The sequence below is a fragment of the Triticum aestivum genome, chromosome 3A, assembly GCF_018294505.1.
Source record: "Triticum aestivum cultivar Chinese Spring chromosome 3A, IWGSC CS RefSeq v2.1, whole genome shotgun sequence".
Taxonomy (NCBI): Eukaryota; Viridiplantae; Streptophyta; class Magnoliopsida; order Poales; family Poaceae; genus Triticum; species Triticum aestivum.
The window spans coordinates 7,820,186-7,892,274 of record NC_057800.1 but is presented as its reverse complement, the minus strand read 5'-3'; the positions used below and the strand labels follow the sequence as shown (position 1 = coordinate 7,892,274).

At 45.2% G+C, this 72,089-nt stretch overlaps 3 protein-coding genes across 4 annotated transcripts; 1 reads left to right on the top strand and 2 right to left on the bottom strand.

The window, feature by feature from the left end:
- Positions 1 to 17,385: 17,385 nt before the first annotated feature.
- Positions 17,386 to 32,953, bottom strand: LOC123056573 (alpha-terpineol synthase, chloroplastic). Its single transcript, XM_044479927.1, has 8 exons — positions 32,647 to 32,953; positions 30,920 to 31,169; positions 30,512 to 30,726; positions 19,148 to 19,305; positions 18,751 to 18,969; positions 18,195 to 18,349; positions 17,773 to 18,020; positions 17,386 to 17,673 (listed from the first exon to the last, which is right to left on the bottom strand). Exons 1-8 carry the CDS (start codon positions 32,914 to 32,916, stop codon positions 17,386 to 17,388), a joined length of 1,803 nt encoding a protein of 600 aa, XP_044335862.1. The 5' UTR covers positions 32,917 to 32,953.
- A 13,423-nt stretch (positions 32,954 to 46,376) lies between these two features.
- LOC123057472 (GDSL esterase/lipase At2g04570) lies at positions 46,377 to 48,983 on the top strand. 2 transcript variants are annotated; one of them, XM_044480431.1, is made up of 3 exons: positions 46,377 to 46,858; positions 47,728 to 48,432; positions 48,643 to 48,983. In XM_044480431.1, exons 1-2 carry the CDS (start codon positions 46,478 to 46,480, stop codon positions 48,403 to 48,405), a joined length of 1,059 nt encoding a protein of 352 aa, XP_044336366.1. In that variant the 5' UTR covers positions 46,377 to 46,477; the 3' UTR covers positions 48,406 to 48,432; positions 48,643 to 48,983. The 2 variants fall into 2 exon arrangements, with proteins under 2 accessions (XP_044336366.1, XP_044336365.1); XM_044480430.1 differs by lacking the exon at positions 48,643 to 48,983 and having other exon boundaries at positions 47,728 to 48,624.
- A 6,540-nt stretch (positions 48,984 to 55,523) lies between these two features.
- On the bottom strand, positions 55,524 to 56,532 carry LOC123057471 (anther-specific protein SF18). The gene has a single exon (XM_044480429.1). It carries the CDS (start codon positions 56,349 to 56,351, stop codon positions 55,857 to 55,859), a length of 495 nt encoding a protein of 164 aa, XP_044336364.1. The 5' UTR covers positions 56,352 to 56,532; the 3' UTR covers positions 55,524 to 55,856.
- Between the last annotated feature and the right edge of the window lie 15,557 nt (positions 56,533 to 72,089).

The window sequence follows — 72,089 nt, the reverse complement described above, 5'->3', positions numbered from 1 at the left end:
TCGCGAAACACGCTGAGATTGGTTATGAAAAACGATTCGAATAAAGACCTGGCTGTGGTGTGATGTCACACTGCGAAATGCGTCGGCAGGTTAGATTTGTGAAAATATTATTCTCTCTATGGTTGTATGTGGAACTTGTTTTGCTGAGCCGGACACGATCCTCGTGTTCAAAATCTTCTATGAAGTATTCGGAGGAGGAACCCGCCTTGCAATTCCGAAGACAATCTGCGCGCCGGACTCATCGTCATTGAAGCCTGGTTCAGGGGCTACTGAGGGAGTCATGGATTAGGGGGTATCTGGACAGCCAGACTGTTGGACTATGAAGATACAAGATTGAAGACTACATGCCGTGTCCGGATGGGACTCTCCTTGGCGTGGAAGGCAAGCTTGGCAATACGGATATGTAGATCTCCTTCCTTGTAACCGACTCTGTGTAACCCTAGCCCCCTCCGGTGTCTATATAAACTGGAGGGTTTTAGTCCGTAGGACAATAACAATCATACCATAGGCTAGCTTCTAGGGTTTAGCCTCTTCGATCTCGTGGTAGATCAACTCTTGTACTACTCATATTATCAAGAACAATCAAGCAGGACGTAGGGTATTACCTCCATCAAGAGGGCCCGAACCTAGGTAAACATCGTGTCCCCCGCCTCCTGTTACCATTTGCCTTAGACGCACAGTTCGGGACCCCCTACCCGAGATCCGCCGGTTTTGACACCGACAGTGATGCTAATATATGGTTTAATTCTCTTGATCCTGGTTGTGTGCATAGTCCCCAGGATATGATTTATTACTTCTCTGCTAAATATTTCCCTGCTCATAAGAAACAAGCTGCTTTAAGGGACATATATAATTTTGTGCAAATTGAAGAAGAGAGTCTCCCACAAGCTTGGGGGAGGCTTCTCCAATTACATAATGCTTTGCCTGATCATCCTCTTAAGAAAAATGAAATACTTGATATCTTTTATAATGGACTAACCGATGCTTCCAGAGATTACCTGGATAGTTGTGTTGGTTCTGTTTTCAGGGAAAGAACACCGGATGAAGCTGAAATTCTATTGAATAATATGTTGACAAATGAAAATAATTGGACACTTCCTGAGCCAACTCCTGAGCCTATTCCTAAACCAACTCCGAAGAAAAGAGGTGTTCTATTTCTCAGTCCTGAAGATATGCAAGAGGCAAAGAAGTCTATGAAAGAAAAGGGTATTAAAGCTGAAGATGTTAAGAATTTACCTCCTATTGAAGAAATACATGGTCTTAATTTACCGCCTGACGAAGAAATGCATAATTTTAATCCATCTCCTATTGAAGAAATACATGGTCTTGATAACCTGGCATAGGTAGTAAAGGTAAATTCTCTCTATAGATATGATAAAGCTGAAATCCCTTTACCAAGTTTGCTAGCCCATGTTTAGATGAGTTTGATAAATGGATGGTTAAGCAAGAAGACTTCAAATGCTTATTTTGGTAGAGAATTAAAACGCAGTGCTGATATGCTTGAACACTTGGGTGATTATATGGCTAATGTCAAAGGTGAACTTATACTTATTAGTAAACATGCTTCTATGGTTACCACTCAAGTAGAACAAGTACTTAAAGCTCAAAATGATTTGCTCAATGAATTGAATAGTAAGAATAATGATTTTTTTGTTAGAATGGCTACTAGAACTGGTAAAACGACTCAGGAACCTTTGTATCCTGAAGGCCATCCTAAGAGAATTGAACAAGATTCTCAGAGAAATAATTTAAATGCACCTAGTCCTTCTAAAAGGAAGAAAAAGAAAAATGGTAGGATTTTGCATGCTTCTAGTGAACCTATTACTGGAACACCTGAGAATCCAAATGATATTTCTATTTCTGATGCTGAAACACAATCTGGTAATGAACTTGAAACTAGTGATAATGTTAATGATAATGTTCATGATGATGCTCAACCTAGCAATGATAATGATATAGAAATTGAACCTGTTGTTGATCTTGATAACCCACAACCAAAGAATCAACGTTATGATAAGAGAGACTTTGTTGCTAGGAAACATGGTAAAGAAAGAGAACCATGCGCTCAAAAACCCATGCCTTTTCCTCACAAACCATCCAAGAAAAAGGATGATGAGGATTTTGAGCGCTTTGCTGAAATGATTAAACCTATCTTTTTACGTATGCGATTAACTGATACACTTAAAATGAATCCTTATGCTAAGTACATGAAAGAAATTGTCACTAATAAAAGAAAGATACCGGAAGTTGAAATTTCCACCATGCTTGCTAATTATACTTTTAAGGATGGAATCCCAAAGAAACTTGGAGATCCAGGAGTACCCACTATACCATGCTCCATTAAAAGAAAATATGTTAAAACTGCTTTATGTGATCTTGGAGCCAGTGTTAGTGTTATGCCTCTCTCTTTATATCGTAGACTTGATTTGAATAAGTTAACACCTACTGAAATATCTTTGTAAATGGCTGATAAATCAACTACTATACATGTCGGTATTTGTGAGGATGTGCCTGTTGTGGTTGCAAACGTTACTATTTTAACGGACTTTGTTATGCTTGATATTCCCAAGGATGATAGTATGTCTATTATTCTTGGAAGACCCTTTTTGAATACTGCAGGGGCTGTTATTGATTGCAACAAAGGCAATGTCACTTTTCATGTAAATGGTAATGAGCATACGGTACAGTTTCCGAGGAAACAACCTCAAGTCCACAGTATCAATTCTATTGGAAAAATTCCATCAATTATTTTTGGAGGTTTTGAATTTCCTCTTCCTACTGTCAAGAAGAAATATGATATTCTTATTGTTGGGGATGTGCATATCCCCGTTGAGGTAACCTAGTATTATTCGAAAATTCTTCGGTTCCATGTTATTCGGAATGAGTTTGTTAACAAGACTTGATCAACCTTGTTAATGTATTCCTTTTAATGATCATGAGATAGATGAATTTAGAAAACACAACTCTCTGTACCCTCCTTTTACTTTCTGTTATTTATATTAAATAAAATAAAAATAGTATTTTCTGTCAGTTATCTGAATTATCCGTGCAATATAAAAATACCCCAAAAATAAAAGTTCTCCAAATGCCCTGAAATTTAAATATGATTTTTTCTGAAATATTTGAGAATATTTGGCACTGAGAACACAGCAGGGGGGCATCCACCTGGCCACGAGGGTGGAGGGCGCGCCCTACCCCCTGGGCGTGCCCCCTGCCTCATGGGCCCACGGTGGCCCTCCTCCACTTATTCCTGCACCCATACACCCCTTCTTCCTCCCACAAACACCAATAGCCAGCTCAAGCACGAGTTCTTGCTCATTTTGCTGCCATTTTCGATCTCCTTGCTCAAAGCACCTCTCACAAAACTGCTTGGGGGGATTGTTCCTTGGTATGTGAATCCTCCATTGGTCCAATTAGTTTTTGTTCTAGTGTTTTATTCATTGCATATTTTTGTTGCTTAGGTGACCCTGTTCTTGAGCTGGCATGTCAAATTTATATGGTCAAAAGTAGTTTTGATGCATGATATAGGCTCTAGGCACTTGTAGAAGTAGTCGCTATCAATTTTGTTGAGTTTGGTTTACTTTTATTTGAAGTTACTAAAAATTTCAAAAAAAAATCAAAAAATAATGAAGAGATTTTTAGGGGCTCATCGAGCCGAAGCTCGAAGGAAAAGCAAAATGAAGAAGCAACGAAGCCCAAATATAATCTGCCTCGCACCACGGAAGTTCGGCCGTGTGGATGGCCCTCCGATGATTTCCTGAGAGCAATCGGGATTTATGAGGATTTTTTATGAATTTGTTAAGAATGCAGGCCTCTCCGACTTCCTCCGCGACCAACGCGAACAGTATCTCTTACTCACCAATACTTTTGTGCAAAACTTCTACTATTATCCTAGGGAATCACCTCCTTCAGTAGAGTTTCATTTATATGAAGTGGTTAAGAAGATGTCACTATATGAATTTTGCAGGGTTTGCAAAATACCTTTCGAGGGTAGCTTAGAGGAACCACGTCGTAAAGATGTGGATGTGTTTCCGATGCAAGAATCACTAGCATACATTTTCCTGTTTTATGCTGCTTTGCAATATTTGCTAGTCGTTGCTTAATTGGTCGTGGAAACTGTGGAAACCTTAGTGTTCCTGATATTTTTATTTTGTTCCATGGTTTATTCTGTGATGACTCTGTTAGTATGGGCGGTATTATTGCTAAATGGTTAAGTCTGAACCGTACAAAAGGACCCATCTTTGGTGGTATCTATGCTTCACGCCAACATACCTATAAGGCACTATAAAAAAGAAGAAAAATTGCTGCCTACTGTTTATTTAGATTATAAGAGTATGGCAGCGCATGATTTTATTATAAAGAATAGGGAAGGGGAGCTGAAATACAAATTGTTCTTTGATAAACGTTATCCTGAGACTATCACCTTGCCTGCTCCTTCCTTATTTGATTTATCTACAGGCCAGTACCTTGTCTCACCGGAGGACATTCACGCTTACCGGAACCCTACATCAGCCACAGAGCCAGAGTCAGAACCACAAGTTGATCCTCCACGACAGTCTAATTACCAGCGGGATCTGGAGATGATTGCCAACCAGTGGCAATCAGAGTCTTCTTCTTCGCAGTACAACCCCAACTATTACTATGGATATCCGCCAGGCCAACCGTGGCCATAGACCAACTTAGGCCAAAAGCCTAAGCTTGGGGAAGTACGTATTTCTCACTGACATTACATTCATGTTCACACACTCATTGCCAGATGTCGGTGCTCATACTTTTTCATTGTATCATCCATGCTAGTTTATTTTCTCTTTTTATGCTTTCTTCTTGTGTGTTTGATAAACCTAAAGAAAAACCAAAAAAATTAGTTGTAGCTTTGAATTAGTTCACTTTCCATGCTTGTAGTAGTAATTAAAAAGAAAACCCCAAAAGATTTCATGTTCTTCTTTTGCTTGTTGGGAGCTTTCCCGTGTAAATAGTTTTATTTCTTTTCTTTTCTTTGGGGGTCGATAGGGGGAGACCATAATCAAACTGTTGAAGTGGCTCTTATATGCATTATTGTTGATCTGATAAAAGAGCCCATATTGACTTGTCTTCTCCTGTTTATTGAATGCTTGCAGATTCCAGCTTAGTCCAATGCACGTGCACTATTAGTATTATCCACATCGTTCGGTCGTGCAAGTGAAAGGCAATTATGACGATATATGATGAACTGATTGAGATGGGAGAAGCTGGTATGAACTCGACCTCTCTTGTTTTCGTAAATATGATTAGTTCATCATTCCTGATTCAGCCTATTATGAATAAACATGTTTGCAATGACAATTAGAGATTATAGTTGCTTATGCCATGCTTAATTAGCTAGGAGCTTATAATGGTTTACCTTGCGTGCCAACATGCTATTAAAATGGTTGTGATGTGGTATGATAGGGTGGTATCCTCTTTTGAACGATTCGAGTGGCTTGACTTGGCACATGTTCACGCATGTAGTTGAAACGAAATCAACATGGCCTCTACGATATTTATATTCATGGTGCATTATATCCTACTCATGCTTGCATTCAGTGTTGATTAATTTTAATGCATGTTCATGACTGTTGTCGCTCTCTAGCTGGTCGCTTCCCAGTCTTTTCCTAGCCTTCACTTGTACTAAGCGGGAATACTGCTTGTGCATCCAATCCCATAAACCCCAAAGTTATTCCATATGAGTCCACCATACCTACCTATATACGGTATCTACCTGCCGTTCCAAGTAAATTTGTATGTGCCAAACTCTAAACCTTCAAATAAGTATCATGTTTTGTATGCTTGAATAGCTCATGTATCAATTAGGGTTGTCCGTATCTTCCATGTTAGGCGGGTTATTCTCAAGAGTGGACTCTGCTCCTCACTCACGACAAAATGGCTGGTCACCGGGATGCCCAGTCCCATGCTTTATGCAAACTAAATCTAAATAATTGCAAACAAAACTCCCCCTGGGACTATTGTTAGTAGGAGGCACTCGTTGTTTCGAGCAAGCCATGGATTGATGCTTGTTGGTGGAGGGGGAGTATAAACTTTACCATTCTGTTTAGGAACCTCCTATAATGTGTGTAGCATGGAAGATGTCGCCATCTCTTGGTTGTTATGTTGACAATGAAAGTATACCGCTCAAAATATTATTCATCTCTATTTCAAAACCGAGCTCTGGCACCTCTACAAATCCATGCTTCCCTCTGCGAATGGCCTATCTATTTACTTTTATGTTGAGTCATCCTCCTCTTATTAGAAAGCACCCGCTGGAGAGCACCTCTATCATTTGCAATCATTACTGATTAATTTACATTGAGTATGACTTGACTGGATCTCTTTTACCATGAATTACAATGTCTAGTCAGTCCTTGATCTTTAAACGTTCTCTGCATTTATGTTTTGCGGTCTCAGAAAGGGCTAGTGAGATACCATCTTATTATATCATATTATGATTGTTTTGAGAAAGTGTTGTCATCCGAGATTTATTATTATTGCTCGCTATTTGATTATGCCATGAGACCTAAGCGTTATTGTGAATATGGTTAGTTTATAATCTTTGCTGAAAACTTGAATGCTGGCTTTAAATATTTACAACAACAAGAGCAAACAGAGTTTGTAAAAGTTTTTCTTTATCACTTTCAGTTTGTCAACTAAATTGCTTGAGGACAAGCAAAGGTTTAAGCTTGGGGGAGTTGATACGTCTCCGTCGTATCTACTTTTCCAAACACTTTTGCCCTTGTTTTGGACTCTAACTTGCATGATTTGAATGGAACTAACCCGGACTGACGCTGTTTTCAGCAGAATTGCCATGGTGTTATTTATGTGCAAAAACAAAAGTTCTTGGAATGACCTGAAACTTTACGGAGACTATTTTTGAAAATAATAAAAAAATCCTAGCAAAATATCAAGACCAGGGGCCCACAACCAAGCCACGAGGGTGGGGGCACGCCTGCCCCCCTGGGCGCGCCCCCTACCTCGTGGGCCCCTGGAGCTCCTCCGACCTCCACTCGAACTCTATATATTCACTTTCAGGGAGAAAAAAAATAGGAGAAGAAGGATTCATCACGTTTTACGATATGGAGCCGTCGCCAATCCCTAAAACCTCTCGGGAGGGCTGATCTGGAGTCCGTTCGGGGCTCCGAGGAGGGGAATCTGTCATCATCGTCATATCATCAACCATCCTTCATCATAAATTTCATGATGCTCACCGCCGTGCGTGAGTAATTCCATCGTGGGCTTGCTGGACGGTGATGGGTTGGATGAGACCTATCATGTAATCGAGTTAGTTTTGTTAGGGTTTGATCCCTAGTATCCACTATGTTCTGAGATTGATGTTGATATGACTTTGCTATGCTTAATGCTTGTCACTAGGGCCCGAGTGTCATGATTTCAGATCTGAACTTATTATGTTTTCATCAATATATGAGTGTTCTTGTTCCTATCTTGCAAGTCTATAGTCACCTACTATGTGTTATGATCCGGCAACCCTGAAGTGACAATAATCGGGACCACTCCCGGTGATGACCGTAGTTTGAGGAGTTCATGTATTCACTATATGTTAATGCTTTGGTCCGGTACTCTATTAAAATGAGGCCTTAATATCCCTTAGTTTCCGCTAGGACCCCGCTGCCACGGGAGGGTAGGACAAAAGATGTCATGCAAGTTCTTTTCCATAAGCACGTATGACTATATTCAGAATACATGCCTACATTACATTGATGAATTCGAGCTAGTTTTGTGTCACCCTAGTTTATGACTATTACATGATGAACCGCATCCGGCATAATTCTCTATCACCGATCCATTGCCTACGAGCTTTCCATATATTGTTCTTCGCTTATTTACTTTTCTGTTGCTATTGTTATCATCACTACAAAATACCAAAAACATTACTTTTTCTACCGTTACTTTTGCTATCGTTACCACTACTATCATATTACTTTGCTACTAAATACTTTGCTGCAGATATTAAGTTTCCAGGTGTGGTTGAATTGACAAATCAGCTGCTAATACTTGAGAATATTCTTTGGCTCCCTTTGTGTCGAATCAATAAATTTGGGTTGAATACTCTACCCTCGAAAACTGTTGTGATCCCCTATACTTGTGGGTTATCAGAGCGACACGGGAGTCGGAAGCTTATGCTCGAGGGAAGAGCGTTTTTCGAACCGGGCATGACCCATTTCCGTTGCAAATGAACGGAAATACAAAATTCCAAGAACATGACAGTGGGATTGGGAAAGAGGTACAGCGAGTTTGGGCACTGCTAGGAAACCCACTGCATTCGCCCGACATCGAAATGAACACCATGGGGCGAAAACCTGACATCATCAAAGTTCATCAGACACAAAACACACTACAGCCTATTACATCCAAAAGCCAGCACATGGCCAAGTCATAGCATCACAAAGCCTGAGTCACAAGCAGCAACGTGCAAACGAAGTTGCATTTCATTCCCCTTCTATTGGCCTCCTCGCAGCATCGCACATCTTAATCAGATGCACTATGCTCGGCTTGACCATTTCCGCACCGCTGCACAACTCCTTGACTCCTTCTCCCTGTAGCAGACCTGCCTAGTACAACAAAAAGGAACACATGAAGAAAACAATCTCAAAGGGTGTTTTGATCTGTTTCTTTTCAAAAGTAGCTCGGTCTCGAGCTAGCCAGATGGCCCAGCAAACGGCAGCGAGGCCTATAGTATAATATCTCCCTCCAGCAGGGAGGAACGCGTGACACCAGGAAAAATATTGCCATTAACTGATCGGGCACATATCAGTACCTAGCGCCATCCCAACACATCGCCAAGCAACTCTAGCCACATGACAAGTGAAAAACAAGTGTTGAGATGATTCTAGGTTATTGCAAAAAGAGCACCTGGGGTTCCCAGGCCATTTCCTCTCCTTCATGACCTACCTGGTCAGAACACTAAGATAGCTGCACAAGAAAATTTTGATTTTGAGGGGGGTTTTGGCCTTCCAGATCATCTGTAGTGACAACCACTAAGAGGATTTTCCAGCCATTTGTACACAGATTTAGTGGAAAAATTACCATTACTATTGAGCCCCCGGTACAGCCGATCCCCCCTAACCCCAATTGCACATCATTGATACTTTTTTTCATGTCCTCCCATTGTCTCTGTAAGTCAGGGGCAAGCCTTCTCCTAAAGAAGGTGTTAGTATCAACATATTTAAATGTAGCAACAGTGGAGTCTTGGTTGGTGCAAATATCCAGTAACAAAGGATATCGGTCGAGAAGGGGGCTTGACCCATTAATGGAGTCTTTCCATACTCTAGTGAGGCGAGGGAAGATCGTTTAGATCACTAGAGTAGTGATCTAAACGCTCTTATATTTCTTGGATCTCAACCGATCGACGAGGACTCGGATCAAAGTTAACCAGTCTAAACCCATTAGTCAGACGAACACTCGCCAAACCACCTGCATTCACAATAACAATGACATCATGTTGCATCTGTTTATGCTTCGCCACTGCTAATAAACCAGCAGTGCTGCTTAGTCGCATGCGATTTTTGGCAGAAATATAGCTGGAGAGTATAAACGAAGCAAATTTAACTGTGCATACCTTGATGGCCGATAACAGCAGCTCGCGAGAACACAAGTGTTTACATTGAAATCTTCTACTAAGAGGCTTTTCAGTCAGAAGCTTCAGGCAGCAGCAGTAGCAAGTTGGGTCCTCCGCTAAGTAACTAACCGAAGAGAGCAAGATCCGTTGCGTGTTGTCTCCATACTATGCTCTGGTTGCTGCTGGGCCGTTTGCCTCCAGCTAGCTGCATTCCCTCTTTTCTATTTGCCAAAGCATGAAGCAACGTATATATGCCCTGATCTGCTTTTGCTTTCTCTAAAGATGATGATTCAGATGCTCTTGCGTGCTGCTGTATTTGATTTTTCACGCTAGCTAGTTTAGTTTGCCCATCAAAGCTCGGCAATTCCTTCTCCTTTGTTTATCTATATCTATACTTCTATACTTTTAATATTATTTATTATTTATTATTATTAAAGGACGAAGACTTTCATAGTTCTTCATACGTCTGATTTTATTAATCATCTCCTTCAGCCCACCCAAGGTAGACAATAAGTGGGCCTGAAACACTTGATTCAATGGGCCTGAAAAATAAACGGGCATGCATCCTCTCTCGCTCGTCTCTCTCCTCTCGATCCCCTCCCTCTCTACTACAAGCACTGCCAGGGCAGACTAGATCTCCTTCCTCCCTACCGCTGCTGACACCCCAACTCGAGCCCAGACGAACTTTGCTGGAGCACGCACCCATGGGCTGTTGACAGGATCTTCTTTACCAGTTCCGCAGCCCGGTCTAGGAACATATAAAAACAAATTGACTCCCTTGAACGAAGCCCCAGCTCGATTGCCTGGTTGTTGAGTGCAGCGGCATGTCGAGCCGAACGCTGGCGAGATCATATGCACGATGAGGCAGTAGACGCCAACGGCAGTGCGTGTCACCCAGCTCGACACAAGCAACGAAGACGAGCAGCACGGCGTTGGAGCTGAGCAGGGAACCCACGAGAATGTACAACAAGAGGAGGTAGACACCAATGACGGTGTAGGTCACCCAGCTCAACGGAGGCGAGGAAGACGAGCAGGATGGGGGATAGCCGGGGATATGAAGAGGACACAGAAGGGCCGCGCGAGCATGACCTGGTCGTCACCGAGTTGGATCCGTCCCTTCATGTGGCTGAGCTGTCAGAGCCTCAGAGGACGATGCAGAGGCTCGAATGAAAGGCAACCATGATGGACGTGTCACCGCCGGCCATGCGAGAGAGAGGAAGAAGCCGAGGCTCAGGAGCCGGCCAGCCAAGTGGACGTGTCGGTGCAGCTGCTGCTTCCGCTTAGGAGGTTGAAGGCAAGCGGGTTGGGTAGGTCGTTGGCAGCCACGCGAGGGAGCTCATGCAGCGACACTCGGTGGCCAGATAGCGCAGAGCTTTGGTGCAGCGGAGCGGCAACCACGTTTCTAGGGCGTTGCGGAGAGAGGGGATGGATAGAGATAGGGCAAGGGAGGCCTACTGCTGGTGGAAGCACGCAGGTGGAGCTCGAGCACAATTTGGCGGGCGATGCAAGGAGTCGCAGGGCTTTGCAGTGACTATGGTGCGGGTTGATCTGGGGAGGCTGAGAGAGCTGCCTCCTAGGAGCGCTGGTTCGGGTTGACGTGTGCGTCATGTGCATTGCTACAAAATTCCTGGATATGTGTGTATCTATATGTGTGCGGCTGCTAAATTGTTGGATGTGTGTATTTGTGCGTATGCTGCTGCTAACTTGCTGTCTACAGTTGGCTTCTGAGAGAACTACGTTGAGATATTACACACGAACTTATTATCACAAGAGGAGAAATACATGGCACTGTGATTGTTCTTGCTCAATGATTACAAGAACACACCGCCTCCGAGAACAAAGAAACTACTGTCCCAGGAATTCAGCCATTTCAAAAAAGAAAAAGAACTCTGGCAAGAAAGAAAGAGGAGAAAAGGAACGAAAAGGTAAGTAAAAAATACTGAGAAGAAGAGAGAAAATATGTAATGGTGTTATATCGATTTGAAACTCGTAGCAATGCAAAGGCTTCTAATCATATATCTTTACTTATTCAGTAGCAACACATGACCAGTGGCAGCAATGAAGACAGTAATACTATGTTGGTGATCATTTGGCGAGCGAGCAGTTGAATTGCTGTTGGCGTGTGTTGTGTAGGGGGGGGGGGGTGCTTGGTTGGGCCTTGGGATGAAGTCGACCGCGTCAACAAATCTTTTTTTAAAGGAGATTAGACCTTTGGCCATGAATGATGCACACAAATATTTTTATTAATTATTAAGTAGAGTACATAGCAAAGTCAACCATGGGTCAAACCATTAGAAATGAAATACACATCTACGACTAAGTTGACTGCTGCCACAACAGCTCTTCAAGAAGGGATAAACTTTCTCGTGCCATCATCATCACATCCCGTTGAAGATGGCGTAGAAACCGATTTTCATCCTGCTTGTCATGACCAACTAATGAAGATCAACATACAAACAAGCAGACACTACAACAAGGTAACGACGCAAGTTCGCCACCTTTGAGCCCTACCAATAAAGGACAAGACAAGAGTTTTCACACTGGACATGAAATGGTGTCCTAATCGGCATCTTGAAGATGAATTGTTCGATACTCTGTGGGAGGCACAAACATGCTTGTGGATAAAGTTCACATTCAGACATGTATTTTCTTTGGTCACAGGTCCTTCCCCGTTGTGTAGGTACCTACTAAACTTCAAAAAACTTTGATAAAATTTACTAATTACTATGTCAAGAGATATGCACAAAGTAAAATTTTATTATAAAAACTAGAAAATTTGGAATTTATTGTAAGTTTTTTATGTTTATGATATACCATGGATTGTGAATGTTTGGTATTGCTCAGTGTTAGATATGTATTTTCTTTGCACCGACGAACAAAAAGATATGTATCTTTTTCTTATTACTCAAACCGTGCATTGAATTTTCATTTGGGAAGTTAATTATCTGCATCTATTTTTCTCCCGTTGCAATGCACGGGCAATTTTCCATACCTAATAATAAAAGGAGAAAGTTTTCTTCGTTCTTCATACGTCATCTCTTTATATCCATTGATTTTGTGTTAACCATAAAGATTGACGGTTAAGATTTAAAAGTAAATCTACATAAAATTTGGATATCTTCTTCGCTCCACAACCCATGTATTGAAATCATTTTTTAATCACCCAAGTAATCAAAACTTCTTAAATAGATTGATGTATATTTTTATCCTTTTTTGCATGGTAGACCGATGTATGTACAAGTCCAATAAAACTTGACTTCCGAAGTGTTCTACAATCAAGCTTGCTTAAATAGTTTTTATATGCATAGTATAGAAATTATCTTGTTACGATCCTATGAATCAGTTTAATTAAAACTTTAGACTTATACTAGAGCCATGATGATTTAGTCTCAAGCTAAACAAAAGGCAAGGGTTCTTCAAATAAGAACTCCTGGATAATCATTTATTGAATCAGTGTAATATTTTTTTGAGTGAATGGTGTGTACAGGTTTTCTAACATAGTACAGATGTAGATGCTAATACGTATGCACATACACTCAACCCTATGAATGCGCACACACCCTATCTTTATGAGCACCTCCGAGAGACTGAGCTTGTACGTTATCTTGAGGTTGACGAAGTCGCAACAGACGCCTTTATAGTCGATGGAAATGTCTCCTCAAACTCAATGTACATCGCTGAAATGCCTGAAATAAATAAGGAGAATATGAGCACCAATGTCAAGCCTAGGATTTAAACTCTGGTGGGCTGGTGATACCACTGTCCTCCTAACCATCCAATCACAGGTTGATCGCCTACATGTATACCAAGAAAAAGATAGATCTTCCCGTGAAAAGGGAAAAATGGAAGTTGACCTCCAAACACACGCACCACTAATAGATGTATAATATACTCCACTCAGAAGAAATAGATGTATATACAACTCTGTCACTTTCATGTGTACTAAATACAATCTGATTTCTCGCATAATCAACAACACACACACTATTAGTTTCCTAATTGATTTACATTGCCTCTATTGATTTTTTTTAGGATCGCCTCAATTGACTCTTGGCAAGCACACAAATGCATCTTCATTTTCACACGGACTGAGCAAGACTCGACTAATGCCCAAGGTGGCAAACTGACCGAAACAATTCGTAAAAACAAAAATAAATGATCACACATGTGAAATATAATTGTCAATACAAATACATGACACAAGGTGGTATGAACACACACCGCGATGGAAGACTACTAGCAAATCAAAAGCAAGCCTACATCAAATCTATATTTCATTAGTATTTAATGCATATTTTTATTTCTATAAATGTAAACTCAAATTAGGTTAGAATTTAGGTTTGAACTACAAATATGGGATTTTGAATTTAAAGGTTGAACATATATTTAAAGTGCTCATAGTATTTGTCTATTTTTTGGGTCTGTTTTTACTCAATAAAAATCCAATTCAATGCTCAAAATCAAATAACAAGATGATTGCTACATATTTTCATAAAGCTAAATTTTATATGAATTTTGGATGTATTTTTGATAAATAATTCTAAATAAATGTTACTATGGTCCAATTTTTCTCTACCGTTGCAATGCACGGTATCGGAAGTTTTCATAAAAAAAATGTTGTCAACCAGATTAATTTACTCGAGATCATAACCCATGTTCTAAGCTTCAGGTCATGATCCTCAAATCATGCATCTTTTTATTTTGTCATCGGCAACCGTTGTCACATAACATAGTTCCTCGACCTGGCCAACCACGTTTCATAGGAACTGGTATTTTTTTCCGTTGCAACGCATGAGCATTTGTGCTAGTAAAGGTATAAAAGAAAGAAAGGAGTAGCAAACCCCAACAACTGTGTCAGTGTAGCCCCATCTAGATCTGCCGGAGTTGCCTGGTCCGAGGCCTGGCTCCGGCTCCGGCCAGATGTGAGTGAGCGCGCCCGTCCATTCGATTCCAACCCTCCGTCTCCACCTCCATCCACCGTCGGACCCCCCCCTACTCCCCGCCGCCGGCACCAACTCCGGGCCTAGTCGCGTGCGGATGCCAAGGTTGAGGAGGAAATGGGCGTTGGATTTTGGGTCGTCTCGCATCAACAGGGATGATGGTTCTTGAGATGAACAGCGCTGGATTTGGGGATTGAATCCACTGTTATTTTATTCAGCAAACGTAATGAGCGAACATGTGATCGATAAATATGAGAGCAGCTTTGGTACTCTCCTAATCCAAAAAATAAAAACAGACTTTTCTCTCTTTTAACCCAGTGCGATCAGCAAACGCCTAATCCTACCTAAATAGGAAAAATGTAGGAACCATCCTACATGATATTTTTTGCACCATTTGTAATTGATTGCAACATAGGAAAACAAAGAATTCCTTGGATGAAGGAGTGGATGCAAAGTTTTCTTTGGAATGTAGTGCAATCGATTTCCGAGATTAAATTCCTAGAGGATTAAATCCTACTAATCAAACATCCCACATGAAAGAAAATTCTGAGGATTTTTTTAAACACGGCACAAATGCAAATGTTACATACAATCATCCCGATGAACGCGCGCGCGCACACACACACCTTATCTCTATTAGCATCTGAACGAACATCGCTGCAAAGTTTAAGACTTGCACTCTGATAGCTGGTTCCACAACAAGGAACTTAATCATCTGAGGTACGCTTGATTTTTCATTGTTCCTATCAAAACCTTTGAACCAAGAATTTTAACATGCTCCCTCTTACCCCCTCTTTTCACATGGGAGGTTACAAGGTAAGAGTTAATCAACCAACTACTTAAGAGTAAATCAACCCCACTACTTAATGCAATCAACGGCTCGGATCTATTTTAAAAAAATGTTCCTCTCATGTGAAAAGGGGAGGTAAGAGAAAGCATGTTAAAAAACCTCACAAAATAAATGCCCTCGATCTCAAAAGATCGGGGAACAAAAATTGTGACAGTAAGAAAGGAAACTCATGATGTTGGGGAAGGAATAAGCATCGAGGAAATTTGAAGCACATGGCGATATGGGGAAGGACCACGGTCAAGGTAAGGTTTGACTTTGATGTCAGATCAGGAAATGTTCAAGAATATGTATTGTACAACTCGTAATGTGGTTTATATCTATTTCAGTTATGGTCTATATAAATTCGATTCCTTATTGGAAGAGATTACCCCAATAGTGCATTTTTTTTATTCATTAGCCATGTTTAGATGAATGATCTACAAGAGGAAGTGGTGTGCACTAGTTGAGTTCTACCCTACAATTCATCTACTTCAATGACATTAAGAGGAAAGGGACTGTATTGTATTAATGCCACTAACAATAAAAAGATAGTTGCCTAGTTGTCTCGGTGATGAGCTCGAGAAAAGGGAATATAATATTCATCGCTTTCCGTAATGCAATACTCCGTTTATTACTTAATACGCAAGATGCATCATGGATTTTGGTCTTTCGGTGGAGTATTAGCTATAAATGCATGTTGGATGGCGCTCTATGAGTACAATGACGTAATTCCTATATGTATGATTAACCATAAAATTGCAATTTTATCAATACACAACAATAATTTGTTTACCATGCATATGCTATTGGGCGAGATTTCACTAGTGAAATTATGGATCCCTGATCCATTCTTCCTCATAAATACAACTTTTCTTTTTTTACACTTTCTTGTACTTAAAATATTCTTCAATTAATTGTTCCACACACCTTCAATCAATTCCAAATACTCGACACGGCAATTCTTGTGTAAGTAGAAAAGCTAGTGAAATTGACAACCTCATTAGGCAATTTGGGGACAAAGAGTTTCTTAGTTGAGTGCAAGGTTGATCATTTGCTCTTGGAGTTGAGATTTATGATTGATAGCCATAGTTTTCTAACTACGACGAAATCTCTTGAGTACTACAAACCCTCTCACTTGAGGTCCCAATATATATTTTTCGGCACTATTGCCAAGGAGCGTTAGCTCGGAAAAAATGGTACTTTTGGGCAATTTGCCTTTTGAGAGAAACGGTCTGATTTCTTCTTTCTCTATAAATAGGCGTCCACACCCTTCCATGTGAGGGGGACTCCCAACCATTTTCACATCTGAGAGAGTAGTTTCCTAAGCTATTTGAAAAGACTACCTCCTCTCTTTCTCGAACCCCTTCCTTTTATTTATATCTTCATGTTTTAAGCCTATCCTTTGTGTGTGTGTGCTAGAGAGAGAGATTCCATGGGTTCTTGGAGTGGAGATCTTTTGAGGAGTTATACCAAGTGATTCTTCTTTAATTGTTGCTCTTTGAGAGTGTGCACATCCTAGATGGTTAGGAGTCACTTCGGAGCCTTGAACCATGATATTCTTAAGTAATCAAGAGCTGGAATGGCTTGGAGATCGACTACTTTGTGAAGATCTACCTCGAGTGTGGATTGACATTTTTGGTCGATAGCCATGGTGGGATAGGTTGTCTTGCACTTGGTTGGCCCTTTGTGGTATTATAGTCTTTGTGACTTGAAGACTTCATCAACAAGGACTAGGATATCGCTAACTATCTGAACCAGGGTAAAACATCACTGATCCCATCTATGTTTGCATCCCTCCGCTATACTTTGTACTTCATTGCAATATATTGATTCACTCGTTTGTTGTCTTGTATAATCATGGAATTGTATGTATAGTAGACAACCTCTTTAAAGAATAGTCACGCCATTTACATATGCATAGAGACTACACACCGATATGTATAAAATATTATCCAGTTGGATCTGGTTCCTTATTGGAAGAGATTATCACACTAGCACACTTGTTGGTTGCTTTATACTACTAAGCAATCTCAAAAAGTCTCCACAAATAATGATTGGATGATATCCTTGAGGTTGCTACAGTTAGTAAAGTTATCGTCTTTGTTATACATGAACTCCATTGTTCTTGTGAGGTTAAATATCGCCTCAATTAACTTCCTCGGTTGGTCAATATCAGGCTCTAGCCACTCACCATTGAAATCTTTCCATGACTCCTCCTTTAGCTCTTGTATCTTGTGACGTGCTATTTCAATCGAGACATTGTGTTGTTTCATGTAGCTATCCATTGTCGAAGCAACATGAGGCGTCATCTGCTCTCGCTGCGGACACACGTTAAATCATGAATAATAGATCAAGCATTATATATACATGCATCTGTGTTCTATTTTTGGATGAAATTAATGAATACTTATTATTACCTCATAGGTCATGATATCATCTAATAGTCTAACAATTATGCAAAGCTTCTGCACAATTTTAGGCACAGTCGAAATCCATTCAAAAGAATCCTTTGTTGCTATATCATCCATTCCGACCAGTGAAGTGCAAGCCAACAAATGGCATGCACAAGTCCTTGCCGAGACCTGAAGATGCTCTTCGACAGATCTTGGGATGAAGTTCTCTTCGCGCATTTTAACCTCTTTGTTGTAATTTCTAACTAGATCCACTGTCTGAAAATTGGAACATAACACCCATTTATTTAGAACAATTTGAAAGAGTAAGTTTTAAACATGTTACAACATTGACAACATAAATGGTAGTGTAATTTATCACTTAGATAGATATAATTAAATGTAATTATGTTATTTTCAAAAAGTGTTTTTGAGGAAGATAAGCTCACTTACAAAGTTTCTGAGGTAGGTCATACGGTATTTATCCTCCGGTGCTAGCTTGTTATCAATGATCTGATGGCAGTCCATAATTTTTTCCAATGCATATTGCATGCACTTTGGGAGAACATGAGCTACCTTTGGATCCCAACTGGACATGAATGATCTGTCCTAAATTCAAAGCAGAATAATATGAGTGATGCAGATTGAACAATGTTAGTTAAGCAGTATTTAAGGTGGAGATTCATACATGCAGCTGAAGTTGATATTTTAAAGAGCTAAAAACAAAATTCAAAGATGGTTTCTTATGGAGCGAACTCTCGAAAATAATCATATGCGCCACTATATACATGAACAATGGAAATTACAAGAGAATAAATAGTTAGAGATAATTGCATGGAAGTTTCTATGTATCGTTATATGCCAAGCCAACGGCTTCGAGGAACTACCACTAAATTAGCAAATACATATGTTGTTTCATGTTGCATAATGTAATCTTTGCCCGTTTTTAACCAGCTTGTCCCACAAAAAATGAGTATAAGAATGTTTGCCATGAAAGTTACAAACCTTTCTACCCACTCGGTAAACAATTCACACTCTTCTGATGTTCCAAATGAATCATAAATATCATCGATGATGGTTGTAGTGTAAATCACGAACGTAAGTATTATTCGGCCCCGTGAACAGTTGGGTTGGTAGTATACTCCCAACATCCACAAATAACATTCCACGAGTCTATCCCGAGCGAACGGGAGCCTTGAATGAACTTGCAGATTATTCCACCACCTGTACATTTTTTTGAAACTTTCTAAGATGCTCATTAGAGTATAAAACTTAAAAAATCAGATGAATGTAGATCAAATTTTGACCCGAAACTGCTTCAAAGTTAATTATGATAAAACACTTTCATGATCTATAAGGTTAAGATAGGACAAGCTCACTGAAATAATGTTAATAATTTCACCTTGTAGTAACTTTCAACTCTTGTTGATACTGGAGTTGCATCAAATTGAAATTCACCTTTGCAAGTTCCAATACCGATTTATTCAATGTAGCTTCTTTCTCATATGTAGAGATATAGATCTTAACATCATAAATTGCAACCCTTCGCGGGAGGGGTATCTTGTGACGCCCCCGATTTAATCGTACACTAATAATACACGCAAACGTGTACGATCAAGATCAGGGGCTCACGAAAAGATATCACAACACAACTCTACAAATAAAATAAGTCATACAAGCATCATATTACAAGCCAGGGGCCTCGAAGGCTCGAATACAAGAGCTCGATCATAGACAAGTCAGCGGAAGCAACAATATCTGAGTACAGACATAAGTTAAACAAGTCTGCCTTAAGAAGGCTAGCTCAAATTGGGATACAGATCGAAAGAGACGCAGGCCTCCTGCCTGGGATCCTCCTAACTACTCCTGGTCGTCGTCAGCGGGCATCACGTAGTAGTAGGCACCTCCGGTGTAGTAGGAGTCGTCGTCGAAGGTGGCGTATGGCTCCTGGGATCCAACATCTGGTTGCGACAACCAGGTAGAAGGGATAGGGGGAAAAGAGGGAGAAAGCAACCGTGAGTACTCATCCAAAGTACTCGCAAGCAAGGAGCTATACTATATATGTATGCATTGGTATCAAATGGAATAAGGGTATCATATGTGGACTGAACTGCAGAAAGCCGGAATAAGGGGGGGATAGCTAGTCCTTTCGAAGACTACGCTTCTGGCAGCCTCCGTCCTGCAGCATGTAGAAGAGAGTAGACTGAAGTCCTCCAAGTAGCATCGCATAGCATAATCCTAACCGATGATCCTCCCCTCATCGCCCTGTGAGAGAGCGATCACCGGTTGTATCTGGCACTTGGAAGGGTGTGTTTTATTAAGTATCCGGTTCTAGTTGTCATAAGGTCAAGGTACAACTCCAAGTCGTCCTGTTACCGAAGATCACGGCTATTCGAATAGATTAACTTCCCTGCAGGGGTGCACCACATAACCCAACACGCTCGATCCCATTTGGCCGGACACACTTTCCTGGTTCATGCCCGACCTCGGAAGATCAACACGTCGCAGCCCCACCTAGACCAATAGAGAGGTCAGCACGCCGGTCTAAACCTAAGCGCCCAGGGGTCTGGGCCCATCGCCCTTAGCACACCTGCACGTTGCGTGGGCGGCCGGAAGCAGACCTAGCCTAGTAGGCGTTCCAGTCCAATCCAGCGCGCGCCGCTCCGTTGCTGACGTCACGAAGGCTTCGGCTGATACCACGACGTCGAGTGCCCATAACTGTCCCCGCGTAGATGGTTAGTGCGTATAGGCCAGTAGCCAGACTCAGATCAAATACCAAGATCTCGTTAAACGTGTTAAGTATCTGCGAACGCCGACCAGGGCCAGGCCCACCTCTCTCCTAGGTGGTCTCAACCTGCACTGTCGCTCCGCCTCAAAGTAACAGTCGGGGGCCGTCGGGAACCCAGGCCCACCTCTACCGGGATGGAGCCACCTGCCCCTTCAGCCCCCATCTCCAAACAGTATCACAGGTAAGGTAACTGTGTAAAGTATATTGTATGTGCCCGTGATCACCTCCCGAAGTGATCACGGCCTAGTAGTATAGCATGGCAGACGGACAAGAGTATAGGGCCACTGATGGAACACTAGCATCCTATACTAAGCAGTAGGATAGCAGGTAATGCTAACAACAGTAGTAGCAAGGACAGGTTATGCATCAGGATAGGAATAACGGAAAGCAGTAACATGCTACACTACTCTAATGCAAGCAGTATAGAGGAGAGTAGGCGACATCTGGTGATCAAGGGGGGGGGGGCTTGCCTGGTTGCTCTGGCAAGAGAGAGGGGTCGTCAACTCCGTAGTCGTACTGGGTAGCAGCGGCGTCGGTCTCGGTGTCTATCGAGAGAAGAGGGGGGAGAAACAATAAATATATAAGCAAGCATATGCATAGTGATGCATGACATGACAAGTAACGACGTTAGAGGTGCCCTAACGCGGTAGTAGGTGATACCGGTGAAGGGGGGAAACATCCGGAAAGTATTCCCATTGTTTCGCGTTTTCGGACAAAGGAGCCGGAGGGGGAAAGTTGCGAGTTCGATAGGTTAGGGGGGTGTAGCGGACGAATGGGTTGCGTATCCGGATTCGTCTCGTCGTTCTGAGCAACTTTCATGTAGAAAGTATTTTCATCTGAGCTATGGTTTATTTTATATTAATTTTAAAAGACTTAATTCATTTTTAGGAATTATTTAATTATTTAAATTCAACATTATCCGAAACAGTGCATGCTGACGTCAGCATGACGTCAGCATGACGTCAGCATGACGTCAGCATGACGTCAGCATGACGTCAGCAGTCAACAAAGGCGTTGACTGGTCAACTGACGTGTGGGTCCCATTCGTCATTGACTGATTAGTCCAGTCAGGGTTTAATTAAACCATCTACTTAATTAGTTTAATTAAACATGATTAATTAACTTAATTAATTCATTAACTATTTTAATTATTAATTAATTAATTTTAATTAATTATATGTTTATTTTTATTTCGTTTTTTTAAAACGTTTTGGAGTGGGGCCCCATCGTCATAGGGCCACTGGGGTCTATGCGGGCGTGCGGGTTACGGGCTCCACCCGAACGGACGATGGCCCGAGTGGGGGGGGGGCGAGCCCGACACAGGGAAAACAGGGCGAGGCCACCGGGTGCCACCGGCGGACGACCGCGGCGCGGCAGCCATTGAGGGGCCCCGGCGGAGGCGGCCAGCATGGCAGTGGTAGGCACGGCAGCCTGGGGCGGGGCGAAACAGCGACGTGGGCGAGCGCGCGCGGGCGTAGTGCAGCAGCAACAGTCCACGGGAGCGGGCGCGCGATGGCGCTGCAGGGGCAGGGGCGGTGCTGGGGGCGCGCGCGCGGGGTCGAGCGGGCTCGGCCGGGGCCGCGATGGCCGCGAGCAGGAGCCCGGGCGGCGACGACTGCGCTAGCGGCAGAGACGGCGAGCACGGCGGGGAGGGAAAAAGAGGCCGGGGTTGGCCTCACCGTGATTCGTTGGGAACGGGGCAGCGGGGGTCGGGGTGGTGGTCGGAGATGTCGGCGTCGACGTAGACGAAGCAGACAGGCGAGGGAGCGCTCCGGGGAGGCCGGAGTCGGTGGCGGCGTGCGGCGGCCCGAGGTGGAAGCCGAGCACGAGCCGGCGTCGTTGGGGCGGCCCCCCCTCCCGATCCAGCGGAATCGGGCAGAGGAGGGCGGAGGAGCGCGGCGTCTTGGACGGCGGCTGATGACAGGGCTCGAGGCAGCAGTGGCGTCCGGCGAGGGCCACGGGCGACGAAGGTGGGGCGGGTGTGAGCACCCCGATTCCGATCTTGATCGGGGGAGGGAGGGGAGAGACGTGGGAGAGAGTGGGAGGATCGTGCGGGGTGAGTAGGGGGTGTGCGCTAGGGTTCCGGTAGGTGCATGGATAAGGGAGCGGGGGTGGACTGGCCGGTTGGCCCTTGCCAGGTTGGGCCGGCCTGGTGGTGTGGCCGACTGGGCCGGCTGGATCGAGGGCTAGTGGGGGGAAGCGGGGGTTCTTTCCCTTTTATTTTAACTTTGTTTTATTTTATATTTCTGTTTTACTGTTCTTACTTTAGTTTCCTTTTGAATTTGGTTTTATAAACTACACCACTGGTTCCTAATTTAGTTTTAATAAGTATGCACTGCCCCATAAGTTTTTGGCAACAAAACAAATAGTTTAATATTTTATCAAATTGAAAACGGTAGTTAGTTAAATGTTTTGCTGGTGTTTTAAATATTTTTGTGCACTTAAACCTTTTATAAAATTGTGGTTTCTCCACTATTATTATCCATGATTTATTCGACACATTTTGGACATTTTAGTTTTAATGTTTGAAAACTTTTATTGTTTGCCTGATTTGAATTTTGTATTTGGAATCGGTTTCGAACTAACTCGAGCTTATCAACAGTAACCGAGTTGACGTGGCACCATTAGCAGAGGTTTACTGTAGCTTGATTATCCGGGCGTCACAATTCTCCTCCACTACACGAAATCTCGTCCCGAGATTTAAGAGGGGAGTAAGGGGGAAAGATCTGGTTACGAAATTCTAACGAGTCTTCTCGGTCTTGCTTGCTCTTCTCGAAAAGGTCGATCCATTACGTTGATGTTTTCATTTCTCCGCTTCAGGTCATCATGGTGAAGTTGTCCTTTTCTTTGGGAACTCCAACGTACTTACGAATAGGTAAGGGGCAGCTTGGCTACGACAGAATGCTTATGAGGGAAACAATCTGGGGTTAGCCCATGAATGAGCATAAGACTACCTCTCGAGTTGAACGTATAAAATACATCGAGAGTAAGGTATGAAGGTACAATAAGAGGTTCCAAGCGGATAGATAGCTGCTCAAAGTCCGAACCAGAGTGAGAAAGGGGTTCAGAGCAGCGAGAGTAAGTATTGCGTCTGATACCAGAATAGAGCACTAGGAAGGTGGCCCGTGAATTAAATATGAAGCTAAGCGTGGGGAACAACCATTAGTAACAGGGTTGTACAGGAGAGTCAGGTTTCGATCCTTTGGAACTGTGGGTTATGGGCCCACCTTGTGGTTAAACGTAGGAAGGGCGTTGACATCTTGCACGGTCATGATAGCAAGACAAGTCAGAGGGTAGCCTATCAGTTATGTCGGTACCAAGGGCGAGGGACGAAGAGAACCATTTTCCTGCTCGTTGAACAAGGCGGACCAATAGGCAAAGTTCTCATCCATCGGTGGTTACCAGAATGCTAACGACAAATGTAACAGGGTCTTACCGACACGGTTGTACACCAAGGTGTTTACATAAGCAGAAGAATATTACTGCTTAGATCATATGGATCACAAGGAAGGCTAAACAAATCAGTGGAAAGGAAAATGTGATCATCAGATCAAACAGAATAAGGGAAAGGAAAATGTGTTTGACACATAAACCAAGGGTATTTCCTTCCCAACGACAAGCAGAGCAAGATATCCATGACAGGATATAAAGTAGAAAATCATTTAGGTAAGGGGGGAGAAATTTCATGACATTACCCATACAGCGGTGTTTGGATAATTGAGCAGGAACATTTAGCATTGGGTTTCAAATGTTCCTGTTGAAAATCGGAGTACCATAGACATGCTTCGAGATAGATTGACATGGTATTCAAGCAAAGGTCAGACTTTGGACACCCAAAGGATCCATTAGGAATAACTTGTAGAATAAGTCTTACAATTTCCTCAGGGAAGAATGGATAACCTGGCTAAAAGGAAACAGTAACAATAGGTCCTCCAGCCAGGTGTGCTAGGCACGACGTCCTGGATATAAAAGATGGTAATACTCCAAGGTAAAGAAGAACAAATGTTGGACATCAAGGAACTCAAGGTATAACACAGAACACAAACAAGTTTGTGTTGGAGGGAAGGCAATAAAGTTGTCGATGATAACACAATTAATCGAGGGGCAACGATGGTATTTCTCATCATGACTTCGATTGATATCCTAGAATAGTTCATAAGATTGATGATGATCACGACACAATTGTTGAGAGATTTCATGAAGATGTAATCCATCGGCGATGACATCAAGTCAAGAGAATGATGAAGCGAAAGGTTATTGGAATCACGGGTACGGCACAAACTCGAAACAAAGTTTGTGGTTTAAGGAGAAATGATATGATGAGGAAACTCGACGTAAGCTTAGCTCATCATCGAAAATTTTGCTCCGGGAAGAAGGACCAGGTAGCACAGTTAAAATCATCAAAACAATGACATAGCCATACAGGCTAGAATGGCGTGATCGGGTACAAACTCGTACTTAAATAAGATTACTAAGAGTTGTTGAACCATAGTGCGGACTCGGTTCAATTATCGGTGTCTTTGAGTGTTTAACAACTCAGAGCCCATGAAAAATTGTAATCAGTGAGAATGTAGTACTCGATGCAGAACTCATAGGAAGTTATGTAGTTCCAAGATAATCTCAAGATACCAGGGGGTAATACTCGAAGACAGATCAAAGTAGAGGTTGGAGCAGTGTAATGCTTTGCAGAAGACAAGTACTTAAACTTGCACGAGAAATGGTATTTAAAGGAGAACATGGTCGGAACCACGATTGCAAAAGGCCAGATCCTAGATATAAGATGAACTTATATCAAAGGAATAATTAATTTAAGAGAAGCTTTAATGATAAGATCTACATCGTGTCCATGGGCATGAACGCAAGGTTCAAGGTCGACTCCCACTTCTTCAATGCAATAACTTTCATTCACTGCTCTAGTTAAAAATGATTTCCGTGTCAAAACCTACCTGGTGAATTACCAGAGGAGTATGACCCGTGAAAACTTTCGGGTTCACACAGATTAAGAAAGGCATAGGTTCAACCCGCCAGGGTATCGTGGAATCATATACCCCAAGCTTCAATCGTAAATACCACCAGCTCGAAAACAGAGCATGGTTGAGAAAATAGAGGATACAATTCACCAAAAGCATTATGTATCCGAGGAAACGCTCACAAGTTTATAGAATATGAAGGACGTTGTCGGATAAAATCCAACAAAGGATATGGTGGTCCACAAGGGGTCTGATGTGAGCATCGGTACCCAACCAGAGGGAGAAAGAATGCAAGGAGATCAGATTATAGAAACAACTGACTAATTCAAAGCTCAAATGTAAAGGAATTATGATTTCTCACCCAGGGATCAGAAGCAAATGCTCTGATTAAGAATGGATAAGTTGAATAGACTTAGGGTGTACAATCGACGACAACTTGATTGGTCGAGATCCAACTCATGTTTAAAATGACGTCCGAGCCGAAAGGATAATTTTCAGGGAATAACTGATGATTGTGTGCATTCGTAACATACCAAATCAAGTGACTCAAAAGGATAGTGACAAAGGATGCCGATAGAGATTACTAGAAGTATGGAATTAACCATAATGCAAGTAAGCAAGAATTTCAAGAGCAAAAGGCTCCTGAGGATTTTTGAAAGACCAAATAGTATTTCGAAGTCCTTTGCGGATCACAAGAACAACCAGGGAGAAACAAATCCTCGGTATGTGTGAGGATTTATCCGTAGGGGGTATTCATGGGGCAAGAACTACAAGGCGGTAAGCTCAAAGGATTCTCGAAATAACGAAGAGCAGTTCGAGGCATCTTGTATTAACAAGATCAATGGGGTTCAATGTAAGAATGGCAAGTGTATGTAGTTATCCCTAAGGATATAACAACGGTAGGGAATGCAAAAAGCGATGACACAAACTCTTGAGAGAACACTATAAAGGACCTTCGGAATCTCCTGGTGCAGCAGACAATCATCTGTACTAAGGGGCTCTCCGGGAGAAAGTAATTACGAGAACCTAGAGTTAGTTTTGTTTTTAGCAAAATCATTTAACCTGAATAGAAGAGAGTTGAGAGTCCCAGAGTAAAGGTCGAGGAATAAAAGATCCTACTACCACCCAGATGGCGACGTGGGCCCGTAAGGCACACAGCCATGTTAGTAAAAGTTTTTGTAATGTCTAGACTCAACTTCGGCCAAGGAGTGTGGAAGGGGGATTCCTACAGGCAGTCGGCTCTGATACCAACTTGTGACGCTCCCGATTTAATCGTACACTAATCATACACGCAAACGTGTACGATCAAGATCAGGGACTCACGGAAAGATATCACAACACAACTCTACAAATAAAATAAGTCATACAAGCATCATATTACAAGCCAGGGGCCTCGAAGGCTCGAATACAAGAGCTCGATCATAGACAAGTCAGCGGAAGCAACAATATCTGAGTACAGACATAAGTTAAACAAGTTTGCCTTAAGAAGGCTAGCTCAAACTGGGATACAGATCGAAAGAGACGCAGGCCTCCTGCCTGGGATCCTCCTAACTACTCCTGGTCGTCGTCAGCGGGCATCACGTAGTAGTAGGCACCTCCGGTGTAGTAGGAGTCGTCGTCGAGGGTGGCGTCTGGCTCCTGGGCTCCAACATCTGGTTGCGACAACCAGGTAGAAGGGATAGGGGGAAAAGAGGGAGAAAGCAACCGTGAGTACTCATCCAAAGTACTCGCAAGCAAGGAGCTATACTATATATGTATGCATTGGTATCAAATGGAATAAGGGTATCATATGTGGACTGAACTGCAGAAAGCCGGAATAAGGGGGGGATAGCTAGTCCTTTCGAAGACTACGCTTCTGGCAGCCTCCGTCCTGCAGCATGTAGAAGAGAGTAGACTGAAGTCCTCCAAGTAGCATCGCATAGCATAATCCTAACCGATGATCCTCCCCTCATCGCCTTGTGAGAGAGCGATCACCGGTTGTATCTGGCACTTGGAAGGGTGTGTTTTATTAAGTATCCGGTTCTAGTTGTCATAAGGTCAAGGTACAACTCCAAGTCGTCCTGTTACCGAAGATCACGGCTATTCGAATAGATTAACTTCCCTGCAGGGGTGCACCACATAACCCAACACGCTCGATCCCATTTGGCCGGACACACTTTCCTGGGTCATGCCCGACCTAGAAAGATCAACACGTCGCAGCCCCACCTAGACCAACAGAGAGGTCAGCACGCCGGTCTAAACCTAAGCGCCCAGGGGTCTGGGCCCATCGCCCTTAGCACACCTGCACGTTGCGTGGGCGGCCGGAAGCAGACCTAGCCTAGTAGGCGTTCCAGTCCAATCCAGCGCGCGCCGCTCCGTTGCTGACGTCACGAAGGCTTCGGCTGATACCACGACGTCGAGTGCCCATAACTGTCCCCGCGTAGATGGTTAGTGCGTATAGGCCAGTAGCCAGACTCAGATCAAATACCAAGATCTCGTTAAACGTGTTAAGTATCTGCGAACGCCGACCAGGGCCAGGCCCACCTCTCTCCTAGGTGGTCTCAACCTGCCCTGTCGCTCCGCCTCAAAGTAACAGTCGGGGGCCGTCGGGAACCCAGGCCCACCTCTACCGGGATGGAGCCACCTGCCCCTTCAGCCCCCATCTCCGAACAGTATCACAGGTAAGGTAACTGTGTAAAGTATATTGTATGTGCCCGTGATCACCTCCCGAAGTGATCACGGCCTAGTAGTATAGCATGGCAGACGGACAAGAGTATAGGGCCACTGATGGAACACTAGCATCCTATACTAAGCAGTAGGATAGCAGGTAATGGTAACAACAGTAGTAGCAAGGACAGGCTATGCATCAGGATAGGAATAACGGAAAGCAGTAACATGCTACACTACTCTAATGCAAGCAGTATAGAGGAGAGTAGGCGACATCTGGTGATCAAGGGGGAGGCTTGCCTGGTTGCTCTGGCAAGAGAGAGGGGTCGTCAACTCCGTAGTCGTACTGGGTAGCAGCGGCGTCGGTCTCAGTGTCTATCGAGAGAAGAGGGGGGAGAAACAATAAATATATAAGCAAGCATATGCATAGTGATGCATGACATGACAAGTAACGACGTTAGAGGTGCCCTAACACGGTAGTAGGTGATACCGGTGAAGGGGGGAAACATCCGAAAAGTATTCCCATTGTTTCGTGTTTTCGAACAAAGGAGCCGGAGGGGGAAAGTTGCGAGTTCGATAGGTTAGGGGGCTGTGGCAGACGAACGGGTTGCGTATCCGGATTCGTCTCATCGTTCTGAGCAACTTTCATGTAGAAAGTATTTTCATCTGAGCTACGGTTTATTTTATATTAATTTTAAAAGACTTAATTCATTTTTAGGAATTATTTAATTATTTAAATTCAACATTATCCAAAACAGTGCATGCTGACGTCAGCAGTCAACAGAGGCGTTGACTGGTCAACTGGCGTGTGGGTCCCATTTGTCATTGACTGATTAGTCCAGTTAGGGTTTAATTAAACCATCTACTTAATTAGTTTAATTAAACATGATTAATTAACTTAATTAATTCATTAACTATTTTAATTATTAATTAATTATATATTTATTTTTATTTCGTTTTTTTTAAACATTTTGGAGTGGGGCCCATCGTCATAGGGCCACTGGGGTCTATGCGGGCGTGGGCTCCACCCGAACGGGCGATGGCCCGAGTGGGGGGGGCGAGGCCACCGGGTGCGGCGCGGCAGCCATTGAGGGGCCCCGGCGGAGGCGGCCAGCATGGCAGTGGTAGGCACGGCAGCCTGGGGCGGGGCGAAACGGCGACATGGGCGAGCGCGCGCGGGCGTAGTGCAGCAGCAGCAGTACACGGGAGCGGGCGCGCGATGGCGCTGCAGGGGCAGGGGCGGTGCCGGGGGCGCGCGCGCGGGGTCGAGCGGGCTCGGCCGGGGCCGCGATGGCCGCGAGCAGGAGCCCGGGCGGCGACGACTGCGCTAGCGGCAGAGACGGCGAGCACGGCGGGGAGGGAAAAAGAGGCCGGGGTTGGCCTCACCGTGATTCGTTGGGAACGGGGCAGCGGGGGTCGGGGTGGTGGTCGGAGACGTCGGCGTCGACGTAGACGAAGCAGACAGGCGAGGGAGCGCTCCTGGGAGGCCGGAGTCGGTGGCGGCATGCGGCGGCCCGAGGTGGAAGCCGAGCACGAGGCGGCGTCGTTGGGGCGGTCCCCCCTCCCGATCCAGCGAAATCGGGCAGAGGAGGGCGGAGGAGCGCGGCGTCTGGGACGGCGACCGATGACGGGGCTCGAGGCGGCGGTGGCGTCCGGCGAGGGCCACGGGCGACGAAGGTGGGGCGGGCGTGAGCACCCCGATCCCGATCTGGATCGGGGGAGGGAGGAGAGAGACGTGGGAGAGAGTGGGGGGATCGTGCGGGGTGAGTGGGGGGTGTGCGCTAGAGTTCCGGTAGGTGGATGGATAAGGGAGCGGGGGTGGACTGGCCGGTTGGCCCTTGCCAGGTTGGGCCGGCCTGGTGGTGTGGCCGACTGGGCCGGCTGGATCGAGGCCTAGTGGGGGGGAAGCGGGGTTCTTTCCCTTTTATTTTAACTTTGTTTTTTTTTTCTGTTTTACTGTTCTTACTTTAGTTTCCTTTTGAATTTGGTTTTATAAACTACACCACTGGTTCCTAATTTAGTTTTAATAAGTATGCCACTGCCCCATAAGTTTTTGGCAATAAAACAAATAGTTTAATATTTTATCAAATTGAAAAGGGTAGTTAGTTAAATGTTTTGCTGGTGTTTTAAATATTTTTGTGCACTTAAACCTTTTATAAAATTGTGGTTTCTCCACTATTATTATCCATGATTTATTCGACACATTTTGGACATTTTAGTTTTAATGTTTGAAAACTTTTATTGTTTGCCTGATTTGAATTTTGAATTTGGAATCGGTTTCGAACTAACTCGAGCTTATCAACAGTAACCGAGTTGACATGGCACCATTAGCAGAGGTTTACTGTAGCTTCATTATCCGGGCGTCACATATCTCAAGTGCACATTGAATTTCATGTGCCATTAATCCTTCTAGATATGGCAGTTTTGATTCTAAACTCCTTTTGGTGAAGGATATAGCTTTGTCAAGTATTATCTCTCCATGGATACTAAAATGTGCGGCATTGTAAAGGCTCAATAGTTCTCTCGGAGTTGCTGTCAGAAAAGTTCCATCCTCATCTAAGAATTTCACAAACACGTCTGAAATAATAAATTAAAAATTGTCAAATAACTTGTTTTTCAAATTATAAAGAAGAGTAGTAGAACAAATAAACAGTAGCCTCATGTTGGAAAAAACTATAATTAGGTATCATTGGTACGATATATCCCTATCAGCCACTTTAAACTATAATGTTTTACTTCATAATAATGATTGAGTTTGAATGTGTCTTACCTGGTGAAACCATGTATCCATGTTTACGTAGTAGATAGAACCAAATGGCTACTGTATGAAGATCAAAGTCACTAACATTGGCACTGTAAATTTGTTTTAACTCCACATTAATATCTTTTTCAAAAAGATAATCCAAGCAAAGACGCTCTAAAGCAACAATGAGATTCATCCTCTCAAGATAGGTGGTGGAACTTGATATCAATTTGGACACATCTTTCATGAGTTCTTCTACTCGTTCTACCATCCATGTCTGCTAAAAGCAACAAGACAAGTGAGTGTATTAGACACTAATTACTAAGTAATTATTCATCTGTCAATTATTGGACCTTTACACTAAATAGTTATCCATGGGTGAATTAGTGGGCCCTTTTCAATGAAATTGATACTAAGGCATAAAGACGTAAAGCACGATGTACTTGAGTTTTGTGTACCGCCAACTGTTAACACCAAACATGAAGTGAGTTTATTTCACCAACACACTGTTTATGAATATATATGTAGCACCTTCGTGTTTTTGTGCATTTATTTAGAAAAGAGGAGATTTTCAGTGGGGAACGATGTACCGGTTTGATCATGAGGAATATATATGCACCATGTTTCTAAAAGAATGTATTTTTTTCAAATAAACAAATATGTTTTTCGGAGTGTGCCTATGTTAGTATTTTTGTTTTTTTAATGCACACGTGAACATGGTTCCACGCGCACCCACGTGTATAGTAGATTAAAAAAATACTAAAAAAACTGAAATTTTGAGATATCAAACTTGGTCGACCATTCTACTCGTGTATGAAGTTCATGAAGGAATGACACGGGTATTCCATAATGAAGAAAATACAGTCCGACCTTACAAGTCCTTCAAACAATGTTTTTGAATATATCTTCGATTTTCTAATTTTTCTTCAGAATGTCATCGGTATCATTTATTTGCGAAACTTCATATGTGAGCTAGTAGAATGGTCGACCATGCATGCTACAGTGTCTAATGTAAGTTGGGCTTTACATTGGCCCATTATATAAGCCATGTTTCAAATTTTGATTTAAATTTTTGTGACATCATAGATCCATGCCTTGTTTATGTGCTAATTTCCTTTTCAGTTTTTTTAAACATACTAATTACAATGTATGTTTTGGCGCCTGGTGCACAGGTCGTACCAGATACTTTCCCCATATGTACTACAAAAATACATGGCCTGATCAAAACAAGCCACCCCGCCCACTTTGGACATTGGGAACTTGGGATTTCTTTCTACTTTAGAAAATTTCCAGAAACAGAAGCACACTATTTTAGAAACTCCGCAGTGACATGTCATGTACTCCCTCCATTCCCTTATACGAGGCCACAAACTCAAACAGGTATCAAGGTAAAATTTAATGACTGCTTTGCAAACCTACTTTTTTTCGTTAACCGGAATCATTAATACACCCGTATGCATACAAGGAAGGAATGAGAAGAAAGTAGCATAGTGTGAGTATGATTACATGCATGCAAGTATTAAACAAGTTGATAGTACGAGGAAACATCATTAATTTTTACCTCGGTTATAGTTAGTGGCCTTGTATAGATGAAAAATGTATTTTTCATAGTGGCCATGTATAAGGAAATGAAGGGAGTAATAAGAGAGTATATTGCTGGAATGGTTCCAATATGCAGTCCATTTGTTGTACAGCAGTAAAAAAACAAAGCATATATGCAGGTAATAGAGAGTAGAGGGTATATATGGTTCCACCTGCTTTTGAGAGGAAGCTGCTGGATCAGAGTGGTGAAGGAAGAAATCCCCCCACACAGAAGGGTAGAAGCCACAAGGATTCCTGCTCGACCGATCGTCAACCTCATGCTGTACTTCTGCTGCCGGAGCTTGCCGCTGCCGGCATCGAAGCGCGGCGTGCCGCGGCCGCTGCCACCTCCGAGAAGGACTTCCTCCAGCCGGCCGCGCGGCGGAAAGGCAGCCCAGCCTGCATCCTCGTGCTCCTCCCGAGCAGAAGACGGTGGCTTGCATTTTCACCTGCTAGCAGCAAAACTGCCTGTCTTCCTGCAACGGCGTGGAACCCGTGTTGGCGTATATAATTGCAAAGCAACGGGCAGTAGTTAGCAATGGGGTGACCTTTTTGGCCGTGCTCTTGTGGGAAGTTTCAATTATTGCGTGAAAATGTATAAAATATGCACGCTGTCATATACATACAGTAGCTCCATAGCACTAACAACCGATACAGTCATACAGTAACAGTACCCTACAGGTGAAACTTCAACATCCGCACATGGTGCGTTTGGCGATAGATGTGCACTATCATCCCTCTAGAGAGACCAAGATCGTGCCAATCTGGAAAGTTTGGTGGTGCTCACTCCTCAGTTCAGTCTACACAGACACTGGAATCCGTCTCCAATGCTTTTACCCTAAAAAAAGTAGCCTCCAATGCTTTAATTCCTAAGTCTTAAGTGAGACTCAAGTTGATACTGCTTTATATGCTTCTCCATCAGTTCACAAAAGTAAGATGTTTTGGATTTCAATCTAGACTAAATGCAGACTGAAAGAAGTGAACAAACAAACTAAAATGCATATGTATACATCCGGATTAGAAAAAAGTTACTAGAATATCTAATAATAGTGAACCGGGGGAGTACAACACAGTAAAATGTCCACAATGCTTAAGTACAACCATATGTCTTAAGCTGTACCAAATGTGTAGGCCTTTTCCTTATGTTTACACTCTATTATTATCTAAGCACATGATGGTCGAGAGAGAGAACACAAAAAGGGTATCTTCCTTATAGCTTGGTCTTTCTTTCGCGAATACGCAAAGCTTGCGTATCTTTTCATTGATAAAAGAAATAGAATGTGTACATGGGGTATAACACATGACACGAACGCGGGCAGGTATGAACATGGTGCCCGGAGCAAAGAAATAAGGGATGCTCAGCCCAAACAGAAGATACATCACAACTAGACCTACCAAGCCCGACCAAGAGCTGTTAGCTCCAAGATCGAAAAACGCAGGAGGTAGACGAAGAACAAACGAAACAGATTCAAACAGAGAAGGTTTGGTACTGCCAACATGCAGTTTTTTCTGGGTCTTTATTTCACATTATATAGGGCTCAAGGAGCCGACCTAATGACCAACTCAGCCTACTATTCGTGCCCAACACGTCGTGACCCTGATCACAAACCGACCAGGTTTAAAACACACTTTATCTCTAAGAGTTTGACCCTAAAACGACTTCAAACCAGACCTGAACTCTTCCTATCTTTTAGAGACTCGGACACCTATCAGAACATGTGTTTACAGAGAATAGAAAACTCACATTCACCCCCCTAAACACGATATGTTATGACTACTTGACAGCCTTTACTCCGATCTTCTCACACATCTCTTGAAACTTCACCTTCCCAAGTGACTTCGTTAAAATGTCCGCGAGTTGATCGTTTGCATTGACATGCTCGACCTCCATCCTCTCTTCTTCTACACACTCACGAATGTAATGGAACTTTACTTCAATGTGCTTGCCACGATCATGATGCACAGGATTCTTGCACAAAGATATGGTGGATTTATTGTAAATATGTAGCTTCATTTGCTTCGACTGTTCTCCCATCAAGTCCGCATATAATCTATTGAGCCAAACTCCCTGACACGCCGCAGCCGCTCCTGCAATGTACTCCGCTTCGCAAGAAGAAAGTGCCACTACCTTCTGCTTCTGTGACAGCCAAGAGATCAAATTTTCACCTAAGAAAAAAGCAACGCCAGTAGTACTTTTCCTGTCGTCCACGTCTCCTGCCATATCACTGTCACTATAGCCCACCAATGGTGGTATTGCCTCTTTCTTTCTTGTGTACTTGAAGCCATATTTTAGAGTGCCTTTAACATACCTCAAAATTTTCTTCACCGCAGCTAGATGTTCAGTAGAAGGGTGCTCCATGTATCTACTAACGATCCCAACAGAGTAGGCCAAATCAGCCCTTGTGTTCACCAAGTACCTTAGGCTCCCCACAATGCTTTTGTAATCTGTTGGACCAACGGCCGGCGCATCACTCCGTTTGCTCAACTTGAGCTTAGCCTCCATAGGCGTATGTGAAGGATTGCAATCATCCATGCCACAATTCACCAGAATTTTTGTGGCATATGCCTCTTGGCACAATGTGATCCCATCTCTACTTTGATGTACCTCAATCCCAAGGTAAAAGCTTAACAAGCCTAGATCACTCATTTTGAACAATTCCTTCATCTGCTTCTTGAATCTTCCAATCTCCTATTCACTTGCACCAGTGATTAGGAGGTCATCAACATACACACCAATGAGTAGACGACTTGCATCTATACCTCTTTTATACATGGCATGCTCTAGTGGACACTTCTCAAAACCAAGTGAAATCAAAGTGTTATGAAGTTTAGTATTCCATGCTCCAGGGGCCTGCTTCAAACCGTGCAAAGCTTTATGCAACTTATATACCTTATGTTCCTCTCCTTTCTTGACAAAACCAGTGGGTTGCTGCACATACACCTCCTCCTCTAGATCTCCATTGAGAAAGGCCGAGTTCACATACATGTGATGCAAAGACCATGACTCTTGAGCTGCTAGTGCAATCAACAACCGAACTGACTCCATCCTTGCAACCGGAGCAAAAACTTCTTCAAAATCAATGCCTTGCTGATGTACAAACCCCTTGGCCACCAACCTTGCTTTGTGTTTCACCACTGCTCCTTGTGAATCTTTTTAAACTTTAAACATCCACTTGATCCCAATTGCATTGTCTCCACTTGGAAGATCAACAAGACTCCATGTTTGATTTTCTTCAATTGAACCGAGCTCCTCTATCATGGCGCTGCGCCAAGACACTTAATTGTTCGCCTCTTCGAACGTGGTTGGTTCTACTTCAGAAAACAAGCAATGATCTCCTCTCTTTTTCATTCGATCTCCTCTCTTTTTCATTCGCACGGGATTAATTTTCCGAAGAGCCTCCTTTCGATAAAGATCCAATGCTCGTCGGAGCTTCGCCGGCGTTGGCGGCCTTCCCGGAGTACGCTCAGGGGACTCACAAGTCTCCCCCATCGTGCCCCCTCCCACCGTGCTTTCTGGATCATCATCATACCTGAAATATGCAGCTTCAGAATTTTCGGCTGCCACGGCAGCGTTTCTAGGCGTCCCTGCAGATTGCATGCCAGATTTCGCTGCCACGGCAGCGTTTTTTGCTGATGTTTCTGAACGAGCTCCAGCTGTTGATCCGTCATCTCCATCATCATCACCCCACCACGGTCCGTCTCCTTGGGTAGAGCGGGAGCTGGGCAAGCCGTGGCTGGGTGTACGCACCATGGGGGTTCCAGGTGCGCTGCCGGATCCCGGATTTTCGCCGCCATGTCCAGGATCGTCATCAACATCAAGCCCATCTTCATGTATGTTGTTGTCGTGATGGTGGCCTGCAGGATCAGTGTGATAGGATACAACAAACATGTCATCACCTCCTGTAGGACGGTCCTCCACTGCTGCGCCGTCCCAATTCCAGGCTTTTTCTTCACCAAACAATACATCACGTGACACTTGCACTTCCTTTGTTGCTGGGTTGTAGACTCGATATGCCTTTGAACCTTGCTCATAGCCCAACAAAATTGTGGGTATACTTCTGTCCGCTAGCTTCGCGTTGTGTGCACCCAACACCTTGATATGAGCAATACATCCAAAAGTCCGAAGATGATCAACCGAGTGTTTTCTACTGCACCATGCCTCGTACGGTGTCATTCCAATGACACTCTTTGTCGGAGCTCTATTGAGTAAATAAACAGCAGTAGTCATGACTTCTCCTCAAAATCTCCCTGGTAGCTTTTTGCTTTCCAACATACTTCTGGCCATAGCTACGATGGTTTGATTTCTCCTCTCAATGACTCCGTTTTGCTGCGGAGTATAGGGTGTCGTCAAGTACCGCTTAATCCCATGCTTCTCACAATAAGCGTTAAACTCATTAGAGATAAATTCCCCTCTTGGGTCAGTCCTTAATGCCTTCAACTTTTCTTCAAATTCAACCTCAGCTGCAATTTTCACCTTTCTGAAAGCTTCAAGTGCCTCATCTTTGCTCCTCAACAAGACCAACCACATATACCTGCTGTAGTCATCTACTATGAGCAAAAAATACTTCTTCCCGGATGGGGTAGCCGGAGTAATGGGTCCACATAAATCAGCATGAACCAGCTCCAAAACTTTTGAAGCTCTAAATTTTGCTTCTCTCGGAAACGCACCTCGGCGTTCCTTGCCAACTAAACATCCAGTGCAAAGCTGATCAACATGATCAATCATGGGCAGTCCACTCACCATCTGCTGCTTTCCCAATTTCCTCAATGCATGAAAATTCAAGTGACCAAAACGTGAGTGCCACTTCCACGCTGTTTCGTCAAACTTTGCTAGCAAACACTCCGGCTGTGCCTTGTCCAAATTCAGGACATACATTCTGTTCCGAGACCTCTTCACACGCATCATGAGATTTCTTTGATGATCATAGCCCCACAAATATCCGTCTTCGAGCACAATTTTGTAATCCCTCTCTTCGAGCTGTCCCAAACTAATTATGTTCATCTTTAGCATGGGAATGTAGTAAACATCTGTGAGAATCTTGTGTTCACCACTCTTTGCTTTGAAGACCACCGTGCCTCTCCCTAAGATTGGCATTGTTTTGCCGTCATCGAACTTGACCGTCCCTCCAACAGTCATGCTTAGCTCGCTGAATTGGGTCCTATCCCCCGACATATGGTTGCTTGCCCCCGTATCAAGGTACCAAAAATTTCCGGCCCTCTTCTCTTCTTCCTCGTGGAGATAAATTTCCTTCTCCACAAGTGCAACGGTTTCAGCTACTTGCATATGTAAGTCCATCTCTGGAAATTCACAGATTTCACACAACAGCATGTTGGCTTGATCATCATCAATGTCGCCCTTCTTCACGATATATGCCTGCTGCTCCTTCGCTGGCTTCCTACACTCAGACTTGAAGTGCCCCATGATGCCACAATTATAACACTTGATCTTGCGCTTATCGAACTTATTCTTCGTTGGAGCGTTGTCCCCCGCGTTCCTCTTATTCTGTTCTTTTGGCGCACGATCTTGGCGAGTATTGCTTGAGCCCTCGCCAGCCTTCTTCTCCCTTGCAATCAACAATTGCCACTGCGCCCTCGTGAGCATGACTTGCTCGCCGTCCCTAGCATCACCGAGGCTATGGCGCACCCTCTCATCGTGAGCTTTGTAGTGGCCAACAAGGTCATCGACCATCAACGTAGTCAGGTCGACACACTGCTCAATCGCCGTCACGATCTGCATGTAACGGGGAGGAGCAGCGCGCAAGAATCTCGTGACCACTGAAGTCTCCATCAGGTTTTCTCCAAGCGCGCGGATTCCATTGACCAACGTCATCACCCACGAAGCAAAAGCATCCAGGGTTTCATCGTCAGTCATCACAAGCGTTTCATAATTCCTCAAAAGAGTTTGCAGATTCGCTTGCCTGACACGGGTATGCCCCTCGAAGAGCAGCTTCAAGGTATCCCATGCCTCCTTCACCATTTCATTGGCGATGATTTGCTGAAGAACGTCCATCGGCATCACCGAATAGAGCGTCGTTGCTGCCTGCCTGTCCTTGCAGTGCTCGGCGCCATCCTTCTTGTAGGCATTGCCGCCGGGGTCGACAACAACCCACAATTCAGCGGCTCTAGGGCACACTCCATTAGAGCCTTCCAAACCCCAAAGTTCTCCTGATCAAAACGAGGGTATGACGTCCCGGGTATGACAATTGCTTTAGCCGCCCCGGAACTTTCTGCTGCAGCCCTCTGCTTGCTCAAGTCGTCGTCCACCATGATCACCCGGTACTAGGCAATCACAATGAGGCTCTGATACCACATGTTAGCTCCAAGATCGAAAAATGCAGGAGGTAGACGAAGATCAAACGAAACCTATTGAAACAGAGAAGGTTTGGTACTACCAACGTGCAGTTTTTTCTGGGTCTTTATTTCACATTATATAGGGCTCAAGGAGTCGACCTCACGACCAACGCAGCCTACTATTCGTGCCCAACACGTCGTGACCCTGATCACAAACCGACCAGGTTTAAAACACACTTTATCTCTAAGAGTTTGACCCTAAAACAACTGCAAACAAGACCTGAACTCTTCCTATCTTTTACAGACTCGGACACCTATCAGAACATGTGTTTACAGAGAACATAAAACTCACATTCACCCCCCTAAACACGATATGTTATGACTACTTGACAGCCTTTACTCCGATCTTCTCACACATCTCTTGAAACTTCACCTTCCCAACTGACTTCGTTAAAATGTCCGCGAGTTGATCGTTTGTATTGACATGCTCGACCTCCATCCTCCCTTCTTCCACACACTCACGAATGTAGTGGAACTTTACTTCAATGTGCTTGCCACGATCATGATGCACAGGATTCTTGCACAAAGATATGGTGGATTTATTGTCAATATGTAGCTTCACTTGCTTCGGCTGTTCTCCCATCAAGTCCGCATATAATCTACTGAGCCAAACTCCCTGACACGCCGCAGCCGCTCCTGCAATGTACTCCGCTTCGCAAGAAGAAAGTGCCACTACCTTCTGCTTCTGTGACAGCCAAGAGATCAAATTTTCACCTAAGAAAAAAGCAACGCCAGTAGTACTTTTCCCGTCGTCCACGTCTCCTGCCATATCACTGTCACTATAGCCCACCAATGGTGGTCTTGCCTCTTTCTTTCTTGTGTACTTGCTGCCATATTTTAGAGTGCCTTTAACATACCTCAAAATTTGCTTCACCGCAGCTAGATGTTCAATAGAAGGGTGCTCCATGTATCTACTAACGATCCCAACAGAGTAGGCCAAATCAGCCCTTGTGTTCACCAAGTACCTTAGGCTCCCCACAATGCTTTTGTAATCTGTTGGATCAACGGCCGGCTCCCCACAATCCCGAACCAACAAGAATTCCTACATCACCCGAACCAACACCGGGGACACCACGAGCAAGCTAGATAGCGCCTTCAAGAAGGAGGACGACGTCGATACGCCGTCGCCCTTCGGTCTGGGGTAACCAGACCTAGGGTTTCCCCTGAGCTCGAAGAGGGGCAAAGCTGAAGGACTTGGAAGCGCCTCCAAGAAGGAAACGACACCGGCGGGCGCCGTCACTGCCAGCACCGGTAGACCGGGAAGGGATCTCTCCTTGGCCTGAAGCTGAGCAGTCCCATAGCCGTCGAGTATGGAATCGAAGATGAGGAAGTCCACGTTGGTCTGAATCGCCATGTCGGGAAGGGGTTGGCGGGCTGCACTTGCCGTCGGAGGGTGGCACCGCCTCCGTACTCACGAGCGTTGGATCCGGCAAAAAGGGGGGAGGCTTTGAGGCCTCTAGGGTGGGGCAGGCGACGAAGTGAGCCACACGGAGGGCATGTGACAATGGCGTCCAGCAACACCGACAAACTAGGCCTGGAGAGATGCAGATCCGAACTGTCGTGGCCTTAGCCATCGAGACATCAGCACGCCAGGTAAGCTGGAAGGGATGCAGCTACCTGGTGACCGAGGCTGGAGCTTCCCGGCAAAGAACACCGGCGGCGAAGGACACCGGAGAGACGCGGGCCTAAGCCGTCGGGGCCGGAACAGCGCCAGCGAGTGCCCGCCTCGAGGAGCTCCATGTTTGCCACAACCACAGATGCGTCACCACGTCCCCGCGAGAGCAGTCACCGTGGCTCGGGGAGGAGGAGGACCGTCGGAGAAGAACACCAGGTCCTCCTGGTACGTTGTTACAATGGCTTGGTCTTAATTAGTGCTATGAAGCGATCTATGTAAATTTAGCTTAATACCTCCCATCACTATGTTTTTTTGCGACAAACTTCTGATCTATTCTTCAACTATCAAGGTAGTACAAAGAACACTAAAAGTAAAATTTACATCCAGGTCCGTAGACCACCTAGCGATGGCTACAAGCACTGGAGCGAGCCGAAGCCGTGCCGCCGTCATCGCCCCTTCCTCATCGGAGCCGGGCAAACGTTATTGTAGTAGACAATTGGGAAGTCGTCGTGCTAAGGTCCCATAGGACTAGCGCACCAGAACAACAACCGCCGCCGATGAAGAGAAGTGTAGACCGGAAGGATCCAACCTGCAGACACACAGACATAAAGACCGGATCTAGTCGGATCCACCGAAGACAAACGCCGACCGGATCCCATGAGATCCGTTGGAGACAAACCTCCACACGTCTTCCAATGATGCTTGAAACATCATCGGGACGGGGGATAGGTGGGGAGGGTCTTATTCCAACTTCAAGAAGCCGCCGCCGCTTCGCCTTCTTGAGCATGGCACAAACCCTAACAAAACTCAGAAAAGCATCTAAAAACGGAGCCCTCCCGTAGGCATGGGCCGGGTTTTCACCGCGCCTGCATGGTCCAAGGACCATAGGAGACGAGGCGGACCGATGGTGGCGCCAGCGAGAGGCAAGGAAACCCTAGATGAGAGTTCGCACGAGGGCAGGAGTGAAGAACCTCCCATCACTATGATCCTGTTCGGGGTCTCAAGGTGCTATTCTGTTGCTTAAGGCCAATGTTTTCGCACATTGGAGACGACGTTAGAAATTCAAGGTGCATGTCGATCTGCCGAGAAATATGGAACCGCGTTAACAACGACACCAATATTTGTTAATGCGGATCACAAAATATTAGATATCCATTGATACCGCTATAATACCGCACATTGGGCCCCCGCTCCTCCTGTGTGCTCCTTATTAACGAATTATTCTTTTTCCTACTTTTGTCCTGCAAAAAAATGGTCATCAAGATGACATCAAAAGCATGCAATGGCTTAACAGAACCGTGCAATGGATTGCACAAAAATCCAGTTAAGAGGTTCCCGGCTACCTCCAGAGTTGACATAAGCATGTAACAACGTACCAGGAGGACCCCAGAGTTGTCCGGAAGGTGCCTAGAGATTCCCGACATACTTGTAAATCCTATATACCTGAATAGTTGAACCCCAATATTTCTATTATCTTAACATGCATACATACACACTCATCACAGGCCTCCACTACATGCATGGGAATTACTTTCCCAATATTATTTTACCCAATACTTCTATTTATCTCAACATGCACACATCCTACCTCACCACACATGCCACCAAATCAGGGGCCCACTCAACAAGCAAGGGAAAAAGTTTTCCATTATATTATGTCACTTTATATTCAAAACCATTTACAACTACACGATAATCAAAACTAATAATAGAAACAATTGATTATCTTCCATGTAGTGGGTGGTTTTGCATCCTCATATGTGTTTATATATCTAGGATGTAGGTTGCTGATCTTGGACGCTGTGATGCATCCGTTTTAAGGGTAGTAGTAGTCAGGTGTTGTTGCTTTGTTGTATCCCAGATTCCATTTTCATCATGTAAATGGGGGCAATGTGGTCCCTTTTATCAAAAAATAATCAAATAAATTATATAATATGTGTTTTTAGTTTTAGTTTTAGTTTTAGCTTTAGCTTTAGTTCATGCATTATTAATTTAAATATTAATGTGTCGTACAACAAAATCTCACTGAAATACATTGCAATCCATTCCTGCACCAACGCGCTACATATTATCTAGTAAAGCCAATTTTGGGGTCATTTGGAGGTTCTGAGCAGACTTGTTCGAATTAAGCTAAATTTGACGATTTGGAACCGATTTTGAGTCCTTTCTCACCAAGTCCAACCATCCCATACATAGATATGTGCGATAGCTCTATGCTTGTTCATGCGAAGTTTTTATGCAGGTTCTGCGATTTTTCAGTCAGATTTTCTTCTCGTTTCTGCGTTTTGTTTTATTTCTTTTTTGTGTATCGGTTTCTTCAGCTAAAGCTGGCTTTTTTACTTTTACTATCATTTTTCCTTTTTTTGGAGGAAATTACAAAAACATTTTATATCCATCTAAAATCAAATTTAAAAAATATTTTTTTTAGAAAAATGTGAACATTAATCAAATCTGCGTAAGTTTTCTCATAATTCAAATCTTTTACTTTAATACAATTTCTATATTCCATACATTATTTAAAGTGGATACATTTTTATGATTTATTTTTTAAGCTTTCTACTTTTTAAATTTTAATTTATTTTTAACTATATGCATTTTTAAAATCCACATTTATAATTTAATACAAAAGTAAATTCACTACATTTTCATATGGTGTTTTAAAAAACAGCAAACATTTTACTTAATCAAAGCCATGTTTTCCATGCAGCGGGCATGGCACTCCCATTTTTTCGATTTAGTTTTTTACTTTTCCTTTTTTTTCTTTTCTGTTATTTTAATTCTATAATTAAATAATTCAGGATTCGTTCTAAAATTAAAAACATTTTGAATTTTTAACTTTCAAAAACAGTACTTAAATTAAAAAATGTTCACAATTCAAAATATAGAACATTTTTAAAAAATAAATGAACAATTATTAATAAGGATTAACTATGTTTATATGTCATGAAAAAAATTGAATTCGAAGAATATTTTTTGAACTTTATGAACAAAAATTGAATTCAAAATTAAATTTTTTTTGAAAAAATGGATGAACAAATTTTCATTTCAATGCCAAATTTTGCATTTGATAACATTTTCTGAAAATCTATTAATTTTTTTGTAATTCGATGAGCCTTTTTGCAATTGGATGAACAAATTTTTACTTTTGATGAACATTTTTTAAGTCCGATGAACAAAACATGAATTCGATGAACATTTTTGAATTGTTGAACATTGTTTTACATTGATGGACATTCTTTGAATTCGGTAAACAGAAAAATGTTCATGGTTTCAAAAAAATGAACACTAGAAAAGTATGTAATTTCAAAGAAATGTTCGTGTATTTGAAAAACTGGTCATGATTTCAAAAAACTGTTCACAATTTTAGAAAAAATATTAATGAATCTTGAAAAGTTGTTTGCAAATTGAAAACAAAAATAAAAAGAAAAAAATACGAATTTATATGATTTTTGTAAATAGGAAAAAATAATAAAAATAAAAATAAAAACAGAACTAAATAAAAATACAAAAGGAAAATAGAAAATCAAAATAAAAAAATAAAATAAAAAGGAAGAAGAACCCAATGAATAAACTGAAAAAACCGGCTGGGGATGAATTCCGTTACATGCATGGCCCAATATGATTTTTTAGATTGTCAAACATATGTCTGAAACGGCCCTATATGGCCCGCTACATGCATGGCCCAATTGACATCCTATTTATTATTTGAAGTAAAATGTCTATATTTATTTGATTTTGATTTTTTTCAAAAATCAGTTGAATTAATATAAACAATCATATGATTGAATATTAGAATTCCGCACACCTCAATCCAGATACGGAATAAAATGTCCATCCCATATTTTAAAAAAGTCCTCTTGTGTTAAAGATATACTCAGATATTCTTTTGTTCATAAATTTGATGAAAACAGTTCTTCAGAAATATTTGAATATATATTCATGTATCATGTAAAAAATTGTTTATGTATGTGCGGCAAAAGGGGGGGTATATATATAACATAATAATATGTAGAAAAGCAAACACTGATTAAAAGTTGAAAGAAAGAAAAGGTAAATCAAAAGGTAAAAAATATGGAAATTAGAAATGAATAGAAAAATGGAAAATGAAAGAAAGAAGAACTTAAGAAAAAAAACATAAACGAAAGATGTCGAACATGGACTCAACCCATAAGTGAGAATGGATGCGTGTTTCCCCGAGTATTGCGTGCACTTGGCACAGACTTAGCTAGGATTATCCCCGAGCCCGTTTTTTAGCTGTACCCCCAAGCCTTTGGGTTGCTACCCGCTTGGCGACCTTCTCTCCCCAGCCAGACAGTCGTGATGCGCTCCCACTCTCATGTACGACAAAAGTTGATTCACATTTATACAAGATCATGTTTGTTTCAGCTTTGATTTGATTCAATCACCTATAGATTCGCTTTAGCGGTAAAGCTGATTGTGCTCGCCACCAAAGTACGCTTTGAGGTGCTTCAGCAAATTGCACTGAAATGGGTCAAATCCAGATTCAGATTCACTGGCAAAGCTGATTTGAAATAGTTGTTTGTTTCAGATTCTAGATTTAGTTTCACTGCCAAAGCTGGCTTCATTGGCAAAGCTGGTTCAAAATAACTGTATGTTTTAAATTCCAGATTCAGCTTCACTGACAAAGCTAAATCTGGTCCCTAAAGCTCAAACAAACAGGGCCGTAGTCGGGACTTCTCTGATTCATCTCAGCTGAGAGACAAAGCAATCATCTATCTTTTTTTGATATGAAATAAGTTGTTTGCACCACAATCTCCCCTCAATTTGTCGCATATTAAATTGTTCAGTGTGACATGGAAACCATACTGAAATTTGTGGTCAACCAAACAATTGGTTCCCATTAATTCACGAGTCAATTTACTAAAATATCTCCAAAGACTTATATTTAGGAACGGAAGGAGTATCATCTAACGCGATCAGCATGTAGAACAACAGCTCGGGTTTTCGCTGCCTACTGTCGACGCCACCACCAATCCTCCTCGTCTCTTGAGGCAATAGGGGCATGGAGCCGTGGTGGATCCCGCACATGAAACCGGGAGGGCTCCGTTTTTAGCTGTTTTTTTAAGCTTGGTTAGTGTTCATGTCCTGCTCAGGAAGGCGGGGAGGTTGCTGCTCCCTGAAGATATAATAAGATCATCCCCGCCTAGCCCCCTTCCGGCAGTGCGTCTAGTGTCGTCGGTAGGCGTGTGGAAGTGTGGCTCCGATGGTTCTCGCGGGATTGGTTGGTGTTTGTCTATGATGGATCCGGTTGGATCCGGCCTTCGTTCATGTGTCTACAGGTTGGATTCTTCTGATCTCCATTTCTCTTCATCTGCGATGGTTGTTGTTCAGGTACGCTGGTCCTGTGTAGCCTTAGCATGATGACTTTTTGATAGTCTATCACAACAAGATTTGTCTGGCTCCGACGAGGAAGGAGCGATGAAGGCGGCGTGCCTTCGGCTTGCTCCGGTGCTTATAGTCGTTGCAAGATGGTCTACAGACCTCGATGAACTTTTATTTCTGATGTTTCTTTACTACCTTTACATTTCACAAATACATGGGAAGTTCTTCCAAAAACAAAGAGGAGAAGTGGTTCCACCAGGTCCCCATGTCGCCTATATGTCAATCTTGAAACTCCACTCTGTACTGGATCAGATCTTTGGGTGAAAAGTCATGCAGGTGTACATGTGCACGTGATAGCTAGCATGTGTGTACTACACTAATTTTCTCCAATACAAACGTGTTATCCTTGACTAGAGTTACTACGTACGTACCTGCATTTCTCTTCTTCTTGACAGCTCTGCTCGACTACAACAATTTACTACGCCGCCACAGGCCAACACCAACCTACCTAGCAAGCTCAGCACCGCACAAGGTCGCATGATACCTCGCCTCCCGCTTTATTGCTGCCACTGTGCGCAGCGCCGCTTTTCACGTCCCGTCAACCAACCAACAACAATTTACACCGTCTTTGCGTCGTCACGTTCTCTCACTCTCAGCAGCAGCAGCACAGAAGCGCGCACTGCTCTCTTGCGACAATGCCGGTGGCGGCATCTAGCACGCGCTTCCTCTTGCTCAGTTTGCTGCTGCTGTCGTCGCCGGCGGTGGCGGTGGTGAGGGCGCGGGTGACGGCACTGATCGTGTTCGGCGACTCGACGGTGGACGCGGGGAACAACAACGCCGTGCCCACGGCGGTGCGGAGCAACTTCCCGCCATACGGCCGGGACTTCCCGGGCGGCCGCGCCACGGGCCGCTTCTGCAACGGCCGCGTCGCCACCGACTTCTACTCCGAGGCGTTCGGGCTCCGGCCCTTCGTCCCGGCCTACCTCGACCCGGCCTACGGCATCCGGGACTTCGCCGTCGGCGTCTGCTTCGCGTCCGCCGGCTCCGGCCTCGACGTCGCCACCGCGGGCGTCTTTGTGAGTGATCCCTGTCTTTTTCTTCACTGGTTGCATGCACCGTTTGCTAGCTGCTGCAGAAAAATGCCATTTTTGTAGCTGCAAAAACAAATGCAAAAGTGAAAACTAATTGAGGATATCGGTTTTGCTAAAGCACATGTAGAGTGCCCTAACTATTACATATGTAAATTGTATATCATTTATTTTACACTGAGATTGGCGTGGGTATTTTTCTTTCTTTATATGTTTGATTGGGTCACTTAGACGTGCAATAATTAGATGTGCCCTAGAAAAATCCTTAGTACAAATATGCATCATATGACTATCTAAGTTAGCTAGGTTTTCTTCTCCGGGTGTTTGAATGGATAACGCCCCTAATGAGGTTATTCCTTTACTTGCAAATGATGCTACTTTGCTTATGAATGAATAAAGGAGAAGAAGTTTATAAAAAAAAGGTCGTGCTATGTATGTTGTTGGTCCTTAGATTTATTGGTTTTATCATTTTGTGATTTTATTCATTCCTTGGTTTAATAGGGCCCATGGTTTTATCATTTTGTGCATTTACTCATTTATTGGTTTTATAGGGCCCATGCATGCATGTGTGTTGCAAAAGGTGATAGATATCGTGACTGTTAGCGTGATTCACGGCCATACATCACGCTCGCTCTCGTACTGTGTGGACTAGCTAGCAATGTGAGCTTGTGAGTACAGTGTGCTAGCAGGAGTACCATGCATGGTCCCGGTGGCATTTACAGGCAAGGCAGATGCTAGCAGCCGTGTCACTTGCAATCATCAAACAACAAAAAACTCACCTCTGGTTAATGAAGTAAATGTATAAGTTTTTACCCAATCAAGTGTAACGAAGTACTAAATGTTTACTGCTTGATCAGTCAGTGATACCCTTGTCAAAGCAAGTGGACTACTTCAGAGACTACAAAGCCCGGCTGGCGGAGCACCTCGGCGCGGCGGAGGCTCGGGCGGTGCTCGCCGACGCCGTCTTCGCCATCAGCATCGGCACCAACGACTTCATCGAGAACTACTTCGCCCTCACGACGGCCCGCTTCCTGGAGTTCACCGTCGGCGACTACACAGACTTCCTCATCGGCCTCGCCCGTAGCTTCCTCGTCGAGCTCTACGGCCTCGGCGCTCGCAAGATCGGCTTCACGGGGCTCGGGGCCATGGGCTGCCTCCCCATCGAGCGGGGCCGGCGGGTCATGCTCTGCATCGAGGAGTACAATGCCGCCGCGAGGTCGTTCAACGCCAAGCTCCGGGACATGGTCGACGAGCTTGCCGACAGCCTTCCCGGCGCGCAGTTCCGGGTCGCAGAGGTGTACGGCTTCTTCACCGGCATCCTGCAAAACCCGGCGAGCTACGGGTTCGTGAAGGCGTCCAGGGGATGTTGTGGCACGGGGTTGTACGAGATGGGGTACACATGCAGCGAGTGGGACGCGCTCACGTGCGCCGATGCAAACCGGTACGTCTTCTGGGACGCCGTGCACCCCACGGAGCGGGCCAACAAGATCATCGCCGAGTACCTCATGAACACAACCTTCAGCCATTTCTTGTGATCTTTTTTGCTTCTTGTATACACTAAGGTAAGGAAAAGTAGGAAATTCACGTCCCAGCTTGATTCATGTGCTACTTCTAGCCCTTTTGGTGCTTAGTTTTATCTCCCTTTTTTTGCAGGGTAGTGCGTAGTTTATGTAGGTTGCATGCCATACTCTCATGATTTGTTTTAGTTCCATTATTTGTAATAAACTTTATAATGATTTATGTGGTTAATTTTATGCATCTTTGATATGCAGTGACCAGAAGCAACTAAAGCTTCCGTTTCAAAAATGAAATCCTGGCTTCAAATGGAACTAGTCACTCCGTCCTTCAGCATAGAAATTTCTTAGGCACACATTTATATTATGCATTTTTGGAGGGAGTACACGTACGTTTATGTTATGAAGACAAACGTACACGTTTGTTGTAAGTGTGTATGGCAAGCTCAGGAGTCTGGAGCATATAGCTAGTTTTCCCTTTTTGAGGTAAGGAGCAATTTTTTCTGAGGATACTAGCGCATGCATCTTATGGTACAACGAGAGTTTATTCCGAAGAAGATTAAGCATGATCAAAATAGGATAGCAGATTGGTTGGCATGGTATAGTCTTTCTGAGAGTACGACTGTTGTATAGGTAGATCGTGGACCACCGTGCATAGAGGAACTTTTGCGTCTCAATTGTAACCCTATTCTTATGGAATAAAACTCTTTTTTCTCACAAAAGAATAAAAAATACTAGAGCATGCATATCTCCAGCTCTTCTTTGCTCAGGCCTCTCGGGCTGCCACTCCTCACTCGGCCGAATATATGAAGACCAACTGGCCGACGCATGAGAACTAAATGTTGTCCCAGCGAAATTTCCGGCCCATCTCCAAAAAAAAATATCTGAGGAGCCCCATCTCCTATATTAGGTTATACGGTATCACCTCAAAATCCTCTAGTATATTTGCTTCTTATTTTTGCGAATTCTCTAGTATCTTTCCAGTGTTAAATATAGCTGCTTTTGCTCAAAAAATAATAATGTTGCTCGAGTTTCACATTTTGTAAAAGAGAAGGTAAGTGCATGCACTAGTTCGAAAAATATAGAATGACTATGGGTTTTGGTGTACCAACTTTCTATTTTTTTTAAATCCATTACAGGTTTTAAAATTCCTGAAAAAGTATTTCTAAGGTATCCAGGTAAATCTTACGCATATCATGATTGGTGACTTGCTACAATAATAAAATAAGTATGTTGCAGTTTAATTTTTGTAGCTTAAATTGTAGCGCCATCAAGTTCTCATTTTTATACGGGTCAGAAAATGATCATTAAGTATGTTTGTAACCAATGTCTATGCGCCTTTGCTTGAATTGCCAGATTGTGCTTGTGCAGCGGTTGCTAAAATTTTAGCTTGCATTATTTGATCTCCTCATCTCCCCGGTGTACCTGTAAGAGATTCCAATGCATGTTCTTTCAAGTCCTGCTTCGCTATCATATTGTTGATCCTTTTAGGCTGCATATGTGAAGATTTTGAATGGTAATGAAATTTTGGTATCTATTGTATTTCTGTATATGAACCAGTCTTCAACCAGTGAACCATTGTTGTCATCTTTAGTGGTTGGTTGTCCCTGCTCAGCTACTCCTAATTCCAAGGCCAAGGTTCTTGTGATAGCCTGTGCTGAAAAAATTGGAAAAGGGGAAGCAAGTTTTCTTTTGAAAAGTAAATCATTCTTGGCTTTCCATAAACACCAGGAATGGTATGAGCTAGCTAAAGTCAAAATGATGGTAGTTAAAGAATCAAAGTTTTGAATCAACATATTTGTTCTAACGTGCCAAGGCCTAGCAAATCATGCTGCTCTACCAAGCCCTACCTAGAATATAGATCCAACTTTATCTGTGAAGATTCAAGACAAGAAGATTATATAAAGGTCGTGAACTCCCTTCTAAGAAAAGTAGACAAGATAAGATAGAAGATAGGAGAACAATGTTCCTAAGGACCTAGATTTTTGAAGGAGTTTCGCCAAGAAAATCGGCTCCATCATCCATCTAGGTTTAAATATCATCTAATCTAGGTTCCACTCCCCGTTGTAATCCTCACTGAGATTAATAGGACAAATTAGGGCTATTACACCAGTAGAGGCATGAAATATATGCAACAATGTCTTGAAGATCACTTTACGAGAAACCTTGAGAATAATAAATGATGTGCAGTCTACTTACGTGAATGAAATGTGATATGTGAAACCAAAAAAATATGTGCGGGCAGTAGATTTGTCTTTGCAAGGTTTTTTTTTCTTGGCATTCATTTCAATATTGACAGCCTTATTTCTGTTTTATTTATAAAATCATCATATAGAACAAAACATGCATATAGTAGAGAGGTTTATAATTATTGAATTTATTATAACTAAAATTGCTCGATATAAACATTATAAAATCATAATAACAAAAAAAATAACTAGTGGTCAGCTACAACAACATGAGTCAATTTGACTTCATCTATTATCTTTCGAGTGACATTTTTATCTTAAAACCCAAAGTAGTGTCTTAAATGTGAGGCTGCTGATAAGACGCTTAACACGGACCCAGCAACCACGGGTCATGACAGAGTTGTGTGTCTCTACTGACTAGTCTTCGAGATCATAGTTGTGAAGATATCAGAGGAAAATAAATAGTTGTCGGCCGAGGCTCTTAAAAAATACTACGCACTGGAACTGGGCCTGAGTCGAGGCCATCGAGCACAGGAGATTTTTTTTCTCAAAAAAGCGGAATTGTGAGTTTGTGCCAAACCGATTTCAGTAATTCATGGATAAGTTTTTTTAGAACTACTCGTGGATTAGTTATGGTATGCAAACAGAGTTTTAATAAAATCAGAATAAAATCAGTTGTCGTAAAACCAAATCACTATAAACATAGCATCCCCATGCAAAAATAAAACGGCATGCAAACAACTCACGTTAAGTGGGGAAACGTTCAGTCATTTTCTTTTCATAAAACACATCGAAATTATAATTGGAAGCTATCAACCCGCAACCCCAGTAGTCAATCCCCAATACAGTTCTCCTCGAGCCGCAGGGACGATGTTCAAGTCGATGCTCCACCAGTTGTGCCAGCAGTGAGGGTGGTGGAATCTGCAGTACACCCACCAGCGCAATGGCTCGGCCCACACGCCCACGTTACAACTGTCATTACTGAATGTTTCGAACACTTTCAGCACAAATACATGCTTACTTTGCTTAATTCGACACATTTTATGTTATATTATTTGGAGTCAATATTATTTAGAATAAATTCTTCTTATTTATAAAAAACCGAGTTAGAACAATTGACATAATTTATTTATACTAAACATTTTTACTTATTTTTAATTTATTTTTAACTAACTATTAAATGGTTTTATGATTGCATACCCTTTAGAATTAATCATTTTTAGAGGTTAATTGTTGTTATCCCCCAATATCAACCACATACCTACATTTGTAATATTGAAATCAAGATTCTTTGTTATACATCTATCATTCTAAATACATACGGCAGGACAATTTTTTACATGGAAATTATGCTATGTTTTCATAAATTCATTGGACTCGTTATTACGTTGAACTAAGTCCAAATACAAGCAAAACGTACAAAGTTGTGCTACTTTGATGCTCTAGTGTGTCGGTACATGTTTGTTTTCGGTTACTATCTTTAGATATTGGTAGAGGATTCCACAATGTGTGTGTTTACCAAATATCCTAACGGAGGTTTAGTAGGATGAACTTATTTAGTTGTAAGGAGCAGAGAAATCTAGATCATCTGTTTCAACAAAAAGTGGTTTGTACCTAAATCCCCCCCCCCTTCCCCCCTCTCACCCTCGTTGACAGACATTGATGCGCACTTCATTTTTTTTTTCATTTTTCAAGTTTTTCGCCCTTGTCTGTCATGGTTTGTTATTGGTTAGTTGGAACACATTGCTTCTTGCATGACTACACAAGGATCAAGTAGTCGGCCTATTGGATCCATGGAAGCCTCGTATGCTCCCTAAGCCAGGGTTTCTTTTACTTGTGTAGCTCGCATATGAAATCATTTCATCATGAAAAAAAGTTACACATGTAGAAGACATATGTAATTATGTATGTACACGTGGGGAAAAATCACATAACCTTTTGAACCTGATAAAGATAAATAGCAATTGCAGTTTTCAGAAAAGGCTCGATGGATCCTGAGCCCCTAAACAAATTTTCGGTGGTATATGTCTTTAACTGTGCATCGCAACCGTCATCACAAAAACAAAAGGCGTGCATTTTTCTTTTTTTAAGATAACAAAAAGCAACAAAATGTGCATGGTTAGCTCAGCATAAAGCCAGGCCTTCTTGCTCAGGCCTCTCGGGCTGCCTATCCCTCGCTCGGCCGATGGTGCATCGGGACCACAAACAGGCCCACAGATCAAAGAAGTGCACAATACCACCATTCTAGCATGATTTTTTTTTGGCCCATTCCGTATTGGCCTGTCCGGATCAGCTCAGGACCGCCAACACTCTCATTTTCTCATTATTTTCTAAAAAAACTCTCATGTTCCCATTTCTTACCAGGGCTACGAGCGATCGTATTTTTCTTTTTTACAAAAACTTACATGAGCAATTTTCTAACTAGAAACTAGGTGCATATGCTACGAAAACCTACTTGGATGAATGGAGATATTCCCATAAATTTAGAAGCACGTCTTTTTCTACGTTCCTCTATCAAGCCGATTCTGGTGTACCTAGCACATATGGGGCAGCCTATCCTTTCACGTGACAAACAAAGGAACGCAGCGGATGGCTTGTAAAAAGCAGCACAGAAGGAAGGGGAGATCTAGAGATAACGGGGGCATGGCGGCCAGATTTGACGATTTCTCGAAACGTGCCCGTGGCATGGCCGTCCATCTACCCTCTTCGTCCTAGCTTAGAAAATGGACAAACCGCCTTTACGCGAATCCGTAGGCATCGCACATGCGCCTCCTTGAACACTATAAACAATTTTATTTCGCGCAAGTTGTTCATGGATACTTTCTTTAGGGAATTGTTCGTGTATACTTTTTTTAGGGAACTGTTCATGTATACTTAGTCAATCAATAATGTGTTATACACGTGGAGTAGGTAGATTGATTTCGTTTTTTTTTAGGGGGGTAGATTGATTTCGTTGGGGTATATACTACTAGGGGCAGAATTTTTGGTGCAATCCTGCTTGTGTGGATGGAGTTTTCCAAGAGGCCACCTTGAGACGTGCGCGCCTAGCGGAGAGCCTCGGCATGGACGAGACGTCCTTCGGATCTGGTGACCAGGTCAGAACGCATGCCTCGACACGTGTTTTGCATGCATCCATAATTCGTTCTCTGTGTACGTGCAGATTCGCGAGTAGGTGTACGTACATCGGAGCAGAACGTGAGCGGGCTGAATCAACGGCGGCTGGTCCGCGGGAGTTGTTGGCATGATCTTTCTCAGCTTAGCATTCCAGTCCGTTTGCCCGGAACTAGGGATGAGCTTGGAGAGAGAAGCTCAAGTGTTTTGCCTCCGTCTTGAAAATAAAAAGAAAAAGAGGATGGAGAATGAAAATCCCAATAAGTGTTGTCAGATACTCCCATCTTGATTTTCACGTGGCTATGGAATCCAATCATATGCATGCCATGGACGATTCGACGCTCTCTCACACACACTTTTGTTCCGTTCCGGTTAGCAGAAAAGAAAATGTGGTGCGTACGTATGGAGCTGTACAGTACTCACGCACACAGTAGCTTTTGGAGCGCACGCACCAGCACCACCTAACGACGATGGACATGATCGATCCAGGCTCTCTCTTTCCGGCCGTGAATGCCTAGCTAGCTAGCATCCAATCCAATAGTCTTTATTCGCTTCCTCTTTTTCTTTCTTTCTTACCATGCGCGCGAAACTTCGCGGAAATTACAACAGTGCATGCATGCAAGGCCACCTGCATGGAACCCCACGCGCTAGCTAGGCAGCTCTCAAGACCTGTCCACTTTGATCATCTCATCGAGACATCGGCCATATGCCCCGGTCTGGTCTACATATGGAAGTGCATGTACACGCAGTGAAAAGGTTAAAAGAACAACAGCGAATGCTGCTAGTACATGCTTTGATCCGGCCTTGCGTCGGCCGGTGGAAAGTTCAAGTCTGCCAGAGGTGATCGCTTGGTCTGAACGACTGGCCAGCTCGTCGACCTGATCGAAAGAGTAGCTTGCGTGCAAAGGTAAAATTGGACTTGAGTACTCGATGATGTATGACTACGTAAGACGGCGGGATTAGCAAGCGAGCAAGCGAGACGGCCGGGGCTAATTATCGTCGGCTAGTTTGACCAGCAGACAGTTGCCCAAATTGACTGGCCGGCTAGCTAGCCTCGTGGGTGGTGTGATGTGTGTTAGTAGTTGCGACGGTACATATGGCCGGTGCGGTGCGGTGCGGTGCGGTGTTGTCGGTGGACACGATCCAAGCACCAAGAAGCCAACGTTCCTACGTACATGCACCAACTTCTTCTTTTTTTGCTAGAAAAATACACCCACTCTTGGACACGTACGTATGCATGTACGTACTCGGGCTCCAAGCATGATGCATGGGATGCTCCTCTCCTACTCACTCAGCATGACAGTATTTTGTTTCCTCTACCCAAACTCCAACGTAGCCAGCTGTGACCTGCCTTTCGCCTTTCCTCTTTTCTGATCGATTCCTTGCTTGTCCCGCGCCATCATGCCGATCGATCCATCGATCAGCGACGATCCACACGGGAACTTTCTTGCAACACACAACTTTTGGGAAGTTGCAAGTCACGGGAATCGACCGGCCCGGAGAAAGCGCCTTTCCACGTCAACCTCACACCTCGCTAGCTAGCTCCTGGAAAACTAGCTAGTAGCTTTTCAACGAACCGACCGACTAAGTTTGCGCGTCGTTGATCGATCAGCTAGTAGTACTCGTACAACGTAATGTATTATTGTTAATTATCTCAACGTATGTGGTGCACCGATCAAACTAATTTTGTCCATTCTACGTACAAGTGAAGAGAAACGAGGCCAGAAAATGGCTCATTCACTCGTGCCAGTCAAACAAGCGAGTAATGATGCACATTTTGTGAAGAAATGTTCGGTCCAAGCGCAGTACGCGAAAACAATCACTCCCAACACGGGAAAGTAATAGCAACGATCGAGTATATATGCCACTACACGAGTACATCAATTATAACAAGAAAAAGGATGAGGCACTGAGGAAAGGCACAAGATTCTTGCGATCACTAGCCACATATATTATGCTCCCAAGAAACTATAGCCAGCAATATATAGTCGCTCCACTCACTACCCAAAAGCCAGCTGAGCAATGAACCAATACACATGAGTTGATGAGTACGATAGCTAAATATTAATGGTGCCCCATTATACATATGGAGTATATATCAAGAATCGACTACGAACGGAAAGGAAAAAATGTTGGAGTGCTAGCTTAGCTAGTAACTGATGGATGATCATACTAGTAACCGACGAGGGCAGCAGTGGCAGTTACGGCGGTCACCAAGCAGAGCGCGACCGCCGAGGCGCTGCCCCTGGTCGCGGACGAGGACGGCGGGGACCGGTAGTACCAGGGGTACCACGGCAGGATGGGGTTGGGCGGCGGTGGCGCAGGCCCGAAGTTGCCGCCACCTCCTCCGCCTCCGCCACCACCACCTCCCCCGCCGGCGGGAGGCTGGTAGAAGCCGGGAATGTAGCCCCCAGAGGGCGGCGGGTAGCTCCAGGACGACGGCGTCGGCGGGGAGTTCCCCGAGGACGACGGAGGTGGGTACGCGTAGCCAGAGCCGGAGCCGGATGGCGAGGAGGGTGGCGGCGGGCAGTCGGCGCTGGAGGCCGGGGGCGTGGGCGGCGGCAGCAGGCACGGGTAGGGGCAGTCGGCCGGGTAGGTGTCGGCGACTGCGACGTCGAGGAGGAGCGCGGAGAAGACCAGGATCACGAGCAGCCTGTAGGACGCCATGGCCGAAAGCGACGGGAGTGCAGTGCGGTGCTGAGCGTGTGAGCCTGTGAGAGAGATGGCAGTGGGAGTGTAGCTAGCTAGCTGGTGCGGTGGTGTGTAAATGTGGGAGAAGTGGAAGGAAGTGATGGAGACGTGAGGGGGAAGAAGAGGAGAGGAGAGGGGAGGAATGGTCTCCGGGGTTGGGTGGGCTTATAATTGGAGAGGAGGATGGAAAGGCATGGGGGTGGTTTGTGTTGTTAAGTGTACCTGCTAAATGCATGCTACTTCCTCTCTTTCACTTTACAGGGCGTGCGCGTACCTTTAGGTTGTCAATTTGACTAACCTAATACAAGTCGTATATTACAAAAAATGTACCAATATAAACTTCAGATGTTCTATTTTCAAAAGGTATAATTTTTGTGTTATATAGTTTATATTAGGGTGATAAAACTGGCAATCTAGGTATACGCGTAGGACTTGTAATCTGTGACGGTAAAGTAATGCTAGTTAACTCCAAGGAACCTCAAGGAGTAGTCTCAGGGCATCTCTCCAATCCTGACCCTCAAAACACCTGTAAAGCATCCACACGGTAACTGTTCGTACGCATTTCGCCATACAACATAGTATTGTATTCCATTCGTCATAAATAAGTGTACATCTAACTTTTCTTTTAAGTCAAAGTCTTAAAACTTCAATCAACTTTATTTATATAGGAACAGTAGCAGCATTTATCATACTAAATTAGTATCACTAGATCCATTTTAAAATATGCTTTCATAATATGCTAATTTGATGCCACATATGTTACTAATACTCTTTCCTATATAGTAACGTAACTCCATGATATTGATGCCGGTCAAAGCGATGTCAACGGACAAGCATGCGGCACTACTTCAATGCCGACGCGACGACCGAGAAGCTTACTCCAGTCGCCACATTGAAGCCAACTTCCCTTCCCATCGCCCGGCGCTGTCCACACCTCACCATGCCGAAGTCATGGTTCTCTGTGCTAGCAGGCGGCGGCTCCGGATCTTTCCCCATATCCGGATCTTGGCGCTGCCACTGTCACTCTCTCGTCCCCCGACCACCACAGCGACCGCCTCTTCCGAGGAGGAGATGGAGATTGTAATTCCTTCGACCACGCGACGACTACGTTGCCTCGACAGGGAGCTCGCTATGATCGAAGAGGAGTGGTCTCTCAGCGAGACTGGCGTCGTTGTAACCACTGGCAGGGGCAGGGGCAAGGGCAAGGCTCCCCCGCCAAGGTCGGCATTGACCGTGGCGGCCATCCGCACTGCGTAAGAAGGGGAGTGACTCCTCCACGAGCCCCAGTCACGGCTGGGCAGGGATGATACATCCCCGCGCCATTCTGCCGCTGGAAGGACCACTCCGACCAATTCGATGATGACAAAATGAAAAGGAGAAGGATTTGTTTTACTTTTTCTGCCATAATAAATGATTGTGTTCTTAGTTTTAGTTCTCGTATTATTCATCCAAATATCATTGTCAAAATAATCAAGTATCATGAAAGTATATTATAGTCGATTCCCACCGCATCACGTTGGGTATCACAATGGCGGAGCACGAGTGATGCTAACTACTATTTTGTTTGTTCACTATTATGTGTGAATGATTCGGTAGTCGTTCGCACACAGCCATTAATGCGAAGACAATTTGGAAACCAAGCTTTGAATCAATTTGTACATCAAGTCATTAATGTAATTAATTAGTTAGAAAGTTAATTACTTGTGCAATTAATTAGGTCCATTCAAAATGGATTTTTCATGCCGAATCAATTTACAAATTGATTTATTAATGCAAATAATTAATTTGGCATTCAGATAATTGCATGTATACTAAAGATTTCTATTTCAATTTTGCATATAATTAATTAATTAGGCACACAATTAACCGCGCAGAATTAATCACGCAAACATTAATTCTAAGCAATATAGAAACCGAGGGCCGAATCAATTTTGAAATTAAATTGTTAATGTAATTAATTATCCAAAAAATAAATACTTGTGCAATTAATTAGATCCATTTAAATAGGGATTGTTTTGTGTTGAATCAAGTTATTAATACAATTAATTAATTAGGTAGATAGTTAAGGCATAGAGATGGTTAGACGAAGTAAGGATTTTCTTTCAATTAGGCATGCAAATAACTAGTTACGCAGATAGTAAATCGCGTCGAATCAATTCCAAAGCGCACACAGGCCATGTCCGCCAATAGACTCTCGCTGACGTTGGTGACTGTGAGTAGGCTCTCGGCGACATGGCTGGGTGGCGCTTGCCGATATGTGCTTGGGACATGGGCGACCAAGCGTTCGCTAGATGGATGAAGAGCTTGCTCTGCAGGACGTCTAGACGCTGACGGTTGACGAAACGTTCATGAGCGAGGTCCCTTTGCATACCGATCTGCGGCACGAGCCCCCCCCCCCCCCCCCCCCCCGCGGCTCCCGTGTCGTCCCCAGCGGGCGACCCGGGGGCGAGTAGGGTTTCCCTCCGGCGCCGCCACCCCTCCCTACATCTCCTCCCCTCGCCGCCACCTGAGGGACGCCTAGCAAGCCCTGGTGGCTGCCGATGAAGGTGGCGGCGGGGCCTCTCGTCGCTTCGTTCCCGCGCGAAGGACCCCGGTCACCGGGGCGGCGGCCCCGGACGGCGAGGCGGCGCAGCCTTTGCGACAGGCGGCGTGGGCGGGATGTGACGGCCGGCGGGTGGTGGTCGTGGCACGGTCTTCTTCCGCTCCAGATCTGAAGGTCGAGCTGCTCCTCCTCTGCTCACTCCTCCCCTCCGGTTGTGTCCGATCTACAGCTTCTGCTGCCAGTTCCGGTGCTGGCGGGGTGCCGGTGGTATATCTCGAGTCTGGGGGAAACCCTTGGTCGGATCTCTGACCACGGCGGTGAGGGCGCGTGCGCGCATCGCCTTTTCTCCTTCGAGGCACCGCTGAGGTCTCCTGTATCCATCGTCGTCCCAGATCCCGGGTGAAAGCCCAAAACTCGTCTCGGGTTGGACGGTGGCGGCGTCCTGCACGTCGTTCCCTCCTTGGAGGCGCCGCCTTGGGTTTGTCTGGTTCTCCGGGTGAGTGGTGCCGAGGTAGGAGAGCGCTCGTCGGCTGCGAGTCCAAGCAGAGGCTTCCCAAGCTCCTTGGGTCTTTGCAGCTTGTTTCTTCAACAATCCTCCTAGTGGTTTTCCTTCTGCTCTCGTGGCCCCGGGCAGATGGCAGTGCAGCTACTGGTGTGCCTTCGGCGTGGTGAGGACTGTGAGCTATGCCTGCTCTGGGTTTCGACCGGCACCTGCTCTTGCTCTCGGGTGAGCGCCCAACAACCCGACGGTGCGGTGCCTTCGAGCCTAGGCGAGAGGATTGGGGTCTTCTTCGGCGTTGGAAGACAGGTTTCGTGATCCCAATCCCACGATCCGGCTGCGCGCAGCTTCTTGCAGGCCTTTGGCTGATCCTTGACGCTACTCTGCTCCCTTGCTCGTGGTGCCGATGTGCAGCGGGCTTCGACATTACTTGCATGTCTTTCATGTGTATTTCTATGTGTGCAATAGTATGTGTTGCATTGTAAACTGCTCTGTCAGCTTCTTTGTATCTTTCGGTCGCTCTTGCTTGGTGGCCTTGTGTAATCCTGGCCGGTTGATGGCTTTGTTAATTCAAAGTCGGGCTTCCCTTGAGCCTTCGTTCTTAAAAAAAAAGGTCCCTTTGAGGACGACGGTGACGCTCGAGGGCAATTGGTCACACGCCATGCATCGCTCCTTACAAACTGTTTGATCTTGTAGCAACACACGGGTAAACTAGGTAGCTAGTGTAGTCAATGTGCAAAACATGTCGTGATAGTGAAGGGAGGAAGTGTGCACTCGAGGATGGCGATGGATGTTGATCAGCCGGAGAAATTATGGTCCCGCTCGTGGCTCGTACGTACTACGTGCTCATTCAATCGCTTGAGAATATTCTGCGGTCCAGTTGGTAGATGTGTAGGCCAGGTCGGAACCATATGGCTTTTCGACATCTTTGAGAGCCTGCGTACATCGCGCGCGGGATCGTCGGATCTGTGTCCATCAGCACGCACGCACGCACCAACACTTGGAATCAACTTGCTGCCTGCTGCCTGTGTCGACCGCCCTGCTGCGATATCTCCGCTGCACTTAACTGTCAACGGAAGCAAAGTTAACAAAGCCTCAAGAAATTAACGCGTATGCTTTTGTTTTGTTTTGTTTGGTTGGAGACGGCAGATCGATCAAGATTGGACGACGTACGTGGAGGCGGGGGTGGTACCTGATCGACCTGACCGGCGTGATCAATCATGGCTGTGGATCCTTTCATCTTTCTTTCTTGTTGGTCTTTTTGGTCACGTCTTTATGGATGCCGGGTATAGAATAGATAGCTTTGGCCTTTGGGGTACGTGCCAGCAATGTGCCATACAGCTAAGCTAGCTCTTGATTTCCTCGCTGTCCGTCCAGCCACGGGACGAGTGAGTAGTGTGCCCGCCGTAGGCTTGCAACCTCACGTATACGGTATACCTAGCTAGGTGCTGCGTCCATCGGTGGAGAAGTAGGAGTACACACGTACCATGCAGTAGTGAACGTACGTACCGTGGTAAACAATAGTCACATGCATATATAGCAAATGGGAATGGAGAAACAAGAGGGAGTCTGCTAGGTTCCAATTCCGATCTGCCGCCTGCATGGCTGCATGCATGTTATCCTGCTGTCTGAACCAACGGGCGGACGGACGGACGCCGAGTTGTTAAGCAGAAACAACCAAAGCTGTATAGTGTACGTGATTGGGTCAATGATCCACGCATGCCCGCGTGAACAGGTGACAGGAGCCACCGCCGCTGGGTGTGCTTTTGCTTGCTTGTTTGTTGAAGAAGAATGATTCAGAGGAAGCCAAGGGGACTGATGACTGACTGCGTCTTTTTGCCTGCCTGCCGCCGCCCGCCGGGGTAGGTATGCACTGCGTCTGTACACCCAGCGGCGTGGGGCTGCCAGGAGGAGGGAAGAAGCTTCTCTCCCTGCCCTGCCCTACACCCAACCACTGCGGAGTGCGTGTATGCGCGTCCTGTACCCTGTCGGCGCCGCTGTGCCCTGCTTCTTCACCCACCTGCTTCCATCTCATGACTAGTGCCATGCCGACTAAGGGCAACTCCAATGCGCAACTCCAAATGGACGTCGGGTTGGTCCTGATTCGGTCCATATGAGGTGGCAAAATGGACGCCCATATCCGGTGTGGGCCGTCCGCAGGTCGGTCCATCCAACGCGCGGCCGCTTCTCAAACAATGTCCGTCTAGGATTTAGAAAAAAACAAAAAGCGTTGAAAATATTTTTTTTGCAAAATAGCTTAAAACATAAATAACTTAATTAAATAGTCCATCATTGTCGGAGCTGGACGTGAAGCAGGCTCCTGCTGCGGCGGCGGTGGTAGTGGTCACCACGACGTCCATACACGCTCCTCCGTGGCCTCCTCCTTCACCTCCTGCTTCACATCCAGCTCCGGCACGTAGACGTCTCGGGAGGCCGACGACTCGAGCATCTCCTGAAGGCCCTCCCATTCCTCCTCCTGGCGGCACCTGTACTCCCGCTCAGAGTCCTCCATGATGGCTTGCACGAGCCGCTCCTCCTCCTCGGCCGTCATGGCCGGAGGCTGAGGGGGCGACGATGATGGGGTGGGAAAGGGCGTCGGCGTCAGGCTGCGCACGCACATGCGACCGCGCACTCTAGGTGGGCCCGGTGCGCGCACACGAGGCGCACTCTGGGACACACGGGGCGGGCAACGACCACGACCGGCAAGAAAAAAGTTTGCCAACGCATGTCGTGCTCGTCCTGGAACCATATGTCCCAGAGGGGCGAGTCGATGTCGTACCTACAGTCGGCGAGGAGCTGGCGCGGAATCCGAGCGCGACGACAGGCAATCTGCTAGAGGCGGGCACGGCCGCTCGCCGACGGGGGAATGGGCACCCGATCCGGGCTCAGATGCCACCCGTTGGGGAGGTGGGCATCTGACCACGGCAGCGGGGTGCCGGTCTCCCAATACCGGCGGCAGACGACGACCTTGACGTACGCCTCAAGCATGGCGTGACCACCGGAGGGTAGATGGAGAAAGATGCCGGCGAGGTTGAATGGCCGAGCGCACTTCCAGACGAGGCGGACGACGACCCCACTTTGTGGTTGTGCTTGCTCTTCTTGTCGGGGTGCCACTTCCAGAACCCCATGGTCGGCGGGGAGTGAGGTGGGCAGCGGCCCTAGGCTAGGGTTCGGTGTCTCCGATGGAGGGAGCAATGGAGATGGTGGGGAACTGGAAGTGCATGGGGAAGTGAAAGTGGCAGTGGAAGTCCAAGGCATCGCCTAAAAAAGGACGTGGTCGGGGCCATCTGGATGGCTGACATGCGGGCCATCCCATCAGTGTGCATTGCCTGGGTTAGGTGGAAGGCAGTTGGGCGGCCAACACACGGGACCAAGGCGGATGCCGAGAGGCCGCGTGCCCTTCCGTTCTCTGTCCATTTGACCGCAAAGCCAAACGAAGTTTACACCCATAATGGGACGAGCTGTAGCAGAAACGGACGTCTTTTACGGATGTGATCACTCGTTGGGCCGATTCGATCCAGACGATTTGGGGTCGCGCGTTTGGAGTTGCCCTAAATAAACCAGCGCCATGCCCGGCCGAGCACTGCTCTAGGAGTCAGTTTTGTTGAGTAACGTCATTGTATTAGGAAATATAGATTAGACTAGAAAATATTTTGGCTTGCCTTGTACTCCAAATAGATCATGTACTTCTATATATATGCCCACGAGGCTCAAGCAATACAACGAATTATTTCACCAAATCCCTCTCTTCCTTCTAACATGGTATCAGCCTAATCACGATCCAGACCCTAGCCGCCGCCGCTTCTGCACCCACGCGCCGCCCCGGGGCGGTCGACGTCCATGACCGCCGCCGGGGGCCGCGCCGCCCGTACCTAGGGTTCGTCCACCGGCCGTGTTGGCCGGCTGCCCTAGAGAGTCTTTTCCCCGATCCTTTGATCCGGATTTTCTCTCTCGCCGGTCGCTTTGATCGGCGTCTCCTTTTTGGTTTTCCGGTTTATGTGATCCGGTTTGCATCGCCCACCACCGCCGTCGACCCCGTGCGCCTCTACACCAACACCGGCGCGATCGGCAGGCTTCTTCACCGACCCGGCGACCTCGCGCGTCTGCCCGTCGGTCGCCCCGACCTGGCGGCCTCGTGCGGCGTCCGTGCGTCGGCCCGCCGGTCGCCCCGACCTGGTGGCCTCGCGTCATGCGGCGGCCCTTCACCGCAGCCGTTCGTGCGACGGCCTGTCCGTCGATCTATGCCGGCTGTCACCGCCCTGGTCCGACCGGGACTCATGTATCACCCCGAGCCGGAGGCCTCGTGCCATGTTGCGGCCAAACATAGCTGCTCTGCCGTCCGCCGCCGCCGGCTTCATCTCGGACTCTGCCGCCACGGCACCTCCATCGAGTGGCGTCCCCGACCTCGCGTGCGATCGGTTTGATCACCCGCACGCCGCCGCGATCCGCCTCATCTACGCTGTGCGACCGACCTGACCCGTCGGTTGCGCGCGCCTCCGCAGGCCCCGTGAAGACCGTCCTGAGTTTAGCGCGCCCCTCTACTGATCGAGCAATGGGTTGCCGCTGCATCGCCCGTCGGGCCGCATCGCCGCCGCCCCGTGGTTCTTCGCCCAGCTGCACCGAACCGCGTCACCGCTGTGTCGCCCCTTCGGGCCGTAGTACCGCGGCCCACAGTCCACCGCCGCCCAAAGGCCGTCCGCTCCAGGTCGTCCCCGTGGCAGCATTGACCCTCGCGCCACCACTGCGTCGCCCCGTCGGGCCGTAGCGAGCGTGGCACGCGGTCCATGCCGCCGTCCAGAGACCGTCCCTGCGGTTGCAACGACCCACGCTCCTCCACCGCGCCGCCTGATGAAGCTATGTACCTAGGGTAGGGTCATGGATCTGTCCAAGATACCCTCCCAAGGACATCTCTAAAGGAACCATGAGCATTCGAAGAAAAATCTTCATCCACTCGACCATGAAGCTATGTTCCACTCGAAAATCTTGAAGACACTCGACCGTATAGATAATCACTCGACTACCAGAAGATCTAGAGCCACTCCACTCTGTAACGGTCAGGAATTAAGTCATAGCTTTAATGGTCATTATGTATATTTATTGCAGATGTTACCAGTAACGTCTCCATCTTTATGTACCTTAAACCTTTTGTAACTGAGGGCGGGAGGGGTCTGGCGAACTCTATATAAGCCACCCCCTCCTCAGGGACAAGGGTTCGCACCCTCTGTAACACACACGCATATAATCCAGTCGACCGCCTCCGGGCTCCGAGACGTTGGGCTGTTACTTCCTCCGAGAAGGGCCTGAACTCGTAAAACTCGCGTGTACAACTCCTACATAGCTAGGATCTTGCCTCTACATTCCTACCCCCCATTCTACTGTCAGACTTAGAACCACGACAGTTGGCGCCCACCGTGGGGCAGGTGTCTTAGCGACTTGTTGGAGAAGTTGTGATTTTTCCGATCCCCATCAACATGGTTTCAGGCGGAGGTTTGGCCAAGGGCCACGAGATCCGTCTCAGTGCGCTCGTATTCATCGCCGATGACTCCGCTTGGCTCCAGGAAGTGCCACTCGACGTCGAGGCGCTCCCCGTCCGCGGGGCAACACACTTTCGACCGTGCGTCCGTGGCGTCCTCCTACGGCAATCGTCGACTTAGTATCGGTCGGCTCCCGTGCCGACCTCCCTCCCTGCAGCCCGCCGGGGCAAACGTTTCGGTCGGTCGAGGCTTCAGCGGTGGGTGAGGCATGCGGTGGTTCGCCAATCGGCCACCTCCCAGGTCACGACAATCGAGCCCGACGAAACTCTCTACGGGTTGTTCGACTGGCTCCGTAGAGACTGCATCTGAGTGCGACAGCAGCGACCCCGCGGCGGAAGTTTTGATGGTCAATGGACCATGTAGTCCTCCTGGCTTCACCCGCGAGGACGGAGGCGATGGTGGCGGTGATCCGTCGCGTGTCCACGAAGAGTACCGACCCGAACCCCTCTCTTCGCAGAGGAGGGAGGAACTTCGCCGCTGGAACATGGATGCACTTCACACTCCCATCGTTGGAGAAACCCCTGAGGCCCAGGCCTTGGAGGAGGCACGCCTGGCCAACTTGGCTGAGCGCACTCGACTGGATAACCTCCAGCGCGCACTCGATGAGCGTGCTCGGCAGCGTGCTCCCGAATCCAGTCGACGTCAACTTTTTCCACCTCCGACTCAGGTATACCGAACTCCAATCCAGAATCTCGCAGCTGCGGCCCGAATAGCGGAGTCGGTTCAACCTTCCCAGTCAGAAGCTGGTCGAGGTTTGGTGGAGATCAGAGCCTTGCTCCAAGCCACGGGAGAGCAGAATACAGTAGTATCTCAGTCGCGGAATAGGATTCACAGCAGATCCGTGGTTGCAGACACAGTCCAGTCGGCTCACAGCCCAAGATCGCCCCCGAGGCGTGAGGGACGTGGAGACCGACGAGATCAGTATAGAAACCGTGAGTAGTATGATCACCAACTCGATCACGATGATCATCGTCGAGTGCCCATGCCTCCCCCAAGGAGTGGATCATACGTGCCTCGGCAGCAGGATGATAGACGCTCTCATAGTGGTGGGCGAAGGATTCCAGTCGACCCCAGGGTACCGGGCTTTGATGCGAGATCTATTCTCGTTCAGGGTCTGGTCGACAGAAACAGAGCTCACAGAGGAGGCCCCGACAGAGATTTTCCAACCAGCAGCAGAGTGCATGTCTCAGGCCCAGGGTGCTTCAGCAGAGCCATCAGGGCCGCAGTGATTCCTCCCAACTTCAGGTTGGCGACTGGAGTCAATAAGTTCACTGGTGAGTCCAAGCATGACACTTGGCTTGAGGATTACCGAGTGGCTGTACAGATCGGTGGCGGCAATGATGAAGTGGCCATGAAGCACCTTCCTTTGATGCTAGAGGGCTCGGCCAGGGCATGGCTGAATCAGTTAGCTCCCGGTAGTATTTATACTTGGGAAGATCTTGCTCGAGTATTTGTCAGAACATTTGAAGGTACTTGCAAGCGGCCAGCAGGGTTGACAGAACTACAGTGTTGCGTTCAAAAACTGAATGAAACTTTGAGAGATTATATCCAGAGATGGATCGCATTGCACCACACAGTGGAGAATGTGTCAGATCACCAAGCAATTTGTGCCTTCAAAGAAGGTGTTAAGTACCGGGAGTTGAATCTGAAATTTGGTCGAACAGGAGATATGACTCTGACCCGGATGATCGAGATTGCCACCAAGTACGCCAATGGTGAAGAAGAAGACCGACTCGGGAATGGCAAGCACAAAACAGTCGCCCAAGAAACCGGAGGGGGGAACTCCAGTCGGAAGCAGAAGCGCAAGGCCGAGCCAGCTGCTCCTGGAGAAGCCTTGGCCGTGACTCAAGGGAAGTTTAAGGGGAAACCCAAAGGACCGTGGAACCCCAAGAAAGTAAAAGATCAAGATGGAAATGATGTGCTGGATTTACCATGCCACATTCACACCAAGAAAGATGAAGAGGGTAATTTCATTTACCCAAAGCATATCACTCGACAGTGTCGACTCCTAATCCAGCAATTCCCAAAGAAACAACCCAAGGAAAAGGAGAACGAAGCAGACAAAGTTGAGGATGAGGAGGAGGACGATGATGGTTACCTGAAGGAAATATGCCCTAGAGGCAATAATAAAGTTATTATTTATTTCCTTATATCATGATAAATGTTTATTATTCATGCTAGAATTGTATTAACCGGAAACATAATACATGTGTGAATACATAGACAAACAGAGTGTCACTAGTATGCCTCTACTTGACTAGCTCGTTAATCAAAGATGGTTATGTTTCCTAACCATGGACAAAGAGTTGTTATTTGATTAACGGGATCACATCATTAGGTGAATGATCTGATTGACATGACCCATTCCATTAGCTTAGCACCCGATCGTTTAGTATGTTGCTATTGCTTTCTTCATGACTTATACATGTTCCTATGACTATGAGATTATGCAACTCCCGTTTGCCGGAGGAACACTTTGGGTGCTACCAAACGTCACAATGTAACTGGGTGATTATAAAGGAGCATTACAGGTGTCTGCAAAGGTAGATGTTGGGTTGGCGTATTTCGAGATTAGGATTTGTCACTCCGATTGTCGGAGAGGTATCTCTGGGGCCTCTCGGTAATACACATCACATAAGCCTTGCAAGCATTTCCACTAATGAGTTAGTTGCGAGATGATGTATTACGAAACGAGTAAAGAGACTTGCCAGTAACGAGATTGAACTAGGTACTGGAATACCGACGATCGAATCTCGGGCAAGTAACATACCGATGACAAAGGGAACAACGTATGTTGTTATGCAGTCTGACCGATAAAGATCTTCATAGAATATGTAGGAGCCAATATGGGCATCCAGGTCCCACTATTGGTTATTGACCGGAGACGTATCTCGGTCATGTCTACATTGTTCTCGAACCCGTAGGGTCCGCACGCTTAAGGTTACGATGACAGTTATATTTTGAGTTTATGCATTTTGATGTACCGAAGGTTGTTCGGAGTCCCGGATGTGATCACGAACATGACGAGGAGTCTCGAAATGCTCGAGACATAAAGATTGATATATTGGAAGCCTATGTTTGGATATCGGAAGTGTTCTGGGTGAAATCGGGATTTTACCGGAGTACCGGGAGGTTACCGGACCCCCCCCCCCCGGGAGCTATATGGGCCTTAGTGGGCTTTAGTGGAAAAGAGAAGGGGCTGCCCAAGATGGGCTGCGCGCCACCCTCCCTCCCCTAGTCCTATTAGGACTAGGAGAGGTGGCCGGCCCCCCCTCTCTCTTTTCCCCCTCCGCGAATCCTATTCCAACTAGGATTGGGGGGGGGGGGGAATCCTACTCCCAGAGGGAGTAGGACTCTCCTGGCGCACCACCTGTGGCCGGCCAGCCTCCCCCCTCTAGTCCTTTATATACAGAGGCAGGGGCACCCCAGAAACACACAAGTTGATCCACGTCATCTATTCCCTAGCCGTGTGCGGTGCCCCCTGCCACCATAGTCCTCGATAATACTGTAGCGGAGTTTAGGCGAAGCCCTGCTGCTGTAGTGCATCAAGATCGTCACCACGCCGTCGTGCTGACGGAACTCTTCCCCGACACTTTGCTGGATCGGAGTCCGGGGATCGTCATCGAGCTGAACGTGTGCTCGAACTCGGAGGTGATGTAGTTTCGGTGCTTGATCGGTTGGATCGTGAAGACGTACGACTACTTCCTCTACGTCGTGTCAACGCTTCCGCAGTCGGTCTACGTGGGTACGTAGACAACACTCTCCCTTCTCGTTGCTATGCATCACATGATCTTGCGTGTGCGTAGGAAATTTTTTGAAATTACTATGAAACCCAACAGTGGCATCCGAGCCTAGGTTTTATATGTTGATGTTATATGCACGAGTAGAACACAAGTGAGTTGTGGGCGATATAAGTCATACTGCCTACCAGCATGTCATACTTTGGTTCGGCGGTATTGTTGGATGAAGCGGCCCGAACCGACATTACGCGTATGCTTACGCGAGACCGGTTCTCCCGACGTGCTTTGCACAAAGGTGGCTAGCGGGTGACAGTTTCTCCAACTTTAGTTGAACCGAGTGTGGCTATGCCCGGTCCTTGCGAAGGTTAAAACGGAGTCTATTTGACAAACTATCGTTGTGGTTTTGATGCGTAGGTAAGATTGGTTCTTGCTTAAGCCCGTAGCAGCCACGTAAAACTTGCAACAACAAAGTAGAGGACGTCTAACTTGTTTTTGCAGGGCATGTTGTGATGTGATATGGTCAAAACGTGATGAGATATAAGTTGTTGTATGAGATGATCATGCTTTGTTAAAGTTATCGGCAACTGGCAAAAGCCTTATGGTTGTCTCTTTATTGCATAAGATGCAAGCGCCAAATAATTGCTTTACTTTATCGCTATGCGATAGCAATAGTTGCAAGAGCAATAGTTGGCGAGACGACTGTGTGACGACACATTGATATAGATCAAGATGATGGAGATCATCGTGTCATGCCGGTGACGATAGAGATCATGACAGTACTTTGGAGATGGAGATCAAAGGCGCAAGATGATGATGGCCATATCATGTCACATATTTTGATTGCATATGATGTTTATCTTTTATACATCTTACTTTGCTTAGTTTGACGGTAGCATTTTAAGATGATCTCTCACTAATTATCAAGAAGTGTTCTCCCTGAGTATGCACCGTTGCAAAAGTTCTTCGTGCTGAGACACCACGTGATGATCGGGTGTGATAGGCTCTATGTTCAAATACAACGGGTGCAAAACAGTTGCACACGCGGAATACTCAGGTTATACTTGACGAGCCAAGCATATACAGATATGGCCTCGGAACACGGAGACCGAAAGGTCGAGCGTGAATCATATAGTAGATATGATCAACATAGTGATGTTCACCAATGAAACTACTCCATCTCACGTGATGATCGGACATGGTTTAGTTGATTTGGATCACGTGATCACTTAGAGGATTAGAGGGATGTCTATCTAAGTGGGATTTCTTAAGTAATATGATTAAATTGAACTTAAATTTAATCATGAACTTAGTCCAGGTAGTATTTTGCAAATTATGTTGTAGATCAATGGCTCGCGTTGTTGCTTCCCTGTGTTTATTTTGATATGTTCCTAGAGAAAATTGTGTTGAAAGATGTTAGTAGCAATGATGCGGATTGGATCCGTGATCTGAGGTTTATCCTCATTGCTGCACAGAAAAATTATGTCCTTGATGCACCGCTAGGTGACAGACCTATTGCAGGAGTAGATGCAGACGTTATGAACTTTGCTGGATCGGAGTCCGGGGATCGTCATCGAGCTGAACGTGTGCTCGAACTCGGAGATGATGTAGTTTCGGTGCTTGATCGGTTGGATCGTGAAGACGTACGACTACTTCCTCTACGTCGTGTCAACGCTTCCGCACTCGGTCTGCGTGGGTACGTAGACAACACTCTCCCTTCTCGTTGCTATGCATCACATGATCTTGCGTGTGCGTAGGAAATTTTTTGAAATTACTACGAAACCCAACAGTGGCAACCGAGCCTAGGTTTTATATGTTGATGTTATATGCACGAGTAGAACACAAGTGAGTTGTAGTCATACTGCCTACCAGCATGTCATACTTTGGTTCGGCGGTATTGTTGGATGAAGCGGCCCGAACCGACATTACGCGTATGCTTACGCGAGACCGGTTCTCCCGACGTGCTTTGCACAAAGGTGGCTAGCGGGTGACAGTTTCTCCAACTTTAGTTGAACCGAGTGTGGCTATGCCCGGTCCTTGCGAAGGTTAAAACGGAGTCTATTTGACAAACTATCGTTGTGGTTTTGATGCGTAGGTAAGATTGGTTCTTGCTTAAGCCCGTACCAGCCACGTAAAACTTGCAACAACAAAGTAGAGGACGTCTAACTTGTTTTTGCAGGGCATGTTGTGATGTGATATGGTCAAAACGTGATGAGATATAAGTTGTTGTATGAGATGATCATGTTTTGTTAAAGTTATCGGCAACTGGCAAAAGCCTTATGGTTGTCTCTTTATTGCATAAGATGCAAGCGCCAAATAATTGCTTTACTTTATCGCTATGCGAGAGCAATAGTTGCAAGAGCAATAGTTGGCGAGACGACCGTGTGACGACACATTGATATAGATCAAGATGATGGAGATCATGGTGTCATGCCGGTGACGATAGAGATCATGACAGTACTTTGGAGATGGAGATCAAAGGCGCAAGATGATGATGGCCATATCATGTCACATATTTTGATTGCATATGATGTTTATCTTTTATACATCTTACTTTGCTTAGTTTGACGGTAGCATTTTAAGATGATCTCTCACTAATTATCAAGAAGTGTTCTCCCTGAGTATGCACCGTTGCAAAAGTTCTTCGTGCTGAGACACCACGTGATGATCGGGTGTGATAGGCTCTATGTTCAAATACAACGGGTGCAAAACAGTTGCACACGCGGAATACTCAGGTTATACTTGACGAGCCAAGCATATACAGATATGGCCTCGGAACACGGAGACCGAAAGGTCGAGCGTGAATCATATAGTAGATATGATCAACATAGTGATGTTCACCAATGAAACTACTCCATCTCACGTGATGATCGGACATGGTTTAGTTGATTTGGATCACGTGATCACTTAGAGGATTAGAGGGATGTCTATCTAAGTGGGATTTCTTAAGTAATATGATTAAATTGAACTTAAATTTAATCATGAACTTAGTCCAGGTAGTATTTTGCAAATTATGTTGTAGATCAATGGCTCGCGTTGTTGCTTCCCTGTGTTTATTTTGATATGTTCCTAGAGAAAATTGTGTTGAAAGATGTTAGTAGCAATGATGCGGATTGGATCCGTGATCTGAGGTTTATCCTCATTGCTGCACAGAAAAATTATGTCCTTGATGCACCGCTAGGTGACAGACCTATTGCAGGAGTAGATGCAGACGTTATGAACGTTTGACTAGCTCAATATGATGACTACTTGATAGTTTAGTGCACCATGCTTAATGACTTAGAATCGGGACTTCAAAGACGTTTTGAACGTTATGGAGCATATGAGATGTTCCAGGAGTTGAAGTTAATATTTCATGCAAATACCCGAGTTGAGAGATATGAAGTCTCCAACAAGTTCTAT

Coding starts and splice junctions, on each gene's coding strand:
- LOC123057471 (XM_044480429.1), bottom strand. CDS start 56,351: ATGGCGTCCTACAGGCTGCTCGTGATCCTGGTCTTCTCCGCGCTCCTC.
- LOC123057472 (XM_044480431.1), top strand. CDS start 46,478: ATGCCGGTGGCGGCATCTAGCACGCGCTTCCTCTTGCTCAGTTTGCTG. Junction 46,859..47,727: donor TCGCCACCGCGGGCGTCTTT/GTGAGTGATCCC, acceptor CTGCTTGATCAG/TCAGTGATACCCTTGTCAAA.
- LOC123056573 (XM_044479927.1), bottom strand. CDS start 32,916: ATGCAAGCCACCGTCTTCTGCTCGGGAGGAGCACGAGGATGCAGGCTG. Junction 18,350..18,750: donor TTTACCGAGTGGGTAGAAAG/GTTTGTAACTTT, acceptor AATTTAGGACAG/ATCATTCATGTCCAGTTGGG. Junction 17,674..17,772: donor ATGATATCATGACCTATGAG/GTAATAATAAGT, acceptor GTGTGTCCGCAG/CGAGAGCAGATGACGCCTCA.